The 72,089-nt window shown below is 40.6% G+C and overlaps 2 protein-coding genes and 1 pseudogene across 2 annotated transcripts; all 3 read left to right on the top strand.

The window, feature by feature from the left end:
- Positions 1–20,459: 20,459 nt before the first annotated feature.
- On the top strand, positions 20,460–22,025 carry LOC137771814 (lysine-specific demethylase 4D-like). Its single transcript, XM_068555489.1, has one exon. It carries the CDS (start codon positions 20,460–20,462, stop codon positions 22,023–22,025), a length of 1,566 nt encoding a protein of 521 aa, XP_068411590.1.
- Positions 22,026–34,151: 12,126 nt separating this feature from the next.
- LOC137771795 (lysine-specific demethylase 4D-like) lies at positions 34,152–36,114 on the top strand. Its single transcript, XM_068555458.1, is given in 2 exon segments — positions 34,152–35,974; positions 35,976–36,114. Coding segments are annotated over 2 exon segments (1,959 nt in total). The 5' UTR covers positions 34,152–34,154.
- Positions 36,115–37,729: 1,615 nt separating this feature from the next.
- Positions 37,730–50,624, top strand: LOC137772177 (lysine-specific demethylase 4D-like; annotated as a pseudogene).
- Positions 50,625–72,089: the final 21,465 nt, after the last annotated feature.

Below are 72,089 nucleotides of genomic sequence, written 5' to 3'. Positions count from 1 at the left end.
ATCTCTAGGTCCATCCATGTTGCTGCAAATGGCATTATTTCATTCTTTTTAATGGCTGAGTAATATTCCATTGTATATATGTACCACACCTTCTTTAGCAATTCCCCTGTCGATGGACATTTAGGTTGCTTCCATGTCTTGGTTATTGTAAACTGTGTTGCAATGAACATTGGGGTGCATGTATCCTTTCAGACCATGTTTTTCTCCAGATATATGCCCAGTACTCTGATTGTGGGATCATATGGTAATTCTATTTTTAGGTTTTTAAGGAACCTCCATACTGTTCTCCACAGTGGCTATACCAATTTACTTTCCCACCAACAATGTAGGAGAATTCCCTTTTCTCCACACCCTCTCCAGCATTTATTGATTGTGGATTTTTTGATGATAGCCTTTCTGACTGGTGTGATGTAATATCTCACTGCAGTTTTGATTTGCATTTCTCTAATAATTAGCGATGTTGAACATCTTTTCCTGTGCCTCTTGGAAAAGGCTGTAGCTTCTTATCACTCAAAGCGTGGCCAGGATCCACAGCACGGACATCGCCTTTGACTTTGGTGAACTTCAGGAGCTCAGATTTCGGCCGCAGACCTATGACTCAGAATCTGCATTTGAAACTAGATCCCAAGTGAGTCAGGGGCATGTTCAAGGTGGAGAGGCACCGCTGCAGTGCGCTGGTCCTCAACCCACTGGAATCACATTTGAAACACACTGATGTAAAGGAGCTGTTACAGTAGAGGATTACTGGACTGAATGTCAATATTATGACATAGTATGAGTGTGTTTCATGTTGGGTAATTGCAGTCATTGTTGCTTTTGTTGTGGTCATCCATGTACAATGCTTGGTGTCAGTCCATTCATCTCTTGTAAAAATAAAATACAGTGTGTGTGTGTGAAAAAAAAAAAAAAAGAAACACACTGATGTCTAGACCCTCCCCCCATCCTCTCACCACCCCAAAATTCTGGCTCCATTGGCTGCATTACAAATGTTAAAACTTCTGTGCAGTCATGGTTGACACCCACCCATCTAACTTTTGGTCCATGGGCAGTAAGGCTGCAGGGGTGGATGGGAGTTTAGTTTCTTCAGCAAGTGCCAGTGAGAGGGTTTGTATTTTTTCTCGACAGGGCCAGTGGAAGGATGGAGGGACACGGAGAGAACACATTCTTCTCTCCCGCCCTCGCCATTCCCCGTCTTCATTCCAACTATGGACACGTGACAAGGCTCTGTGCAGGCTTCTTGGCCAATGTTTCTGTTTCTCTGGTTGCGGGTCACAGCGTCCAGCCTGGGCTGGCTGGAAGTCTCTCTGTCAGGCCCATGTACCCGGGGCTTGGCTTTTGGGCGGTGGGAGTTTGTATTTCCTTGAAATGGGGTTCATCTCCTTCCTTCATCCACTCCTGCCCACTGCTCACAGCACCCAGAGCCTGCTGGCCTTTCCTGTGAGACCCTTGACCCCTGGTAGAAAATTCCCTTTCCCACCCGGCTCAGGCCGGTTATCTAAGTGACTGTTGCTGTGAGGAGGACGGCTCAGGCCCATTGTAAGGCCAAGGACTCTCCTGGGGGCCAGTCTAGTATTGTTTGGTGGGAATGAGGGTCATGGTGTTGTCATTTTCTGAATTTTCCAGAGAAACTAACAACTTGGGATTTTATGAAAAAAAAATGTACATGTTGACAGCTAGTTAAAAAAATTCTTCCAAGTCCTGGTAGCCAAAGAAAACATTTCTAGAGCTCAGACTTGCCCCCTGTTCTAAACAGCCCATTGGGATTGCAGAGATTCCACAAGCCATGGAAGCTAATCCAAATGATCTCGCTGGACCTTGGGAGCTAGAAAAGGGGAGACACCCGGCGTCCCCTAAGCCACGTGGCCAAGGGTTTTTAAACCAATGACTTGTTAGTTTGGTAGCCCCTCTGCTGAAGGCACACCTTCCAGAGGCCTAAGCATGGCTGTTTCTGACACTCACCATCTAAGACCTCTGTATGTCCTCCTAGGGGGACAGGGGACCTCTCTGCCTGACCTGGGACCAGATATGGTAGGACTTGTGCAGTGCAGTCATATTTCCCTAGGACAGCAGAACGGAAGGAAAGGAAGGACGGTTTACACTCTCCAATCTTCTCCCTCCCCTCTTTTGTGCCCTCCCTGAATGACAGACAGCCCCAGCGTTTGACAGAGCCCCTGTTTAATGCTGCCACGTCTCTGCTAGTGACCGAATGTTTCTCCCTCAATACCGTCTTCATAGAAGATGATGTGACTTGTGTTTGCTGCTAATATTAGATCTGTAAGAGACGCCCTCATTGTTGGGCCCTGGGTCCATGTGGAGCAGATTAATAAAGCAAAGACAAAGGCCTCAAATATTCAGTGACTTTAAGAGCAGAATGTGCTGCAAGGGACAGGGGCCTTATGCTGTGTTGGGCAAGGTGAGGAGACAGGCCTGTGAGAGACCAGGAATTGAGACCACAGTCTAAATGCCATTGGAATTGTAGGCAGAGCTCTTGGGGTAAACGGGCAGGGAGCATAAAGCATCAAGAAGGGGCATCTTCATGTGGAGACACACAGTAATGTGGTTAAAATGACAGGTCATCTAGTCACCACTGGTGGACAAAATGTGGAGACAGGGGAGCCAGGTAGCAAGTCTAGGGAGACAGTAGATGGTTCAGTGAACATGGCCAATGTCGTGGTTCTTTTTGCTCCTTTCCATTTTTCTCAATAAAGCCTTTTAAGACAGATCAGAGGAGGGTGGTCACCTACCATGTACGTCCTGGGTCTTAGCATGGACCACTGGGACTTTCTTTGCCCCTCCCTCCTCTTATTATTGCAAGATAATTTGTGTTTGTGTTTTATCTTTAATTTATTTTATTGAAGTATAGTTGATTTATCAATACAGTGTTGCATTAATTTCTGCTGTACAGAAAGGTGATTCAGATATATATATAGATATATATACATTCTTTTTCATATTCTTTTCCATTATGGTTTATCCCAGGATATTGAATATAGATCCCTGCGCTGTACAGTAGGACCTTGTTGTTGATCCATTCTATACATAATAGTTAGCATCTGCTAATCCCAAACTCCCAATCCATCCCTCCGTCACCCTGTGTTGTGTTTTTCAATATCTGCTGAACGTGTTTTTTTTTTTCCAAATTTTCATTTACTTGCCTGAACCTTGGCGACATTCCTGTTGCACAGCGAGGTGGAGATCGCGTCTGACTGTCTCGCCTGCTACATGGATCCACACACAGCAGGCTTTGTCCTAATGAGCACTTTCTGCCCACAGTGATCCCAGCACTAGTGTCTCGGAAGGCTACTTGAGACTTGGTCAAGGCCAGTGGATCAAGGGTGTTTTTGGTCTCTGGAGGGTTGTGCTGCAAAGGTTCTGTGCAATCTTGATTTGGAATTGAATTGTCAAGGTGAATCCTGCAGCTAACCTGTTTATAATCTGAGTTTAATCTTTCTGAAAAGAAAACCAGAGCCCTAAAAATACCTATCTTGTGAATTCCAGGTTTTTGTAATTGCATTTTTTTCCCCCTAAATGAAACACTGGCCACCTACCTACAGTGAAACTATATGGAAGAAACAAACTAGCGTTTGTTCAGTTTTGCTACAGGTTAAGTGCTTCACATTGTTTAGTTCATTTCATTCTCATGTCAAAAATGTGAGGTAAGTATTATTATTCCCATTTTACAAATGAGGGATTTAAGGCTCAGAGAGCTCCAAAAGTTTATAAATTGCAGCGATTAGATTTTAAAAAAAGTCTCCTGATACCCAGACCTCTGCTTTTCCCATTTATCTGCACTCCTGGAGTTCTTTTGCAATTGCCAGATGCTGTCATATTCAGACTAAGACAGACACATATAGACAGAGATAGGACTGAATGTTTTCCTTAATATATTTTGCAGTGATAAAAATAAACAGCAATTATTTTAAATTCTTATGTAGTTATAATGGAATAGATACTTAGGCAAATAGATTTCTGAAATAAATGTTTAAAGTTCCATGTTGAAAATCAAGATGACCTGGTAGAAAGCTGAGATTGTGAGTTCCAGGACAGCTGAGACCATGTTTTATACACTCTGTGTCTCCAGCAATTAGCACTGAGCCTACCCCACAGTGGGGAGGAAGGCACTCAGTGTCTGCTGAATGAATAAATAAGTGTCTCCTCTATCCACATCAATATTTGCAAAAAAAGAGACCATCTACTTAAGTTAAATGGTCCTCCTTCATGCACTGAACAGACTGTTGTCTTCAACATTACTGCCATAGACTGAATGTTTGTCTCCCTCCAAAGTTCATGCGCTGAAACTTAACTGATGGTATTTGGAAGTGGAGCTTTTGGGAGGTGATTAGGTCATGAGAGTAGAGCCCTCATGAAAGGGATGAGTGCCTCTAGAAAGAGACCAGAGAGAGCTTGCTTGCCCCTTCTGCCATGTGGGTATACAGCAAAAAGACGGCCATCTATGAACCAGGAAGTTGGTTCTCTCCAGACACTGACTCTGCTGGCCCCTTGATCTTTGACTTCCCGGCCTCCAGAACAGTGAGAAATAAATGCTTGTTTCTAAGCCACTATGATATTCTGTTATATCATCCTGAAAGGAATATGAAAATACTGAATAATATTAACAGGGGTTAAGCAAGAGAGCCAAGCCAAGCACTTTATCCATATCTGGAGAAAGTGGATTTTGGTCACCTTGCTTCATCAGAACCTCCATTTCCTGTTTGTATTATAAAATGACTCAGTGCTTCGGTGATCTATGAACAGCTAGTGAAAATGAAATACTCCTGTGAGTTTTTTTAAAATGTAAATTTACGAAAGCTACAGTGGTTTCCAAACTTCAACTGAATTTAATACTATTTGCTTTGAAAAAGAATTTCATTTTTTCTCTTGTCAGATAGTTTTTCTGTATAAAATTTTAAATACACAAAAATAAAACAAAATAATTTTACTTACCTATCGTGCAAAGGCAATTATTTCGCTTTTCTCAGTCTTTTATTATCCTTTGCGTATGCCCACACATTGTGATCATACAATGCATAAGTTTTTTATTCTACTTTTCTAATTATTCTTTCTATTATAAACATATTGATAGAACTTCATTTTCCTTTTTTCCTGGAAATTAAAAAAAACTTTCGTAATACAAAGGCAATATATGTTTGTTTTAGTTAAATAAAACAATACAGATGAAAGATACACAGATTATTCAAAATGAAGAAAATTTAAAATGTGGAAGTTTAAAACAGAATGTTCTGCTTTCTCCCATTGACAGTCGAATACATTTTAAAAGGGAACACGCAATCAGCAAGAAACAAAAGGCCAGGGAAGCTCCTTTTGAGCCCCTGTCTAAATATATAACATTCACTCATGTCTGCGTGTCTGCCACCTGAATAAACTACTTTTGGGGCCCTGAGTTGAGCTGAATTAAAGTTGGTAGGGGAGGCTTAGGAGTGGCTTATAGAACCAGTCTCCAAGCGTCACTAGAGCATCACTGGAAATTTGCTGGTATTTAGAAAAGGTGTTTATTGCATCTTCTCTTAGGGATAGCGGGGTCTGTAATTGGAAAACAAGACTCTCATTAGTCACTTGGGGAATGGTAGTCCAATGATCACTATCCTACTAAGAAGAGCAGTTGGGTAACTTAGGGCTTTGGATTTGTTCCCTGGTGTATGCAGCTTTGGGGTGAGAGCTGGATTTCTGAGCCTCACTGTCAGAGATCCTACTTCTCTGCTGTGTCTCAGAGTACCAGTCGCTCTAACAAATGATTAGGAAAAGAATGTTGATCTAAAGAGGCATCAAATTTTTACCTGTCCAAGGTATCCACATCTCAGTGGGTCTCAGTTATATCACCTTTCTGAGATCTTGGGTAAGATAAAGGGATGGGTACCACATGCTTCCACCAAGTCCAGGCCAAGTATGAAGAGCAGCTTCTCTCTTTCCTGGGAAATGGGTCAGTCATGTTATCATTTGCCATTGCTATCTTGGACATTTGTTTAAAAATGAGCTATATAGGTTGGCTCTGATGAAGTTAGAAGAGCTATATATATTTTATGTCTATATCATCTATTAACTATTCATTTAGTACTGTTTATGTGCTATGTATTTTTCTAAGCTCTTTGTATCCTGAATTTCATCACATCTAAGATGCCACTGATTATACGCTACACCGTTATTTTTCATACCACTGAGGCAACTAAACTATGCTATGCTATTGACTGTAAATTGCACCTCAATTTCAGACATGTTAAAAATGCATGTCTTAGAATCAATGAAACATGGTATATTAATGCATGTTGTCATTATTAAAACAACTCTAGGAGGTAGGTTCTATCCTTATCCTCATTTTGTAGATGAGAAAACTGAGGCATAGGGAGGTTCCGCAATGTGCCCAAGATCACACTGCATTTGCACACAGACAGTCGAACTCCAGGGCCCAGCTCATAACCACTACACTCTTCTCCCCGCAGATAAGGAAAGCTGAAAAAATAAAGTTTCAGAAAAGTTATTTTAAATACTTTTCTGCATGAGGAGAGTCAAAGTTATTCCTGTCTGCAGTTGTCCCCTAACATCTGGACCAATATCCCAAAGCTGAGCAATCCGGAAGTGCTCAGGAGTTCTATGGACCGCATGTCTGTTTTAGTGCAAGCTCATGGGGTGAGAGTGTGCCTGTGGACACATGGCTTCTTCTATGAGGACTGCGGTTGTCTAGAGTTACTTCTAGACACCATCCAAGGTGTAGCTTTGCTAGAAAGAAGATAGTTCTGTCCACAGTTCCAGGACAGCATGATTCAGCCTCCTGTTGGCTTGGGTGTCAACCACCACTTTGGACTCTGAGGCCTTCTGCTTCTCACTTGAGGGTTGAGCCTGGTATGCTTTCCTAGGTTTAGTCATGATTAGGAAAATAAATCAGGCATCCTCACCCAAATAGGAGCTACTCCTCAGCCTCCTTCCTCGCCTCATAATCCAAATAGGGTTAATTCCTCCTTACCTGTCAATTTCATACACGTGTTTGACAATCAACAGAGAGGAGTGACTAAGAGTAGCTTCAGGGACCTAGAAATTTAATCATTATTGCAGTTTACAAGCCACAGTTTCAACATATCTCGTCATTAAGTATGATTTTACCCCATTGCTACTGTCTTTCCAGAGCTACTTCTCCCCAGATTAGCTTCAGCGACCCTTCTCTGCCCTCATAGCACATAGCTCTCTTAAAGAGCACTTCTCACACTGTATCGGAACTCCTTGTCTGTCTGTCTGACTGTCTTCCCTACCTACTTCAAGTTCTGTGGTACAAAGTTCTGTATCTGTCTTGCCCTGGGCTAGAGGTGACAGAGCATGAAGTCTACGTTACAGAACTCACTCGTGGCGTGAAAGTTCCCCAGCGTTGCCCTTCCCTGTCTAAGGCAGAGCATCAGGTGACTTCTGCTTTCTTTTCTGGTTACCCATGGAGCCCTGCGAGGTGCTGGCATGAGAGCAGGGACCAAGTCTAACCTCGTTCCTCCCTGAACACTCGGCATCTAGCCAGTGCTCATGGTAGATGTTTTAAAAACATTTTGAAAATGAATGAATGAACTAGAGCCATGAGACTCCAAATGAAATTTCATGGAAGGGATTTTTTCCCTTTCTTTTATTCATTTATTTACTCACTGTATTGAATACCTACTGTATAGCAGGCACTATGTTTATGTCTGAGGGGGAAGGTGCCAATTAGATACAGGGGAAATACTGGGATTAATAGACACGATCAGGGAATTCCCTGGTGGTCCAGTGATTAGGACTCCGTGCTTCCACTGTAGGGGGACTGGGTTCGATCCCTGGTCAGGGAACTAAGATCCCACAAGCTGCAAAAAATAAAGGACACAATCAGAAAGGGCCCTTAACATCATGTAGGGCAGGAGGAGGGCAAGGGGTGACTGAGGACATGCTTGTTAAGGGGATGGATAACTTGAGGAACTAATGTTTAACTGGACTGTGTTTAAAAAAAAAAAAAAGGTAAATGAAAGAGATGAAGGGATGGGATTACAAGGTGAGAATTCCAGGCCAAGGGAAGTATTTTATGATGCAAAGTCTCAGGGACACGAGAGAGCACTGTCTGTGGTAGAAACTGCAAGAAGTTGAATGGTACTGCTCAGAGCATAGACGGCCAGGTGGCACAGGCCAGAGGTGAGGCCCAAGAGGGAGGGATCAGATCTCAGTGGTTTTGGGGGTCGGGTAGGGAGCAGGGTTTCATGCTAAGGGAAATGGAGAGCGATTGACGGGCTGTAAGAGTAGGATGATGTCATCAGATTTATTTTAGGAAGTTACTGCAGCTGCAGAATGGATTGGCGGGGATGAAGGGATGAAAAGCTGTGTATGAGAGATGAGGTGGTGAGGGCTGCAGGGCTGGAGAAGGGTCTAGTTTGACTCATGTCTTCAAACAGCTTGGAACAGAATGAACCAAACCACTGAAATCCAAGTAGAATGTCATTTTATTCCACATCAGCCATTATTCTTCCCCTTCAGGTCTTTGCTGACAGCTATCAACAGATGTTGGATTGGCATGGGTGTGAGTGCAGAGGCCTAAGAGGATCTGATTTGAAACCTCGTCGCCAGGAGAAGAGAGTCAGTGGCAAAGAAAAGGGACCAGAGGTGATCAAACGGAGACAGTGAATGATCGCTCATAAAGATGCTGTGAAGGACAGGCTTCCCCTGGAATGAGTTGTCAGTAAAAACTTTAATTAGATCAAGGTACTCCCATGACGTACTGTGTTCTAGAATATTGGGGTGAGGACCTTTGTAATTTGCAAAAGCAAACTCAGTATCATCATATAACTTATCTTTGGAAAGCAGGGAAACAAAAAGAAACTCTCTTGTTTGTACTATAAACTAAAAGGAACTAAAGTAGACAAAATCGCCCTGGCTGTGGGATGTGCAAATGTTCTGTCTTATGTGTGTGTTGGTCACTGACAAGGGTCTGGGGAAAAACTCGAATTTGCTGAAGGGGGTGGGGGAGTAGTGGCAGAGATAGTTATGCTTATCAAAGGGGGCGCAGGGATCAAGAAAGTTTGAAAAACAGTGAATAAAAATCATATAAATGCTTTAGTCATAAAAACTGAAAATTTATTTTTATATTCTGCATTTTTTCAAACAACAGAATCCTCAAATTTGACATCTATTACTCCAGATGCTGTGGTAGCCAATGGGACCCAGAGACTAAGAAGGGACCACCCTGTTTCCTGAAGTACAAGATCTAGTAGAGAAGACAGACAGAGGAATGATTAATACCCTTACATGACAAGTAGCATAATAGAGCATGTATATAAAGAACATGAGAAAGAGAGGGATTGATTTCTAGTTGTTTAATTGTGTTTAGAGTTGACAACATGAATCGACATTGGGGAACATGTATAATCCTAGATAGTAAGATAAATATTAAAAAATCCCATGAAAACCATAATCCTCACAGCCTGCCATGGAGGACATGGCAGAGGTGTACAAGGGTAAGGATGAGCTGCCTGAGGGACAAGTACCACATGACCAGGGTCATCAACTCCAGATCAAAGGGGACTCCAAGTCTAGTTGTTACTGTGACATCACACTGTATGTGTCTTGTTTTTTTTTTTTTTAATTAAGAAATAAATTTAGGTTTCATTTCAGGGGCCAAACATAGTCAAACTTTTCAGGTATTGAAGCCTCCAAGGAATTGGTTCTTAAGCTCCAAAATGTGCTCTTCTGACAATTTCCCTCCTATTTTATAGGCTCACCTCATGGATTTGCTGTGACTTAGAGGAAAGGCCAGGCTTAGGAAGCAGATGGGCCTGGCTCAAATCTGGCTCAGGACTCACTGATTATGCCATCTTGGACAAGCATCTGAATGCTCTGGTCCAGTTCCCCACGTGGCACACTGAGGAAATAAGATTAAATAAGAAGATGTGAGTGAAGGCACCCTAGTAGGCACTCTGCTTCTGGCTCAACCACCACCCCACTCCAAGCTACCATCTCTCATCTGGATCTTTATACATGTTTTTCTTCATTCATTCTCGGCCACTCCAGTCTGCCCATTTCTGCCCAGAAAGCAAATGTGATTGTGTCTCGGCCATTGAAAGATCAAAAGCCTCAACATGATTTATAGAATATATCTTTCCAAACTGCAGGACATGAGCGATTCGTGGGTCATAGAAACAACTTTATGGGTTACCAGCAGCGTATTTTTTAAAGGGGAACAAAATAGAACACAACAGAAATACTAGATTGCAATGGCAATTTTAAGCATAAGGATTATTACATGAAGCTTGCTTTCTCAATATGGGTCCGGGTTTTAGTGTTTTCTGAGAGATGAAAGAAGTGCACCTGTGAAACAAAAATAAGACAATGGTGGGGGGCAGGGAAGGAAGCTATATACACTTGAAAAAGCTAAGGGGACAGAAATGAGCTGTTAAAAATTAGAAGTTTGATAGGAGAAATGAAAAAGACAATAGAAGCAGGTTTACAAGATAAAGATAAGAAAAAATTTCAGAAGGTAAAGCACAGTCATAAAGGGATATAAAATTGGAAGAAGAAAAGACACAAAAATTGGAGGTCCGGTCCATGAGGTCTGATATCCAAATACAGGAGTTAATGTACAGAGGGAAAAACTAGAGGAAGCTGTCAAAGAAGTAACTAAAAAGCTTTCATAAAACTAAAGAACCAGAATTTTGAGACGGAAAACATTTAAGAGCACTGGGACAAAGAAAAGCTCCTATAAACTATTAGAGAGGAACACAGCACACTAGGACTAGGAATCATACTTACATCTCCCTTATTCCTCGTACCATACTCACAAAACAATAAAAAAGTTAATAAAACAAACCCAAAACCCCAGTTAGAATTAAAGGTATAATTAAAATCAAAATTAAAAGTACAATTCACCTATAAAAAGGAAAATCCCCATAAGTTAATATTTATCTGTCTCTGGATGGGTAAATAACTTTCTCACTTTCTAAACATAAAGGCCATGAAAGGTATTACAAAGGAAAAGACCGACTCAACATTTTAATATATTAAACGGATATATATACGAAAAACATTTAAAATTAAAATTAAATATAAATTAAAGAAATGGCAAACTGGGAAAAATCTATGAACAGATTAAACACAGGGTTTAATATGGAAAATATTCACATGAGCAAGTAAAATGTTCATATACTGTGTAAAATATGCAGAATACTCACATAATGTATAAAATGTTCATGTAAGTAGATGAGAAAAAACACTAGAACCATATTAGAGAAACATGGGCAAAGGATATGAAGCAATACAAATGGCTAGAATTCATTGAAGAAAAACAAGTCAATCTTAGTTGTAATCTAAGAAGTATAAATTAAAACTTGAGCTACACTTTTTCACCAAAATTTTTCACAATAATTTTCTTACCAAATTATTAAAGATATTTTTTCAGAGTAACGTTAATGGTGAGGATGAAAAGTGATATGTTTCTGGAAAGTTTTGGAAATACATGTTAAGGATTTTAAATGTTTAAATCTTGCAATGCAGTAATTCCATTTCTAGTTATCTAATCCAAGGAATTTCATTATTTAACTAATGTTTTACCAAATATACTGATCTAGGTACTGAAATATAGGATATTTATAAGGGATTAGTAATACTTGCGGAAAAGTAAAAAACAAAATAACTGTCTAATAATAGGGGGAAAGTTGAGTCACCTATCTCCATCCAATAGAATTTATTTAGCCATCAAATATGATGGTTATAATTATTTTCAATAAACGGTAAGTAGACTTTCTAACGTGAGAAGAAATTTATTAAACACAGCATTTAGATATTGGCTGTCAGCAGACACAATGGCTAACGTCTGAGGCATTCTGTCAACAATCCTCATTTGAAAGAATAGCTTTGAAATATGCACGGACCATGAAAGACAAGAAGGCTTTCCTGCTGTCCTGAAATTGCTGAGCAATCTGTACAATAAGCAATCGGGACAATGGCCACAGTGAGAGGACTTATTAAACTTACTTCACTTCTTACCTTCCCCAGTTTAAAACACACACACACACACACACACACACACACACACACATACACCAGGAAAGCTTAGAGGAATTATTTGTGAAAGACTCCTAATTTCCAGAGATCCATCAAGTCTAATCATTCTGATAAAAATACGTTTCTTCAATTGTCAGAATTGTCAAGTTTCCTTAGAGGAAGAATTTCTGTGTTACTGGGGATACCAAGAATAAGGGTAAAATGGAAGAGTAACTGAAATGTAAGGGTACTTATTCTCAACTAGTACCTGTGGCTCCAATTGAAAGAAACATGTAGGCAGTTTCACAGTAAAAGCAACCATCTGAGACCCATAGAGAAGACATTTGCCTGGAGCACTGAAGGATCACCGTAATTGTACCCGGCAAATTCTGAGTTTTGATTTGAGCACAGAGTTACACTTACAAAATCAGAGTGTTTCCTTTGGATGCTCAATATCTGAAGACTAATGTGTATCTAGATTATTTACTTTATATAGATGGTAGCCCGGCCGCACACCTCCTAGGATTCTTAGAAATGTAAAAAGGAAATAATTGTTTATAAAACAAATACAGGGGACTTCCCTGGCAGTCCAGTGGTTAGGACTCTGTGCTTCCACTGCAGAGGGACGGGTTTGATCCCTAGTCAGGGAACGAAGATCCCACATGCCACGTGGCAAAGCCAACAAAAACAAAAACAAAAACAAATACTCAACTCAAGGCTTGTTTTAGTTGTTTATTAAGAATTCAATAATAAATGAGGGCCTGTGTGATATTCATAATCAGCATTTTAGGGTTTATTAGGGGAAAGACCCTCAGCATGGTATTTAAATTTTTGACATTAATTTTCCTTGTAAATTGTTTCACTCTTCTCTTTTCATTTCTCTAGAGGAAGTTTTCATATAGAATGAAAAATTTGATTATATATTTATATAGATTTAAATAAAATCATTGTAGAAGAATTTTTAAGATTAAAAATTAGGGTGAGATGGGGAGATTATCACATGATACAGGTGACCGGTACGTGTAGATCCTCAGGGTCTAGCTTGAGTGGTGACAGCTATAAGGAGGAGAGGAAGGCAAGCTGGATACTTGGGTCCTTATAGAAGGAAGGAGAGCACAGGAAGCCTCCCTGGAGTATACAGGTGTCCCTGGGGCCTCACAGTAGACTGTCGTGGGATCCCCTGACATCACCGACTATATGTCTAGGGAGAGGGAGATGTAATAGCCAACGGTAACTAGGATACTGTATTCCCATCCTTAGAAAAAATGATTTCTAAAGGAGGAAGTTAATTCAGGAGAGAGATGATCAATTTGTACTAAACAAGTTGGTTTTCAGGGGCTCAGTGGCCAGTCAAGAAGGAAAAGCAAATCAGAAGCGCAGGAGAAAGTCAGTGCTATTAGAGAAAGCTATGGCAATAAATAATACCTTTAAAGAGAGAGAGTGTGATACTAAAGAAAGCCATGAACAGAAAAAGGAGATTGAAAGGGAGAAATAAAAAGAGTTAAAGGAGAGATGAGAATTGAGCTTTGAAATAAGATGGCATTTGTATAGTGGAAAAAGAAGTGGAACCAAGGAGAAAGAAAAGAACCGGAGAAGACTATCAGTACCCTAGAGGTCAGAGACATTTGAGGAGGAAGGAGGTGTTCCATCAATCAATGATGTAGAGAGAGAAAGTGTAACCCATGGAGGCGCACTTGGGAGACAGTGTGATGATTGACAGAGATCAATTTCAGTGGAGAAGTGGGGTCAGAATCAGAAGAGGAGAGAGATGAGGAAATGTTTTTGTAAAGGTAGATAATTTTTGTTTATGTTTTGACATGTTCGGTATTGAAAGGAAGGTAAGAGAAAGAATGTAGCTTAAATCAGGAAACAGACTGATGACTGATGATTTAAGTCTCTACAGAGGTGATAGTGATCATTTAATTAACCGTAGTTTTGGAATGCATGGGAGGTGTCAATTTAAGGAGTTGAAATGACAAGATTAGCTCTGGAGAGGGGGAGTATCTTCTCTTCCCCTAAGATAGGAGAGTAGGTAGTAAGATGTGGTGTAACCAAGAGGAGAGAGACTGCAGTGTGCGCCAAATGATTTTAGTTACTTATTTTTTTAATAAACATGTTTGGAGTGTGCACCATATAGAGTACCAAGATCCCTTGGAAAATTTGATGACGAACAAGACCTACACAAGGCTCTCAAAGTAGTTTTATATGGAAGATAAGACAAGCACAAAAATAACTCTAGAGATTGAGAACACAAGCTATGAAGTTAAATATAAATTTTTCTACACCTCAGTTTCTTCCTCCATAAAATGGGAATACTGAGAGTACCAGCTATGTTTCAAGCATCCCATTCTCTTGCTAGCTTACATTTCCTAGGGTTCTAATAAAAGTATTTCACCTAATGGAGACATTTAGCCCATGAATCGAGCACTGTTTCATTCTCCATCATTGCCCTCATGTTCTCATTTCCTTTTTTACCCAGGATAAATTTACTGGTCCATCATTTTAATCACTCTCTTATCCCTCCATCCAATCCATCAAGACACTTGTTCCTCTCTCCTTGAGATACACATGGCTGGAAAACCCGAACCCTGATGCAACCTTACTATTTGCTTTCTTCCCATCTTTTGGGTCCCCTTGTCGATGGAGGCAAATTCCACAGAGTCATACAATATGAGTTCAGGAAACACATCAAGACCAAGGCACACATCGGGTCTGCATTTCTTCAGCGTCTATATGGAGAAGCATTCCAGGTTGAGGAGGGTTTTGTTCTAGTGGAGGTCCCTTCCCCATTGCTCTTCCTTCATATAGGGCTTTGAAGTCAGCAACCTTATTAGGAAAGGGAGCTTCGGACTGCTTGGGGAATTAAGCGGCCTAGATATCATGCCAGCCAGTTACAGGAGCTGTCCGGGAAAGCCAGTAGCCCTGTACGTTAGGAGGCACCTGGGGACCTTGGGCCCTTTTGGATGCTATAGCCCTCCAGTCATGGAAGGAGTCTAGGCTAGCCTATTGTTCAGGCATCTTAGGATGAACATCTAGGGACATTTTTAAACAATGCTTCTCCTTCATAACAATCTATCCCCAAGACCCTTGAGTGCTCATCAGGTGTTTCTGGAATAGGAAGAGAGAGATTATTTGACTTCCACCCAATCTTTAGAGGCTAAGTTAACTGCATTTGTCACACCCCCTCAAGGATGAGCTAGATTGTCAACCACTTCCCCTCCGCACCATTTATTACCAACAAATTCTATAGAGACCTCGAGATTGTTTCTTTGATCCTTTGACATTAAAGTTGGAAAAGGAGAAGAGTGTATTGATCCTCTCTTACCTACCTTCTGCACATTCCATGGTGCATGAGGCTCCAGGGCAGAGGTACAGAGAGCTACTACCGCTCACTCAAAGGGCCCCTGCCATCAGTATTCAGGTCTGCAGCAAACATTCCTTTGATGCACTCTTACAAAAGCTACCAGCAGGGGTCACAGAGAGCAAGCCCTTCCTTGGCTATTTTTTTGTCCCTGATCCCAGATCCAAAGGAGAAATGTTTTATGTTGAAGCCCAATTGTGCTGACCTCTTTGGGGAGAGGGGTGGTAGAGGATTGGACCCCAGCCACAGCTTCCTCTTGTCTTGAATGGAACCCAGATAAGATATAGGGATCTCGGGCACCTCTTGCAGACCATAGGAGATGTGGGGAGTTTCTATTACTTGGAACAATGGCAGGCAAGCTGATCTTTCGTAGTTTTATTGGGGAGACTACAGGGTGAGGAAGATGAAATGCCTTTGTTCTCTAAAGGCATTTGAGCTCTTCCTCACCGATTTCTTTAGCATGGTTTTCTTCTCCTCTCCCTGGTTCTTGTGCTGACCCAATACTAGTGGTGTTTAATGCCCTGACAACTGTGCTAGCTCCTCCCATTCTGGCAGCTTTCCCAGGGAAATCCCTCTGGACCTAAAAGGACCCTGAAATGTGTATAACCTTTAGATCCCATATATTTTCTTGTAAGAAATCTTAAAGGAAAAATTTCAGGCAAAATACCTGTGTTTTGTGGGCTGATAACTTTAAAAAGGAGGCCTTTTAGTAGACAGTTGGAAGAGCCAGTTGGATTCCATTGTGATGCAATCAGGAATGTTGGAGTTACCATGGCGCTGATGTGAGTATATCTGGAAGAGACACATGGGTAGTGACCATCAGTTCAAGTTTCATTTGGAAATGTTTTGTTGAGAGAGTACCTGTTTTCCTGGAAGGAAAATCGTCTCTACTTTTATCCAAAGCAAGACAATCAGAGGAGACTTCCCTGAAAAGGTGATGTTTGGGCTGAGGCTTGAGAGTTGCCTGGGTGCAAAGACCATCAGGCAAGAGTATACCGGCCTTTTTTGAGATACAGCCAGGAATGTGTTTGGAATGAGAGAGCAAGGAGCAGGGTAGAAAGGGGTGAGGTCAAGAGGTGATGGTGGGCCAGATCACTTAGGGACTTTTTGGACATTCGGAGGATTCTAAGTGGGGTGGAATAGGGGCGCCTGAAGTTTGAGGACAGGGGAAAGTGAAAGAGAATATTTGAACGGTGGAAATTAGGGGAGCTTAAGAGGATTAGGAAACAGTATTAAGGGAGCACTTGAAATTGGGTTAATGAGATAGTTTGCTTTGGTTATTTTTTTGTTTTCTTATATGTACATATATTTTCTGTCCTAAATCATAACTATTACATATGCTCTATACAGTTCAAGTTGAACGTGGAGTGTACATGGTGAGATTTAGTTTTCACATTGTTTTCAATATGTTTTTTTCTTTTCACGCACACACACTGTATTTTATTTTTATAAGGGATAGATCAACTGACACCAAGCATTGTAAATGGATGACCACAACAAAAGCAACAATGATTGCAATTACCAAACACGAAACTCACTCATACTATGTCATAATATTGACATTCAGTCCAGTAATCCTCCACTGTAACAGCTCCTTTACTTGGCAGTGGAAATTGATTTGTATATTTTTTGCCTCTGAGTCCTTGTGGGATTTCTTTTTTTTTTTTATTCAAAAAGAAAGTCACAAAAATTAAATCATCCTCATAAATTGACTCAGTCCCACGTAATTAATTTTTCTTTCATCTTGATCTTTTGTTAGCACTTTTATGAATTCATCAGTTTTCCATTAGTGTTCTGAACATGCTTATTCATTCAGTTCAGCAGTATAGTCAGTTACCAGAAACCTGTACTTGTCAGAGTCTTCTCCATGAATTCCTTGAAGGTGAACCCCTTTTATAGGAACATTTTTGCAAAAGCATCAGAGTACACCCAGAACTGTCTGTAAATGACAGAAGACTTGAAAATGACCACGGTTAAAGATTGGATGAAAGTTCATAATAATGCAATTGACAAGGAAATTTTGTTATTTCTGAGATATACATTTTAAAGTAATAACTAGAATTATGACTTATAACATTAGACCAGAAGATATAAGGTTTCTGGAAATTTCATGTAATGTCTGAAACCTTTATATTAACATATTTCCATACAAATAACCCAAAGAAAGTTTAGTATTAGTTGTTTTTTGTTTGTTTGTTTGTTTTTTTATACTGCAGGTTCTTATTAGTCATCAATTTTATACACATCAGTGCATACATGTCAATCCCAATCGCCCAATTCAGCACACCACCACCCACACCCCACCGCGGTTTTCCCCCCTTGGTGTCCATACGCTTGTTCTCTACATCTCTGTCTCAACTTCTGCCCTGCAAACCGGTTCATCTGTACCATTTCTCTAGATTCCACATACATGCGTTAATATACGATATTTGTTTTTCTCTTTCTGACTTACTTCACTCTGTATGACAGTCTCTAGATCCATCCAGGTCTCAACAAATGACTCAATTTCGTTCCTTTTTATGGCTGAGTAATATTCCATTGTATATATGTACCACCACTTCTTTATCCATTCGTCTGTCGATGGGCATTGAGGTTGCTTCCGTGACCTGGCTATTGTAAATAGTGCTGCAATGAACATTGGGGTGCATGTGCCTTTTTGAATTATGGTTTTCTCTGGGTATATGCCCAGAAGTGGGATTGCTGGATCATATGGTAATTCTGTTTTTAGCTTCTTAAGGAACCTCTATACTCTTCTCCATAGTGGCTCTATCTATTTACATTCCCACCAACAGTGCAAGAGGGTTCCCTTTTCTCCACACCCTCTCCAGCATTTGTTGTTTATAGATTTTCTCATGATGTCCATTCTAACTGGTGTGAGGTGATACCTCATTGTAGTTTTGATTTGCATTTCTCTAATAATTAGTGATGTTGAGTAACTTTTCATGTTGATGCATCTCTTTTTCCTAACTTTAATGAGCATGTTACTTTTGTTTCACTGTTAAAAATGATCCTTGCTAGTTTGTACCTTGAAATTCTTCATCTTACCAAACAAGTTTCTCTTGATGCTTTGCAAGTAAGAATTTTAAAATCATGAATGGATTTTGCATTTCATCAAATGGTTTTGTGGTACCTATAAGATGATGATATTTTTCATTTACTTTGTTAATATTCTGAATTATATCATTAAATTTTCCAATGTTGAGTCATCCTTGCATTCTATTTGGTCATGATGTATTATTCTCTGATTATACTGCTGTATTTCGTTGGATAACATTCCATTTTATGCTTTCCTCTATGCTTATAAACAAAGATGGCCTGTAGCTTTATTTTTTATTGTCCTTTTTTCGCTTTGCTATCAGAGATCAGAATAGCCTCATCTGAGTAGCTTTCCAACTTTTTCTATACTCTGAAACAATTTGCACAATAAGAGTTAACTGTTTCTTGAAACTTTTCTAGATTCACATGTAAAATGATGTGTTTCCTGGACTTTCAGTGGTCATACTTTGAACCAACTTCTTATACTGGAGTATTATTCAAGCTTTCTGGTGTTTCTTGCATCCATTTTGGATATGTTTCCTCTCCAGTCATTTATTCTTTTCTCTTATCTTTTGAAAATTTTGCTGTCAAGTTTCTCCTAAGATTCTCTTTTGAGATTTTAAACATTCTTTTGTACACTATTTCATTCCTAGTGGTTTATTTTCCCCTACTTTCTTATGCTCAGTTATGCCCATGGTTTATTGCTATTATTAATTTCTTCCAAGAATATTTTTGGTCATCAGTGTTCTGTCTTGTATGTGTTTTCTTTCATTACTTTTGTCTTTATTCTTTGTTATTTTTTTACTCATACCCTTTCTTTCTCTTCTTCTATTTTGTAGCCTTTTCAATTGAATGTTTAGTTCATATATTTTCAATCACCCTTCCTTTTCCTTTTGGTACAATGAAAGAGATCTGTCTCCTTTAATGCTTTTCACCCTAAACTATATTTTAAAATTTATCTAAATAATTTAAATACATTTAAACAAATTTATTTCACAGAAATTTGTGAAAATCATCATAACTTGATGAATTATGACAAGGAGCCATTCTGATGGCTGTGTAACCAGCAGCTGGGTTCAGAACAGAATATTCACATCATTCTAGAGACTTCCTCACACCTCCACTCACAACCTCTCTCTTTCACAAAGGTAACCACTACTCTGACTTCTAACATAGATTACGTTGCCTCCTTTTTATCTTTATATAAATAGAAGCAGAGAATAGGTATTCTTTTGAGTCTGGATAATTTTGCTTAGTATTATGTTTATAGAATTATTCTTATATTTTCATGTAGTTCTTGTTTATCTTCATTGCTGTATTGTATTCCATTGTGTGAATATACTACAATGTACTTATCCATTCTAATGTTGACTGGCATTTGAGTTGTTTCCAGTGTTTGGCTACTGAAATCATGTTTTTCTGAACATTCTTGGAATTGACTTTCACTGCACAGACATACACATATCCTAGGCATGAATCATAGAACATGTGTAAGTTCAATTTTACTGGATACTGTCCAAATAGGTTTTCAAAGTGAATGTAATGATTTCCATTCTCCTTACTAGAGTACAAGAATTTCCATTGTTCACAACAACACCATTTCTTGTATTGTCAATCTTATGAAATTTTAGCCTTTATTTGAATATGCAATTAAAGTCCATGGTGGTGTCTTGTTTGTAGTTCCCTAGTAACTATTTCCAAACATTAGTTTTCAACCTTTCTCTATTCTTTTTCTTTTTAGGTTTAGTTTCCAATACTGCCCTGAAGACACTACATTTGGGATACCCAGCCAGGGCTGGGTGATTCACTAGACCTCAAGAGGACAGAGCCAAGTGTCAACCAAGGACATCAGAGACTTGCAGGCTCAGCCAGCATCAGTCCTGAGCAAGGCTTCTGCCCAGCGTGGAGTCCCCTGGAGAATCAGCAAGCCTAAGAAATATTATCAACTCATTGCATTAAAGTCTACTGCGGGTTCCTGCTGATATAGTCCAACCCATTTTTGAAAAAGTAGTGTTTTCCAGCATCCTCCCCTATCCAGAACATAAATCAAAACTTGGGAGTTTCTTGCTTATTAATGAAAGCTATGAAGTCTAGGTCCAACTGGGCCCAGAACCCAAGTTGTAGAATAATGGTATTTCATCCAACCAAAGAAGAGTTTAATGATTTCGATAAATACATTGCTTATATGGAATCCCAAGGTGCACACCGAGCAGGCGTGGCCAAGATCATTCCACCCAAGGACTGGAAAGCCAGACAGACCTATGATGATATCAGTGACATCTTAATAGCTGCTCCCCTCCAGCAGGTGACTTCTGGGCAGGCAGGTGTGTTTACTCAATACCACAAAAAGAAGAAAGCCATGACCGTGGGTGAATACCACCACTTAGCAAATACTGAAAAATACCGGGCTCCACCACACTATGATTTTAACGACCTGGAGCGAAAATATTGGAAAACACGCCTCTATGATTCACCAGTATATGGTGCGGACGTCAGTGGCTCCTTATTCGATCAAAACACGGAGCAGTGGAACCTTGGACACCTGGGAACCATTCAGGACCTGCTGGAGCAGGAGTGCGGAGTGGTCATCGAAGGCGTCAACACCCCCTACCTGTACTTCGGCATGTGGAAGACCGCCTTCGCCTGGCACACGGAGGACATGGACCTTTACAGCATCAACTACCTGCACTTCGGGGAGCCCAAGACTTGGTACGCGGTGCCCCCGGAGCACGGCCGGCGCCTGGAACGCCTGGCCAGGGAGCTGTTCCCGGGCAGCGCGCGGGGCTGTGAGGCCTTCCTGCGGCACAAGGTGGCTCTCATCTCGCCCACGGTCCTCAAGGACAACGGCATCCCCTTCGATCGGGTCACTCAGGAGGCTGGAGAGTTCATCGTGACGTTTCCCTACGGCTACCACTCTGGCTTCAACCATGGCTTCAACTGCGCGGAAGCCATCAATTTCGCCTCCCCGCGCTGGATCGATTATGGCAAAGTGGCCTCGCAGTGCAGCTGCGGGGAGGCCCGGGTCGCCTTCTCCATGGACGCCTTCGTGCGCATCCTGCAACCGGAGCGCTACGAGCTGTGGAAACGCGGGCAGGACCGGACCGTGGTGGACCACACGCAGCCCACGGCGCCGGACAGCCAGGTCCTGAACGCCTGGAGGGAGGTCCGCGCGTCCCTGGGAGCCGCTCTCGGCCAGAGGCACCACCTGCCCCGCCGCGCTCTGCGCCCCCGTAGGGCTGTAGCCGCGGGCGGTGGGACCAGCCACCGAGTCCCTGTGCGTGCTGTGTGCCGGCGCCCCTCGCCGGCCCGGGGTTCTTGCTCTGCCGCCCAGTTCAGGGATGCGGCCACCAGCACCTCCGGGGAGCCCGGCCCGACCCAGCCGCCGACCCCAGGTCCATCCGCCCCGGATCGCCACCCAGCTGGAAGATGTGGCCCTCGTCGTCGTCCTTGGGAACAGGGCACTCAGGAGCCAGCTGCTCCCCCCAGGGCTAAGAGGAGGCTTTCGTTACACACAGCTCTGGACCCAGAGGCTCAGCCCCTGCCTGTGGATGCACCCTCGCCGGACAGCGCCGCCCCGCTCAGCCCTGGGCTCCAGCATCCCGCCACGGCTTCTGGCTGTGGTTGTGGCCCTGTCCCCTAAGCACAGGGGATGCCTTTCTACCCCACTGCTCTTGCGTGGGGATCCTTTGAGACTGGTCATATTTACATTTCAGAGCTTTGGGTATTTGCAGGTCACTAGTCTTGCATGAGAGTGCCTCCTGTGCTGCCGCTGGACGTGCTGGGTCCGTGGTGTTTACCAAATTCTCCAAAGTTTGTTCTTCCTTCCAGACCCTGGAATCTTTGGACACTGCTAACTCCTGTGTCACAAACTGAGGTTTCATGCACTGGACACTCTAGTGGCTCTGGGAACTAGATCCTGCTGAGGTCGCCAGAGCCCAATCTACCTCACACTCCCATCCTGTGGGCCAGCTCTGGATGCTGCTGAACTTCTAAAGAACCCTGGGCTTTTATTACTCTCCAGTCTCTCTCCTTTTCCTCTTCCCCCTTCCCTTCCCGCTTTTCTTGCCAAACTAGGCCCTTTTGACTAATTAGGTCAGTAGAGACTCAGATAATAACTGATAAACTTTCTGAGTCTTTGATGTACTGATAATGTGTACTCTGCCAGTATGGTAACTAGAATGTTAAAATCTGACTTTATTAAATATATTAAAGATAACCAGAATGTTAAAATCTGACTTTATTTTTTGTGTTGTTCAGTCAGTCAACTGAGAGGTGGTCGTTTATTCTGCACTTTTCTTAATAATTATATCAAAACATTTCAAGCAAAACTTATTTTTATGAGCTGGTTGCCTTGTGTGATGTTGGTGAGTGAGTTTGGGGTTGATTGTTGGGTTCCAGCTGGCTGGCTGGGTTGGGGGATTTGGTTTGCAGCCCGATCTGAAGGATGACTTGGTGGGAATCACCTGGCACTCGGCTGATCCAAGTTGCTAGGAGGGATGAGCAAACATAGGACAAAAAGTGCCAGCATGTGAAAAATCTTCTCTCCAAGTCTCCACTGCCTTCTCAATGCTGTATGTATATTTCACATCGTTAAGTCATTGACACATCCCAATAAACCAATCCACAAATAAAGGAACAAGACAATTTCAAGTGGGCCTATGTTCTGTGAAGAGATTAAAGGTGATGGGATGCTAGTGCAGAATGGGCAGTGTGGTTCCGGTGGTCAGGGAATACTTCATAGAGCAGGAGACCTTTCTGAGTCCCAAGTGACAAGAAGGAAGGTCCAGAGCTGATTTCCACTTGGATGAAACAACAAGTGTAACAGCCCTAACACAGAGCTTGGTGTTATTGTGTGGATAGAGAGGAAGCTCATTTGTATCTGGGGCACTGAGAAGGGAGAGGCAGGGTCCAGGGTATGTAGGACCTTGTAGCTCATGTGAAATATTTTGAGTTTTTTTCAACTTGAAATGAGAAGGCATTGGAAGTTTAAAACAGCACTTGACATGATATAATTTGCATAGTTAACTAATCACCTTAATTGTTCTGTGGACCCCTTGGGGGCAGGAGAAGTAGTTAGAACATCTAAGTAATACAGGTGAGAATTGATGGTTACTGACTTAGGCCATAGTGTTGAAAATGCACAGAAGTGGCCAAACTCAGAATAAATTTTGGAAATTGAACATGATAGTTTGGATGCAGAAGGAAACACTTCAGAGAATCAAACCACATCTCTCTTCCCTCCAGCTCTCCCCTACAGAATTTCAGTAAGAATCTGGAATTTGAAGCACCATGTCAGACTACAGGCAGAACTAATGAAAAAGTAAGGCTTCTTTGAAGTTCTTTTTGAGGAGTAGCAAAAGCCCACATCTCATCCCTATCACCATGCAGGTAGGCAACTGTGTGGTAGTATATTCTGTGGAAAACTGAAGCTGAGAGACTGAACTCAGGATCCGCAGTGGAGGATGGCAGTGAGATGCTTGGCTGGAAAGATGATTAAGCCCTGTATTGAGACGGTGGGACCACATGATGGAAGCAGACTGGAATTACTGGGAAGGCAGCAGCCCTGGAGAGCAACTGGACCATAGTAGATCTCATATGAGCAAGGAGTAAACTTTCAGGTGATAAGTAACTGAGATCTTGAGGGCTTTTGGTCCTTTCATTTAGGTCAGTTGTGGATATGACAGTGCAGAGAAATAAGGGAACTCTGAAAAGTCTCTATGAAGACAGTATTCTGGCTCATATTGCTATTTTAAATTTTAGAAACTGAAATTTTCCTTTTTATATTTCAGGGATATCACAATCTCTTCCCGGCAGATACACGCTCCAAATAACCTAGGATAACCAAATTGGGGGTTTTGAAGGCCAAGAAACAAAAATAAACTTCAGAAAATATTTCTTCCACTATACTCCTTATGTATTCACCCACTTTTATACTTGAAACAAAATTTCCTTTGCCCAATAAAGAGTAGCAATGTTAAAAATACAGTTTAGTTTTACCAGTATACTGGTTCCTAAATTAGTCTTCTTGACCTAAGTAGGCATTTCTCAAAAGAAGATATACAAACGGCCAACAGGCCCATGAAAAGATGCTCAACATCGCTAATTATTAGAGAAATGCAAATCAAAACCACAGAGAGGTATCACCTCACACCTGTCAGAATGGCCATCGTCAAAATGTCTACAAATAATAAATGCTGGAGAAGTGTGGATGAAAGGGAACCCTCTTACACTTTCGGTGGGAATGCAAATTGGTTCAGCCACTATGGAAAACTGTATGGAGGTTGCTTAAAAACACTAAAAATAGGGCTACCATATGATCCAACAGTCCCATTCCTAGGCGTATATCCGGAAAAGATGAAAAGTCTAATTCGAAAAGATACATGCACCCCAGTGTTCATAGCAGCCCTATTTACAATAACCAAGACATGGAAACACACCAAGTACCCATCAACAGATGATTGGTTTAAGAAGAAGAGGTGTATACATACCGTGGAATATTACTCAGCCACAAAAAGATGAAATATTGCCACTTGCAGCAGCATAGATGGACCTAGAGAATATCATACTAAGTGAAGTAAGCAAGACAGAAAAAGACAAATATATCACTTATATGTGTTATCTAAAAAATAATACAAGTGAATCTATATACAAAACAGAAACAGACTCACATACATAGAAAACAAACTTGTGGTTAGCTAAGGGGAAAGGGAGCAGGGGAGGGATAAATTAGGGGTATGGGATTAACAGATACACACGACTGTATAGAAAACAGATAAGCAACAAGGATTTGCACAAAAAATCAAAACAAACAAAAACAAAACCAAAAAAACCCAAGGAATTGCTATATAGCACAGGGAACTGTATTCAATATCTTGTAATAATCTATTATGAAAAATAATCTGAAAAAATATGTATATAACAATCACTTTTCTGTATACCTGTGACTAACACAATACTGCAAATCAACTATACTTCTATTAAAAAAAAAATTAGTCTTCTTGAAAGGATCAGGAGCTGGGGGTGGTAATGAAGGGGGTTCATCAAGCAATTGTAATGAAAATTCTATTTTATTTCAAGTCAACCGGCACACTCAAGTTGGATACTCACAATCTGGACCACTCTTCTCAGGAAAACATGCCCAGATCCAGCTGTTCTTCCATGTCCAGTAAGTTGTTGCTATACTTAATCTTGGAAAAGCAAGGGACATTGGCAATGACAATTAAATAAAGGCAAGGATAGAGCCACCTTCGTTCTTACTGCCACGATCTCTCCTAGGCCTCTCTCCACTTCTGAGAAATAACAATCACAAGTCCAGTGTATATTCATCAAGTTTGTAGACAAAAGGCTACGAAACCGAAAGTAGTATGTCGTGTGGTGTTAACAACATACCCCCACCATCACCTTTTAAAAAAGTCAATATTACAGTTACAAGATCTAAAGACTTTCCTATCTATAGTCCCTAGTCAGTTCACCAATGTCTACTAGATCTGTGTAATTTATTTTATTTTATTCCTTCTGCGGCTGATGGACAATAAGGTTATTTCCAAGTCTTTGTTATTTCAAACAATGCTTTACAGAACATCTTTGTATATAGGATAACCGGGTTATGTTTATGTTCACTTTTAACTTTTTAGGAAAAACCAGCTTGCCCTCCAATTTCCACCTGTGTTGGCAGTGTGGGAGAGTTCTGGTTTCTCCCTACCTTGACCCACTTTTTTATATTTTCAGACCTAATCAAAATGGGCAGAGAACAGCTTCTCTGATTGCTACTGATCCTGCACATCTTCTTGTATTTATTGGCCATTTGGATTTCCTCTTGTCTGAATTACCTACTCTAAAGCTCTGCCTACTTTTTTTGGTTTGACTATTTTTTGTTGTTGTTATGTAGAAGTTATGTGATATTCAGGATACTAATTCATTGTCTATTTCATGTATGATGACAAACTTCTCCTAGACTGTAATTTCTTTTAATTTTTTACATCATTGTATTAGTCAGGGTTCTTCAGACTAATAGAACCGATAGGAGATATGTGTATAGCTCTTATTAGAGGAACTCATTCATCTGGCTATGGAGGCTGAGGAATCCCACAATCTGTCAGGTGGGCCGTCTGCAAGATGGAGAACGGGGAATATGGTTGAGTCTGGGTTCGAAAGCCTGGGAACCAGGAGCGCCCATATCAGATGTCCCAAAGCAAGAGAAGATGGATGTGTCTGCTCAGGCAGAGAGAGTAAATTCACCCCTAGTCTGCTCTTTTGTTGAATTTGGGCTCTCAGTGGTTTGGGTGATCCCACCTGCAGTGGTGAAGGCGCTCTTTACTCAGTCTACTGTTGTAAGTGCTAATCTCTTCCCGGAAGAGCCATGCAGAACACACAGAATTGATGCTTTACCAGCTATCTGGGCATCTCTTAGCCCAGTCTACATGTGAAATTAACCATCACAGTCATTAGTTTGGAATCATTTAAATATATCAGACATTCCCATCATGGTGCTTTTGATTCTCTAAGCCATTGTTCCACCCTGAGTTCATAAAGACCTTCTTCAATATTTTCTCTTAAAATTCTGTGTTTTATCCATCTGTAATGCACCTCAAATTTATTTATGTAAGTGGTATGAGGTCAAGCTCCAATTCCACCCCCCAAAATAGTGCCAATGCCACTACCACATATTGAATAGCCCATCCTTCCCCATTGGTTTGGTACGCTACCTCCATCGTAGGCACACTCCCAAATATCCATGTGTCTGTGTCTGGCCTCTCTATTCTGTACGTAGATATATTTGTCCATTGCAGCTCCAATATCACAGTTCGGTAGAGGAGAAGTCACCCCTCTTTGTTCTTCTTTTAAGGAATCATCTTGGAGATTCTTGCTTGAATACTTCCCTACTTACAAGATCTGTCACCCTGACCAAGTTTCTTAATATCTCCTTGATGCGGTTTCCTCATATGAGAAATAGGGTTCCTAGGATTTCCCTTATAGGGTCATTATGAAGATAAGGCATAAATAAATTATTCTATGCAGAGTGCATTGAACAGTGTCTGGCATTAGATAGTCACCATATATTAGCTATTTTTAATAATGTTTGTTCTGTTAGAGGTACAGAGAAACTTCTGTGGATCAAAAACAATGAAAAAGAGAGGGAAAAGACAAATCAAATAGTGAGAACAGATATCGTGTTACTCATGCCCAGTAAAGAAGTAATAAGCAGAACATATAACTACTACCAAGACAGACAACCCAGCAGAAAAATGGACACAGTACTTGATGAGGCACTTCCTGAAGGAGCACCTCCAATCAGCCAATAATCATCAGAAAAATGGGTTCACCCCTATTAGGAACCAAGTAAATGCAAATCATTATGAGGTACCCCTGTGCCCTCACCTGATCGGCTAAAACTAAAAAGGCAGAAAATCACCAAAAATTTGCAAAAGTGAAGGGCGATGAGCACCCTTGCATGCAGCTAGTGCGTAAACTGGTAAAATGTGTTGAAAAAATTTGGCAAGTTGCAGTTTACATATTCTATGGCCAGTATACACGTCAGAGAATTTTCAGAGCAATGCTGTTTGTAAGAGGCCAAAAGTGGAAACAACCCAAAGCCCCATCAACAGTAGAAAGTTTATATGGTTGAATACTTTACAGCCCTGAAACAGAAAAGTCCAGCTGCATGCAACGGCGTAAATGATGAAAAAATACACCAAAAATACACTAAAGTACATATATTCATTTGTGTTTCTTCACGGTTATATAAAGTTTTCAAAAATGGACAGAGTTTTAATTTTATAATGTTTACCAAATTTACTATGTGAATAGTTATGATAAGGTCAGTCTAGGAGGCAGAAGGGGCTGTAATCTGGGAAAAAGAGCGCAATTCAGGCAGCCAGGTGCCTGGCAATGTTACATTTCTTGACCTGGGTAGTGGTTCCACTTCTGTTTACTCTATAGTTATTTGTTGAACTGTACATATATGCTCTACAGATGTCTGTGAACACTTTATATTTAATAATTTAAAATATTTTTAAAAGTGCTCTAAAAAATTAAGTCACATAGTGGTTCATAGAATCATTTGGTTTATAGTGTGTTGTATTGTAGACTGTTTCCAAAACTCAGATTATGTTTCTAATTTTTTTCATTCTAATATTGTTTATTGATGCCTTCTCCTGTTTGTTTATTATTTACAATATTATATTTAGTAATACGTAAGTTTTTGGACAGTTTTAGACTTACAAAACATTGAGCACGTGGATCAGGGAGTATTGACCCGACCCCACTCACATGTTCCCCTATTAGTAACATCTTACTTCCCATGGTATATTGATTACAATTAATGAACCAATGTCAATATGTTATTGTCTACTAAAGGCTATCGTTGGTTCAGATTTCCTTACCTTTTACCCAACGTCCTTTTTCTGTTCCAAGATCTCATCTAAAATATCAAATTACATTTAGTTTTCATGTCTCCTTAGGTTTCTCTTGGCTGTAACAGATTCTCAGACTTTCCTCGTTTTTGACCAAAAGTTTGTATAGAAACCTGACAGTTTGGGGGAATACTGGTCAGGTATATTGTAGGATGCCCCTCTAGTGGAATTTGACGCTTTTCTTTTGATTATCTTGGGTTTCTGTATTTTTCTGGAGGAAGATTACAGAGGGAATTTTATCACATTTTAATCATATCATATCAAGGACCTATACTATCAAAGTAATTTATGACTTTTTTTTTTTTTTGGCCACGTCCCGCAGTTTGTGGGATTTTAGTTCCCTGGCCAGGGATCGAACCTGGGCCCTAGGCAATGAAAGTGCGGCGACCTAACCACTGGACTGCCAGGGAATTCCCAGTTCATGACTCTTGATGTTGACCTGGTTAAAATGGTGTTTGGCAGGGTCCTCCTCTATAAAATCATTACCCCTCCCCGACTCCCAACTCCACTTGCCACTCTGCACCTGCTTCTCATGCTAAGGGAGCACTCCTTTCCTTTAGCAGGGAGGACTATATAATTTATTAACCACTTCTGTCTTTATTTTTTAAGTAACAGACTTCTATTTTAATAATCATTTATATTTTTGTATATGGCTGTTTTCCATTTTGTTTTTTGAATTGTTCTATCATTTTTATATTTATTTTCTTTCAAATAATTCTGAGGTATTCTGGTTTAGGTTTTACTAACTACTTGCGTACAACATAAAAATCCATAGATTTTTAGCAATTATATGGAAATTTTTGTAGATGTTATGTGGATTTCATTTTTTAATAAATATGTTTGTGTTCAGTTTTTTATTATTGACTTTCACTTTTATTTCATGATTGAAATAAAAGATTCATCAAGATGGTACTCAATATGTTGATTCTATGGAATTTTTATTGAGATTTATTATGCGGTCTTACAGTGGTAAATTTTTGTAAATGTTTTATACGTGTTGAAAAGCATTTTGCTATGTGGTTGCTGCAGGTAATATAATCAAAGTTGTTAAATTTATTGTTTAAACTTTTATAACATTATTAATTTTCTTCTCTCCTTGTCTATCAGTTTCTGGGAGAACGGTGTTTGAAAAAAAAAACCTCCCACCATGATTGCAAATATGTCAGTTTTACCTTATAATTCTCAGTCTTTGTGTTCTATGTCTCAGTGCTATGTGTCTAGGTGCGTAAAGTGCATCATTGTAATCTTTCCCATGAGTGTTTCTTTTTGATAACCATAAGCTGTCCTTCTTTTACCTTATAAATACATTCGATATTAATTGCTGCTAGACCAGGTTTCTTTTGTTTAATATTTGCTTGGTTTGACTTTCCCAATCCTTTTCTTTTCAACCTCTTAGTTCACTGTAAGATTGGTTTAAAAAATCAAAAGGGCGCAGACAAAGTGGGCTGACCAACCAGAGCAAATACCTTTGATTGGTACTGATCAAATTATACCTTTGCCCAGGTAGAAAGCCAGAGCCATCAGGACATGGGTCTGCATTTGGAGGCCAGCTGCCCAGAGAACACTGTCTCTCTCTCTGGGTCCTTGAATATCTCCAACTGGAATCAGGATTTTGTTGGTAGAAGGTAGGTCACTTTATTTCTGTAATTTGTGCTTATGAGCAAAAGAGTTATTTTCCTACCAGAAGTTTTAAAAAATGACACTATTTATGCATATATATATAGAGAGAGAGCGAGAGAGAGGGAACTATACATTGGGATATCCTTTCCTTGAGTTTTTATTTTTAAAGTATTTTCCAACTTTAAGTTAATTTTTTCTTAATATTTTCTTGATAAAAATCACAAAGATTTTCAGGAAAAAGCACCTCATTGAGTGAACTGCGATCTAATGAGAATGAGAGGGTTTCTAGAACTGAGTAAGGAGTGTGTCAATTGGAAGGGACTTGAAAATTATGTGGGATCAAATTAGAGATTTTGATTGAATATGAGGGTATTCGAATTGGGGTGGTACTGATTGAATTGAAATTGCTGTGGGACATATATAGTCAGACTTTGAGCACAGCCTGTTTCCTTCAGAGGCTGAATCCTTCAAGGAAACCATTTTCTGGGTCCTAGTGTATCATCATTTGGAATTAAGATTTTAGACTAGCAGAATGCAAGCACTTTTTTGGCCTTTTTTTTTTTTTTTTTCCTTTAAAGCATAAAGATGAAAAGGATGACATTTTGTATCAGAAAGCAACTTTTTTTCCCTGGTAAATTTTTCATTTATTTATGCATTTAAAGTACAAGCATTGCATGCATATCATTTTTAGATTTCTTCACTGGGGCCATGTATTTCTGTTATTAAAGGGATTAAAACCATTTTACTCTTTCACTTTATAATTGACTGTTAACTGGTGTATGGGATCTATAGATTTTGTATGATAATCAGTGTCTAGAAACTTCGTTGAACCCTATATTTCTTTTTTAATTTTTAACATCTTTATTGGAGTGTAAGCGCTTTACAATGGTGTGTTAGTTTCTGCTTTATAACAAAGTGAATCAGTTATACATATACATATGTCCCCATATCTATTCCCTCTTGCATCTCCCTCCCTCCCACCCTCCCTATCCCACCTCTCTAGGTGGTCACAAAGCACCGAGCTGATCTCCCTGTGCAATGCTGCTGCTTCCCAGTAGCTATCTATTTTACATTTGGTAGTGTATATATATATGTCCATGCCACTCTCTCACTTTGTCCCAGCTTACCCTTCCCCCTCCCCGTATCCTCAAGTCCATTCTCTAGTAGGTCTGCATCTTTATTCCCATCTTGCCCCTAGGTTCTTCATGACCATTTTATTTTATTTTATTTTTTTAGATTGCATATATATGTGTTAGCATACGCTATTTGTTTTTCTCTTTCTGACTTACTTCACTCTGTATGACAGTCTCTAGGTCCATCCACCTCACTACAAATAACTCAGTTTCGTTCCTTTTTATGGCTGCGTAATATTCCACTGTATATATGTGCCACATCTTCTTTATCCATTCATGTGTTGATGGACACTTCGGTTGCTTCCATGTCCTGGCTATTGTAAATAGAGCTGCAATGAACATTTTGGTACATGACTCTTTTTGAATTATGGCTTCCTCAGGGTATATGCCCAGTAGTGGGATTGTTGGGTCGTATGGTAGTTCTATTTTTAGTTTTTTAAGGAACCTCCATACTGTTTTCCAAAGTGGCTGTATCAATTTACATTCCCACCAACAGTGCAAGAGGGTTCCCTTTTCTCCACACCCTCTCCAGCATTTATTGTTTGTAGATTTTTTGATGATGGCCATTCTGACCGGTGTGAGATGATATCTCATTGTAGTTTTGATTTGCATTTCTCTAATGATTAACGATGTTGAGCATTCTTTCATGTGTCTGTTGGCAATCTGTATATCTTCTTTGGAGAAATGTCTATTTAGTTCTTCTGCCCATTTTTGGATTGGGTTTTTTGTTTTTTTATGTTGAGCTGCATGAGGTGCTTGTAAATTTTGGAGATTAATCCTCTGTCAGTTGCTTCATTTGCAAATATTTTCTCCCGTTCTGAGTGAACCCTATATTTCTAATAATTTGTCTATCGATGCAAATTAATGATTAGATTTTAATTAGAATGTTTCAAGTATTTACACATTAAGGGTAATGCTTGTTAAGGATGTGTACATTTGTGTTCTGTACTTTTCTCCTGTTTTGTTTACATAGGCACTCTTTCTATAAAGGTAGATTTATATCTGTGTTCCCTATTTTATTATAACATGATTTGCTTGTACTTTACTCTCCTTTCTCTTATGCTTATGTTTTTACACTTTTAGTGGTCTACAAATTGCATTTTGTTTTCAGTCATCATTTCTATCGGGTGTTAATTTTTCTTTTGTAATTGTTTCAGCTTATATCATTGTTTTCCTTTCCCTAATTTTTCTTTTGGGTTAAGCATCCAATTTCTTGAGTTGAGTGCTTAACTCCTTAAGTTTCAAGCTTGCTTAATGTCCTTACACTTCAGTTAGATATTCCTCTTTTTCTGTCTTATGATTTGCCCTAATTCTTTATTTTTAAATTTCAGCTTTATTGCTGTATAATTGACTTAGAAAATTGTAAAATATTCAGTGAACTTTGTGGTGATTTGATATACATTGTGAAAGGATTCCCCCCATCTAGCTAATTAACACAGTTACTTCATATATTTACTTTTTTTGGTAAGAACATTTAAATCCTACTCTTCTAGAAAATTTCAACTATACATCACAGTGTTATCAACTATAATCACCATGGTTAACATTCGCTCCTGAGACTTTATTCACTGTGTACCTTTTTACCCTCCCTTCCCTGCCCTCCCCTGCAACCACTTTTCTACGCTGGTTCTGTAAGCTTTACTTTTTTTTTTTCTTTTAAGATTCTACATATAAGTGATACCACGCCATATTTGTCTTTCTCTCTCTTATTTCACTGGGCATAATACCCTCCACGACCATCCATGTTGTTGCAAATGACAAAATTTCATTCTTTTTATGGTGGAGTAGTATTCCATTGTATATATGTACCACATCTTCTGTGACCATTCACCCATCGCTGGACATGTTGGTTGTTTCCATATCTTATCCATTGTGAATAATGCCTCAAAGAATGAGGGAGGGCAGATATCTCCTTGATATTCTGTTTTTATTTCCTTTGGATATATACCCAGAAGTGAGACTGCAGCATCATATGGTGGTTCTATTTAAAATTTTTGAGGAACTGCCATACTGTTTTCCATAGTATGCACCATAGCTGCACCAGTTCACATGCCTACCAAAAGAGTGTACTGTTTGCCCTTAAATTCAAACTTTGAAATTAAGATTGCTATACAATTTTCTTTAACTTGATGTTAAATTAGTTTGTTTTGTCATCCACTTATTTTCAATATTTTGTACTTTCTTTAGGTTTGGCTTGGAAACTTCCATGAAGAGACTTTCTGCTACAGTGAGGTGAGAAGCCACGCATGCACTCAAGCCTGGGAATCTGGCGAGGCCTCAGGCACTTATATCCCTAACAGAGGAAACTCACAGAGCTGCAGGCTGAGGCAGGACTTGGCTCAGAGAGCCCTCTCCTCTGGGAAATACTCTATTTCCTTTGGCTCCAAAATGCTGACAAGAGCGGAGTCCTTCTGGTGGATTGACAAGCCTGGAGAAGATACCACCTCGTTTGTTTAAAAGTTCAAGTCTGAGTTCCTGCCTCTCAGATATATCAAAAGTTCTTTAAAAATAAAGAAAATATAAGGAAAAGGTACTCCCCAACATTCTCAGGTATCCAAAGCACACCTAAGAAGCTGGGAGTCCGTTGCTTATTCTATTGTCGCCATGCAGTCTAAGCACTTTGGTAGCCAGAACCCAAGTTGGAAGATTATGATCTTCCACCCAACCATGGAAGAATTTGAAGATTTCAACAAATATATTGTTTACATGGAGTCTCAAGGTGCACACCAAGCTGGCCTAGCCAAGGTAATTCCACCGAAAGGATGGAAAGCCAGACAGACGTACGATGATATCGATGACATCTTAATAGCCGCTCCCCTCCAGCAGGTGACCACTGGAAAGGCAGGTGTGTTTACTCAACACCACAAAAAGAAGAAAGCCATGACCGTGAGCGAGTATCGCCGCTTAACAAACAGTGAAAAACACCAGACTCCATTCTACTCTGATTTTGAGGATCTGGAGCGAAAATATTGGAAAACACGCCTCTATGATTCACCAGTATATGGTGCGGACGTCAGTGGCTCCTTATTCGATCAAAACACGGAGCAGTGGAACCTTGGACACCTGGGAACCATTCAGGACCTGCTGGAGCAGGAGTGCGGAGTGGTCATCGAAGGCGTCAACACCCCCTACCTGTACTTCGGCATGTGGAAGACCGCCTTCGCCTGGCACACGGAGGACATGGACCTTTACAGCATCAACTACCTGCACTTCGGGGAGCCCAAGACTTGGTACGCGGTGCCCCCGGAGCACGGCCGGCGCCTGGAACGCCTGGCCAGGGAGCTTTTCCCGGGCAGCGCGCGGGGCTGTGAGGCCTTCCTGCGGCACAAGGTGGCTCTCATCTCGCCCACGGTCCTCAAGGACAACGGCATCCCCTTCGATCGGGTCACTCAGGAGGCTGGAGAGTTCATCGTGACGTTTCCCTACGGCTACCACTCTGGCTTCAACCATGGCTTCAACTGCGCGGAAGCCATCAATTTCGCCTCCCCGCGCTGGATCGATTATGGCAAAGTGGCCTCGCAGTGCAGCTGCGGGGAGGCCCGGGTCGCCTTCTCCATGGACGCCTTCGTGCGCATCCTGCAACCGGAGCGCTACGAGCTGTGGAAACGCGGGCAGGATCGGACCGTGGTGGACCACACGCAGCCCATGGCGCCGGACAGCCAGGTCCTGAACGCCTGGAGGGAGGTCCGCGCGCCCAGGGGAGGCACGCTCCGCCAGAGGCACTGTCCGTCCCGCAGCGCCTCACACCACTGTCTGCCCGTGGCCGCCTGCCATGGGACCCGCCGCCGAGCCCCTGTGGGTCTTGCCTCCTTGCCCCCCTCGCCGGCCCGGGGTTCTTGCTCTGCCGCCCAGCTCGGGGCTGCTGCTGCCTACAGCTCCGCGGAGCCCGGCCTGACTCCACCTCTGACCCCAGCTCCATGTGCTGCGGATCTCCACCTAACTGGCCGATACGGTTCTCGTCGTCGTCCTCGGGAAGAGGGGACTCGGGACCGGACTGTCCGGGCCCTGGCTAAGAGGCGCCTCTCCTTAGACACAATGCGCACATCTCTGGACTTCACATCTCAGCTCCTGTTTGCTGGCGAACCCTTGATGGACAACCGTGCATTGCTGAGCCCGTGGCTCCAGCATCCTTCTAAGGCTTCCGGGTGCTGCTGTGCCCCTGACCTTCAACCCTTGGGTCCTCCATTGGATTCCGAAAACCCGATGCACCCTGGTCCATGCCTGTCATCTCTGGAGGGTATTACATCCAGTTTCCTTGACAGCGTCCCTTTGATTCCTCCCAACGTCATTGGGACTCTGAGAGTGTTCCCCAGGGACAATGCTGGGAACTGCAGGGTCCCCGTGAACTTCTGTGAGGTTGTAAGGTTGGACCACTCTTATGCCTCTAAGAGTCTTGTCCCAGCTGCAGAGACCAGTCTCCCGCACCCTTGACTGTGACCCCCTGGGGCTAAAGCTAGAGGCACCTGCATCTCTTGAGTCCTGGGAGGAATTCCTCACCAATGGATGGTCTTCAATCTGTGAGCCCATGACTACTGAAGAATTTGCTAAATGTGACTTTATCTGACCCTCCACCCCAGAAAGCACAGAAGCTCCCAGCCAAGCAGCAATCTGGGCTGGGCCTGTCCTCAGTGGAGATGCTTTATCTCCTAGAAATGACACATTTCCCAAGCTGCCAGATGCTTTCTCCTACCATGACAACCAGGGTTCCTAGCAGCCTCTGAAGTGGACCTTCCCACGAGGACAGCTGCCATAGAATGTTGTACCTCTCAGGTATTCTCATCCCACTCCTGAACATTGATGGGCCTTTGGCTTCTGCCTTGGCTTAGATGGTATGGACACTGCTTGCTTCTGATGGCACCCTCAGGGGACCTCCTTGCAGTGGTGTGCCTCTAGGCCCCATAATAATTTGGGGCAACACTGGATGATGCTGAGGATCTGGCTGAGCCCCTTCCATCCCCAAGCTTCCTCTGGGCCTCTGAGTCACTGACCGTGGTTCCCAGTGGATAGTGCTGCAGCCACAAGCAAGCCTCAGGAGCTTCTCACATCACACACAGCCTGTGAGTCTCACACCCCCGTCTTCCCAGGCCGCTGCTCATGGCCTAAACTAGACCTTTGCCCATTTGGGTCTGTTCGCTAGTTTTGTCTCATCGATTTTTTAACTTTATTGATGTTTATTAAAGTTGTTATCCCGATGTGTATCTGCAAAACAAAGAAAGGTAACATCCTTAAAATATATTTTAAAAATCAGAATTATCCCCTAAAGGAAAGTAACCTTGCAATAACCAACCCACTCTTTTGCTTAGTATAACTTCCTTGTTCCCACTCCCTTCTGCCTACATCTTTTATTTTAGACAGCTCCTCGGTGCTCCTTCCTGCTAGGCTGAATGCTGCCAAATTTGAATTGAATTTTGCATAAATAAACTCTTAAAATGTTTAATATGCTTCAGTTTACCTTTTAACAGTCTAAAACAGAGTGATCCAGAAGAGTTAAAATGAAAAGAACAGACAAAACTATACCAAGCAAAATGCAAACAGAAAGCAGAAGTCATGCATCTTGTATCAGACAAAGTATAACTGAGGCTCAAAGGTGCATGAAAGGGCTCTAAAGGCTAAATTTCCCCATGAAGGTGTAGCAGTCATGAATACCCATGCAGCTTTGATGAAGTATAAATTACAGAAAATCAAACAAGTTGAAATAAATGTATTAAAAATAGGAGAATTTAAGTCACCTTATGTGATATTGTGATTTATAATATAAAATATATATTTGGTCCTCATCTCTGTTTCTGGTCAATAGCTCCTAAAATCCTTGGAATTTCCTAAGTAAAGAGAGTTATGTTTTATGATTTTGTTATGTTAATGAGGTGGCTGTTGGAATGCCCCTAGGTCACTTAAGGGTGAGGGCTGATTGCCAGGGGAACCAACCCCGTGATTAGAGTGTTGGAATTTTCAGTCCCACCCTAGACTTCCAAGGAGGGGAAGGGGCTGGAAGTTGAACCAATCACCAGTGGCCACTTATTTAATCAATTGTGCATATGTAATGAAGCCTCCATAAAACCCCAGAAGGATGAAGTTTGGGGAGCTTCTGGGTCGGTGAACATGTAGGCATTTGGGGACATTATTGTACCTACAGAGGGCATGGAACCCCCTTTTACCTTACTTAGTGCAAGAGAGAACAAATGGACAAGCTTAAGGATGTAGAAAACTTCGACAGCATTAACAGTAAGGTAGAATTTACATACCTGGTAATAGAGTACTCAGTTTTGTCATTACCAAAGGATCAATCACAAAAACTGACAATACATTTGGGTGAATAGAAAATACCAATAAATTCCAAAGTAAGGGAAAAAAATCAAACTCGTTAATTATCATGCAATAAAACTAGAAATTAACTTTAAAAATTGGGAGATGTATAGGTCCTTCCTGGAAAGTTAAAAATTCTCAGTGAAAAGACCTGTAGGTTAGAGGGATATAAACCACAATAGCTAAATACCCTGGAGACAAGGACATAGAATAAATATTTGTTGACTGTATAAACTCTAGAGCCAGACTGCCTGATTTTGAATCCCAGCTTTATTCTTACCAGTTTGTATGACTTTGGCAAATTATTTAACTTCATGATAACTCAGTTTCCTCAACTGTAAAGTGGGATAGTAATAGTAGCTACCTCATATGATGGGGTAGGTTGATTCTATGAGTTAATATTTGCAAAGTGCTAAGACTGATGCCTGGGACACAATAAGCATTATTGGAGTGTTTTTAGATTTAAAAATGAATGAAATACCTAGGAATATATGAGATTCAGTTAAATAATACTGAGGAAAATTTACAGCCTTAAGTATTTTTATCCATAAAATTAAAAGTATGCAATTACATGGATTAAGCTTCTGTCTCATAAAGTTAGGGAAAAACAAACAAAGAGAGTAGCAGGAAGGAATTAATAAGGACATATGCAGAAATAAATGAGTTAGAAAAACTGTAAAATAATATAACTAAGAAGTCAACAAAAAGCTCAACTGGATACTTTTCTAGAAAAATTAATTAACTAAAACAGATTTCAGAAGAGATAGAAAATCTAAGACAAGGACTTTCCTGGTGGCACAGTGGTTAAGAATCCGCCCAGGGTTCGAGCCCTGGTCCAGGAAGATCCCACATGCCATGGAGCAACTAAGCCCGTGCACCACAGCTACTGAGCCTTTACTCTAGAGCTCGCGAGCCACAACTACTGAGCCTGAGTGCTACAACTACTAAAGCCCACACTCCTAGAGCCTGTGCTCTGCGAAAAGAGAAGCCACCGCAATGAGAAGGCCGCGCACCTTAACGAAGAGTAGCCCCCACTCACCGCAAGCAGAGAAAGCCTGCTCAGAGCAACGAAGACCCAAAGCAGCCAAAAATAAATAAATAAACAAATAAAAATTTAAAAAGTAATTATAAAAAAAATAAAATCTAAGACATAAATTTCTATGTAAGAAATACAGAAAGATGCCAAAAGATATGCCTCTTCAAAAATCACTAGTACCAGGTAGTTTCATGGGGGAAGTGTGTGAAACCTTTAACCTGCAGATCTTTTCAAACCTATTTAGGCATTCAAAAAGAAGAAAAAATTCAAAGTTTTAAAGTAAGCACAACATTGATAGAAAAACCTGACAAATTGCATAGTGAGAGTAATAGACAAAAGTTATTTATGAACATCTATGCAAAAGTTTTTTTTTGTTTTTTGTTTTTTTCCTAAAGAGTAGTTTAATCCTTTGCTTATGGAAAATCAACAGAGAGAGGCAAACCAGAAACTTCTGTTGGCAATTTCCCTTAATAGTTCATTAACACCTCTCATCCTGCTATCTTGTGACATATTAGTAGATCTGTAAATATTTAAGATATTTATAATGTGTAAATATACCACGGTACCTTGGAGTAAGACAGAAGGGGGAGGGACATGTCTAATGATGAAAGTCATGTGAGATAGCTGGTAGATATTTGTTGAGGAAGAAAAATGCCATGTTACACAAAGAAATCTTCTGCATCATATAGTGTGTTTAGACCCACATTGTAAAATACTCTTCTGTGTATTTTCTACAAGAGTCTTCTACAATGTAGAATCTATGCTAAGAACATATAATGTTCTATGCTGTTTTCATCTATTTGCTTTAGGCTTGGGTTTGTACTTCCTGTTATCTCTCATTTTAGGAAGTAGCCTGAAGCAACCAGATCTTTGTTGCTGCCAACCCTACTGAAATATTCATTTTCTTTTCTTGTAATATTTCCTCCCGTTCTGCTCCATGTGCACAGTGACCACAGTAGTCCTCAATTCTGTCATTTCATTGGTGTATGTTTGCAGACTTCTAGTTGTTTCACTCTGTATGACAGTCCCTAGATTCATCCACTTCTCGACAAATGACCCAATTTCGTTCCTTTTTATGGCTGAATAATATTCCATTGTATATATGTAGCACATCTTCTTTATCCGTTTATAGGTCGATGGGCATTTAGGTTGCTTCCATGACCTGGCTATTGTAAACAATGCTGCAATGAATATTGGGGTGCATGTGCCTTTTTGAATTATGGTTTTCTCTGGTATATGTCCACTAGTGGGATTGCTGGATCATATGGTAATTCTATTTTTAGTTTTTGAAGGAACCTCCATACTGTTCTCCATAGTGGCTATATCAATTTATTTTCCCACAAACAGTGCAAGAGGGTTCCCTTTTCTCCACACCCTCTCCAGCATTTGTCGTTTGTAGATTTTCTGATGATGCCCATTCTAACTGATGTGAGGTGAAAGTCACTGTAGTTTTGATTTGCATTTCTGTAATAATTAGTGATGTTGAGCAGCTTTTCATGTGCTTCTTATCCATCTGTATGTCTTCTTTGGAGAAATGTCTATTTAGGTCTTCTGCCCATTTTTGGATTGGGTTGTTTTTTTAATATTGATTATAAATTATAATCAATATAATTATAATTAATATAATTACAATCAATATAAATTATAATTAATTATAATTATATATTTGGGAGATTAATCCTTTGTCCATTGATTCGTTTGCAAATATTTTCTCCCACTATGAGGGTTGTCTCTTCGTGTTGTTTGTAGTTTCCTTTGCTTTGCTAAAGCTTTTAAGTTGCATTAGGTCCCATTTGTTTATTTTTGTTTTTATTTCCATTACTCTAGGAGGTGGATCAAAAAAGATCTTGCTGTGATTTATGTCAAAGAGTGTTCTTCCTATGTTTTCCTCTAAGAGTTTTATAGTGTCTGGCCTTACATTTAGGTCTGTAATCCATTTTGAGCGTATTTTTGTGTATAGTGTTAGGGAGTGTTCTACTCTCATTCTTTTACATGTAGCTGTCCAGTTTTCCCAGCACCACTTATTGAAGACACTGTCTTTTCTCCATTGTATATCCTTGCCTCCTTTGTCATAGATTAGTTGGCCATAGGTGCGTGGGTTTATCTCTGGGCTTTCTATCCTGTTCCATTGATCTATATTTCTGTTTTTGTGCCAGTACCATATTGTCTTGATTACTGTAGTTTTGTAGTATAGTCTGAAGTCAGGGAGTCTGATTACTCCAATTCCGTTTTTTTCCCTCAAGACTGCTTTGGCTATTCGGGGTCTTTTCTCCAGATAAATTTTAAGATTTTTTGTTCCAGTTCTGTAAAAAATGCCATTGGTAATTTGATAGGGATTGCATTGAATCTGTATATTGCTTTGGGTAGTAGAGTCATTTTCACAATATTGATTCTTCCAATCCAAGAACATGGTATATCTCTCCATCTGTTTGTATCATCTTTAATTTATTTCATCAGTGTCATAGTTTTGTGCATACAGGTCTTTTGTCTCCCTAGGTAGGTTTATTCCTAGGTATTTTATTCTTTTTGTTGCAATGGTGAATGGGATTGTTTCCTTAATTTCTCTTTCTGATCTTTCATTGTTAGTGTATAGGAATGCCAGAGATTTCTGTGCATTAATTTTCTATCCGGCAACTTTACCAAATTCATTGATTAGCTTTAGTAGTTTTCTGGTGGCATCTTCAGGATTCTCTATGTATAGTATCATGTCATCTGCAAACAGTGACAGTTTTCCTTGTTCTCTTCCAATTTGGATTCCTTTTATTTCTTTTTCTTCTCTGATTGCCATGGCTAAGACTTCCAAAACTGTTGAATAATAGTGGTGAGAGTGGACATCCTTGTCTTGTTCCTGATCTTGGAGGAAATCCTTTCAGTTTTTCATCATTGAGAATGATGTTTGCTGTGGGTTTGTTGTATATGGCCTTTACTGTGTTGATGTAGGTTCCCTCAATGCCCACTTTCTGGAGCGTTTTTATCATAAATGGGTGTTGAATTTTTCAAAAGCCTTTTCTGCATCTATTGACATGATCATATGGTTTTTATTCTTCAATTTGTTAATATGGTGTATCACATTGATTGATTTGCATATATTGAAGAATCCTTGCATCCCTGGGATAAATCCCATTTGCTCATAGTGTATGATCCTTTTAATGTGTTGTTGGATTCTGTTTGCTAGTATTTTGTTGAGGATATTTGCATCTATATTCATCAGTGATATTGGTCTATAATTTTCTTTATTTGTGGTATCTTTGTCTGGTTTTGGTATCAGGGCACTGGTGTCCTCATAGAATGAGTTTGGGAGTGTCCCTTCCTCCTTAATTTTTTGGAAGAGTTTGAGAAGGATGGGTGTTAGCTCTTCTCTAAATGTTTGATAGAATTCACCTGTGAAACCACCTGGTCCTGGACTTTTGTTTGATGGAAGGTTTTTAATCACAGTTTCAATTTCATTACTAGTGATTGGTCTGTTCATATTTTCTATTTCTTCCTGGTTCAGTCTTGGAAGGGTATACCTTTCCTAGAATTTGTCCATTTCTTCCATTGTCCATTTTATTGGTATATAGTTCCTTGTAGTAATCCCTCATGATCCTTTGTATTTCTGCAGTGTCAGTTGTTCTCCTTTTTCATTTCTACTTCTGTTGATTTGAGTCTTCTCCCTTTTTTTCTTGATGAGTCTGGCTAATGGTTTATCAATTTTGTTTATCTTCTCAAAGAACCAGCTTTTAGTTTTATTGATCTTTGCTATTGTTTCCTTCATTTCTTTTTCATTTATTTCTGCTCTGATCTTTATGATTTCTTTCCTTCTGCTAACTGTGTGTTTTTTTGTTCTTTCTCTAATTGCTTTAGGTGTAAGATTAAGTTTTTTATTTGAGATGTTTCTTGTTTCCTGAGGTAGTATTGTATTGCTATAAACTTCCCTCTTAGAACTGCTTTTGCTGCATACCATAGGTTTTGGACCATTGTGTTTTCATTGTCATTTGTTTCTAGGTATTTTTTGATTTCCTCCTTGATTACTTTAGTGATCTCTTGGTTCCTTAGTAGCGTATTGTTTAGCCTCCATGTGTTTGCGTTTTTACAGTTTTTTTTTCTGTAATTGATATCTAGTCTCATAGTGTTGTGGTCGGAAAAGATACTTGATACGATTTCAATTTTCTTAAATTTACCAAGGCTTGATTTGTGATCCAAGATATGATCTATCCTGGAGAATGTTCCATGAACACTTGAGAAGAAAGAGTATTCTGTTGTTTTTGGATGGAATGTCCTTTAAATATCAATTATGTCCATCTTGTTTAATGTGTCATTTAAAGCTTGTGTTTCCTCATTTATTTTCATTTTGGATGATCTGTCCATTGGTGAAAGTGGGGTGTTAAAGTCCCCACTATGATTGTACTATTGTACCATGATTGTGTTACTGTCGATTTCTCCTTTTATGGCTGTTAACATTTGCCTTATGTATTGAGTTACTCCTATGTTGGGTGCTTAAATATTTACAATTGTTATATCTTCTTCTTGGATTGATCCCTTGCTCATTATGTAGTGTCCTTCTTTGTCTCTTGTAATAGTCTTTAGTTTAAAGTCTATTTTGTCTGATATGAGAATTGCTACTCCAGCTTTCTTTTGATTTCCATTTGCATGGAATATCTTTTTTCATCCCCTCACTTTCAGTCTATATGTGTCCCTAGGTCTGAAGTGGTTCTCTTGCAGACAGCACATATATGGGTCTTGTTTTTGTATCTATTCAGCTAGCCTGTGTCTTTTGGTTGGAGCATTTAATCCATTCTCGTTTAAGGTAATTATTGATATGTATGTTCCTATTACCATTTTCTTAATTGTTTTGTGTTTGTTTTTGTAGGTCCTTTTCTTCTCCTGTGTTTCCCACTTAGAGAAGTTCCTTTAGCATTTGTTGTAGAGCTGGTTTGGTGGTGCTGAATTCTCTTAGCTTTTGCTTGTCTGTAAAGCTTTTGATTTCTCCATTGAATCTGAATGAGATCCTTGCCAGGTAGATTAATCTTGGTTGTAGGTTCTTCCCTTTCATCAGTTTAAATATGTCATGCCACTCCCTTCTGGCTTGTAGAGTTTCTGCTGAAAAATCAGCTGTTAACCTTATGGGAGTTCCCTTGTATGTTACTTGTCATTTTTCCCTTGCTGCTCTTCAATGATTTTTCTTTGTCTTTAATTTTTGCCTATTTAATTACTATATGTCTTGGTGTGTTTCTCCTTGGGTTTATCCTGCCTGGGACTCTGTGCTTCCTGGACTTGGGTGGCTATTTCCTTTCCCATGTTAGAGAAGTTTTCGACTATAATCTCTTCAAATATTTTCTCGGGTCCTTTCTCTCTCTCTTCTCCTTCTGGGACCCCTATAATGCGAATGTTGTTGCGTTTAATGTTGCCCCAGAGGTCTCTTATGCTGTCTTCATTTCTTTTCATTCATTTTTCTTTATTCTGTTCTGCAGCAGTGAATTCCACCATTCTGTCTTCCAGGTCACTTATCTGTTCTTCTGCCTCAGTTATTCAGCTATTGATTCCTTCTAGTGTATTCTTCATTTCAGTTATTGTATTGTTTATCTCTGTCTGTTCTTTAATTCCTCTAGGTCTTTGTTAAACATTTCTTGCATCTTCTCGATCTTTGCCTCCATTCTTTTTCCGAGGTCCTGGATCATCTTCACTATCATTATTCTGAATTCTTTTTCTGGAAGGTTGCCTATCTGCCCTTCATTTAGTTGTTTTTCTGGGGTTTTATCTTGTTCCTTCATCTGGTACATAGCCCTCTGCCTTTTCATCTTGTCTATCTTTCTGTGAATGTGGTTTTTGTTGCACAGGCTGCAGGATTGTAGTTCTTCTTGCTTCTGCTGTCTGCCCTCTGGTGGATGAGGCTGTCTAAGAGGCTTGTGCAAGTTTCCTGATGGGAGGGACTGGTGGTGGGTAGAGGTGGGTGTTGCTCTGGTAACTAGAGCTCAGTAAAACTTTAATCTGCTTGCCTGCTGATGGGTGGGGCTGGGTTCCCTCCCTGTTGGTTGTTTGGCCTGATGTGACCCAACACTGGAGCCTACCTGGGCTCTTTGGTGGGACTAATGGCCGACTCTGGGAGGGCTCACACCAAGGATTACTTCCCAGAACTTCTGCTGCCAGTGTCCTTGTCATCACGGTGAGACACAGCCACCTCCTGCCTCTGCAGGAGACCCTCCAACACTAGCAGGTAGGTCTGGTTCAGTCTCCTATGGCGTCACTGCTTCTTCCCCTGGGTCCCGATGCACACACTACTTTGTGTGTACCCTCCAAGAGTGGAGTCTTTGTTTCCCCAAGTCCTGTTGAAGTCCTGCAATCAAATCTCGCTAGCTTTCAAAGTCTCATTCTCTAGGAATTCCTCCTCCCGTTGCTGGACCCCCAGGTTGGGAAGCCTGAGGTGGGGCTCAGAACCTTCACTCCAGTGGGTGGACTTCTGTGGTATAAGTGTTCTCTAGTTTGTAAGTCACCCACCCAGCAGTTATGGGATTTGATTTTATTGTGATTGCGCCCCTCCTACCATCTCACTGTGGCTTCTTCATTGTCTTTGGATGTGGGGTATCTTTTTTGGTGAGTTCCAGTGTCTTCCTGTCGATGACTGTTCAGCAGTTAATTGTGATTCTGATTCTTGCTCTCGCAAGAGGGAGTGAGAGCATGTCCTTCTACTCCACCATCTTTAACCAATTTTCAATGCAAAAGTTTTAAATTAAAATTTTAACTACATTAAAAGAATAACATAATGACTGAATGACATTTATTGCAGGAAAACAATGATGGTTTAAAATAAGAAAGCCTAGTAAAGTGACTTATTAATAGATCCAAGAAAAAAAGTTATATAATCATTTTCATAGATGCTGATGGGCATATGATAGAATTCAATGCTCAGTTCTGTTTAAAACATGCCCCCACAGAGGAATCCATGAATACTTCCTTAAACTGAAAACAGTTTCTCTGTTTATCTAGTTAAATATTTTATCCCAAAAGCCAGCAATTTACTAAAGAGGAAAACATATGTAACATTTCTGCCAGTAATTAAAATAGAATTAGAAGTATTAAGCAATGCAAAATATTACAGCTGTAAATGATGGAAAGGAAGAGACAAAATTTACTTTTTTTGATGGTTGTGAAAACCCTGGTTCCTGCAAAACCCAAGGAAGAGGCTATTTATACCTGTCTTTTTTCTCTTACTCTTCACCTTAGCAGGGCTCAGTGCTGCCCACATTTTACTTCTTGGGACATTTTACCAATGGTGAAAAGCATTTATGCAGTGAGGAGGCAGAATTAATTTTCCTAAATCAAGATGGTGAGGGGATTGAAGCAGAACTCAGTCAGAACTCTTTTGTCCATCTAAAATGGTAAACATAGGGCTTCCCTTGTGGCACAGTGGTTAAGAATCAGCCTACCAATGCAGGGGACACGGGTTTGAGCCCTGGTCCAGGAAGATCCCACATGCTGTGGAGCAACTAAGCCCGTGTGCCACAACTACTGAGCCTGCGCTCTATAGCCCTCTAGACACAACTACTGAGCCTGTGTGCCACAACTACTGAGGCTGTGCTCTAGAGCCCGCAAGCCACATCTACTGAGGCCACATGCCACAACTACTGAACCTGTGCTCTAGAGCTCACAAGCTGCAACTACTGAGCCCGTGTGCCACAACTACTGAAGCCCATGCATCTAGAGCCTGTGGTCCACAACAAGAGAAGCCACCACAATGAGAAGCCTGCACACCACAACAAAGAGTAGCCCCCACTCGCCACAACTAGAGAAAGCCCACGTGCAGTAACAAAGACCCAACACAGCCAAAAATAAATAAAGGAAAAATAATAAATAAAGAAATAAATAAAATGAGTAAAAGTAAAAGGACAGAACCACAGAAGGGCCAAACATTCAGTGATTCTCTATTAGGTAAAAAAGTGTTGGGTACTGTTGTGTGCAAAAGGGTAGTCAGCATTTGTTCCAGAGTAGGATTCCTAAAATCAAGATTTCAGAAAGGGTCAGATGACAAGGGCGACTTAGTTGAGGTGGAGAGGAAAATCATTTAAAAATGGGGAGGAGGTGAAGAAGCTGAGAGGTCAGCTTGCTGAACAAAGTAAGAAAACTCTCTTGAGAACTTTCATACTTTTCTTGCTTATGTCAATGGTCACCCTTACCTACTCATTATTTCAAACTTCCTACCTTTCTCGGAACTTCCATTTTATTTCTCCTTTCCTTTTTAGGCAGCTACTTACTGGTGAAGTTTCCCTCATTGTCCCAGACCTCTCTGATCTTCTATAACACACTATCTATAATCACTGAGCACAGACAACATGCCAGGCACCATACCAAGCCTCAAGATCAGCACAATACACAGAATCCCCTTATGAGGTAGAAACTACTATTATCCTCTTTAAATAGATGAAGACACAGAATGATAGAAAAGTTGAATAAAATACTTAAGGTCACCATTTTGTAAATCTTGGGTGAGTATTCAAATCCAACTTATTGATGAATGCTAATTCTGTACTTGACTTATCTTCCCCATGGAAATAGACATCTTTTCAGGAAGGTCTAAGTCTTGATTTATTTTTATATTCCCCATTGAACCTATTTTGATACTTAAGCATGGTAGTCACTCAATTCATGTTTATTTGAGTAAATGATTAAGCTAAATCATCTAGCTAGAGTTTCTTATCTTTTTCTCTCCTTACTAAAAATTACTCTTTTTTTCTTGTTAAATGTGTGAAATTTATAGAAAGGGAGAAGCTTTCCTGTTAGAAGTTTAAAGCGTTTGTTTTTCAGTTGTGGGAACATCTTTTATAATTTTTACATTGGAAGCTGTGATAGACGGAATTCTTATTTCTCCTAGATTAAAAAAGAATATATATGTGTAAGTAATATACATATTATTTATACATAAATATATAAATATATATGTAATACATAGTTATTGTCTCATACGTGATATGCTATGTTGTCAAGTTAAAAGTTTTAAACACAGGTTTGTATCAGGCAAAATATTTTCATTTTATGGGAAACTGAAGGAGTGGACCAGAGTTGGACATCAATTATTTTGGAGGATGCTGAGGGATTGGAAAGGAATGGTGCTGAGTGAATTCAGTTTTTGATGGGGCACATAGAACTAGACCATCAGTCCATGCTGCTTCATTTTGAGGTTGAGTCCAAAGGGGAAAGCATATTCTGGATCTTGAAAAATGCTCATGTGAAGTTAGGATTTCACATTATTAAACAATCTCCTGTTTATTCCTCTACTCTTGTTTCTTATTTTAAAAAGAATATGTAAAAGAGATTAAGGCAAGAACTATTTACTTTTGAGATGGAGTTAACATTTTTTTAATCTTTACTTTTTATTTTGGTGATTAAATTTTATTTTATTTTATTTTATTTTATTTTTTTAATATGGTACTTGGCTACTGGCTCATCCAGAACTTTTTTTTTTCCCCAGCCATTCCATCTTTTATTTCTTTTTTTTTTTTTCACACACACACACTGTATTTTATTTTTACAAGAGATAAATAGACTGACACCAAGCATTGTACATGGATGACCACAACAAAAGCAACAATGATTGCAATTACCAAACATGAAACACACTCATACTATGTCATAATATTGACATTCAGTCCAGTAATCTTCCACAGTAACAGCTCCTTTACTTTGCAGTGAAAAGTGATTTGTATATTTTTTATATTTAAAAAATTTTATGAAGTTTATCTTTTCATGTTCAGGTTTCAAAGAAATAGTTTCACTCAAAATAGTTTCCTTTAGTGAGATGATAACAAACTGAGTTTACTAGTAGTGGAAAAGAACATTTTGGAGTCTATGATTGGTCTGCAGACAATGGAATTATATCAGAGCCGACTGAATAAAATTATTCCCTCAATCATATCCATAATATAAATCTTCACTAATTTTTTTTAACTTTTTATTTTATGTTGGAATATAGTTGATTAACAATGTTGTGTTAATTTCAGGTGTACAGCGAAGTGATTCAGTTATACTTATACATGTATCCCCTCTTTATCAAATTCTTTTCTCATTCAGGTCATTACATAGTATTGAGCACAGTTCCCAGTGTTATATAGTAGGTCTTTGTTGGTTATCCATTTTAAATATAGCAGTGTGTACATGTCAAGCCCAAACTCCCTATCCCTCCTCTCCACCCTTCCCTCCCGGTAACCATAAGTTCATTCTCTAACTCTGTTTCTATTTTGTAAATGAGTTCATTTGTGTCCTTTTTTTTTAAGTGGTATCATACGATATTTATCATTGTCTGATTTACTTCACTCGGTATGACAATCTCTAGGTCCATCCATGTTGTTGCAAATAGCATTATTTCATTCTTTTTAATGGTTGAGTAATATTCCATTGTATATATGTACCACATCTTCTTTATCCTTTCTTCTGTCAATGGACAATATAGGTTGCTTCCATGTCTCAGCTACTGAAATCGCATTTCCTTTTGCGAGAAACTGCTGAATCTAAGATTTGGTGCCTGAATGAACTGGAAAGCTGGGAGATATTTTTTAAAATTTTAGTTGCTTAGAGTTCAGGTGACAATTGTTGGTGGTGAGTGACATATATGAGAGGTTTTACCGTTGTAGTAGTTAATGCTTATGTTTTATATGATAATGATTCATGTGTATCTCAGCAACTTCAGCTATATCCAGAACAGACCTTGGGATTTGGGAGTTTGAGGCTTATTAATTTAAAACCATAGCATCTGAGGAACATGCCATGTAGAACCTAAATTTTACAATAATGACGTTTCATGCAGTCGTGAAAAAAAATTATTTCACAAATATATTGCTTACATGGAATCCAAAGACTCGCACAGAACAGGCCCCGTTAAGAAATGGAAAATCGGACGTCTGATACCATTGTAATAGCCAGTCCGTCCAACAGGGGGCGAGGGGGAAGGAGGTGTGTTTACTAAACACAGGAAAAGAAAAGCCCCGGCGGTGAGCAAGCATCTCCAGTTTTAGGAAAAAGCTAAAAGTATCAGATTCAGGCATAGTTGGATTTGGAAAATTTGGAGCGAAAATATTCAAAGAAACGTTTATACTTACTACCAAATTATGGTGTTAAAAATCAATGGCTCCTTCACCAAGTAGGGAAGGGGGGTGGGGGGATGAATTGGGAGATTGGGATTGACATATATACACTATTAAGTATAAAATAGATAACTAATAAGAACCTGCTGTATAAAAATAAATAAATAAAACAAAATTCAAAAAAAAAATCAATGGCTCCCTATATGATGAAAACTCTGAAACCTGGGAACCATTCAGGACCTGCTGGAGCAGGAGTGCGGAGTGGTCATCGAAGGCGTCAACACCCCCTACCTGTACTTCGGCATGTGGAAGACTGCCTTCGCCTGGCACACGGAGGACATGGACCTTTACAGCATCAACTACCTGCACTTCGGGGAGCCCAAGACTTGGTACACGGTGCCCCCGGAGCACGGCAGGCGCCTGGAACGCCTGGCCAGGGAGCTTTTCCCGGGCAGCGCGCGGGGCTGTGAGGCCTTCCTGCGGCACAAGGTGGCTCTCATCTCGCCCACGGTCCTCAAGGACAACGGCATCCCCTTCGATCGGGTCACTCAGGAGGCTGGAGAGTTCATCGTGACCTTTCCCTATGGCTACCACTCTGGCTTCAACCATGGCTTCAACAGTGCGGAAGCCATCAATTTCGCCCCCCCGCGCTGGATCGATTATGGCAAAGTGGCCTGGGAATAGGGCTCTGCATGACCTTTGGAAAAATCTGGTTCAGAATAAGGGAGATTTCAGGTGAGCACCCTTAGGAGATTAAAAATAGGTGGTTGGGTGGGGACTCTAAAGGGGACCTATAATTACCAGCTGGGAAGGGAGTTGGAGGTTAGCATAGTAACATTAAGGCCAGAGCTTTGTAAGTTACTGAAATTGTGTGTGTGTGCGTGTGTGTGTGTGTAGCCTTCTGTTTTCCTGAAGCAATATGGAATGAAGACTTTGTTTTCGTGGAGCAGCAAGGAAGTAGGGAGGTGGGGAGACTTTATCTTCCTTTCCAGCCAGGCTTGGAGATGGAAGAATAAGATGAGTGTGGCCATGAAGAGGTGAGAGGTGAGGAAGATGGGCCGTGTCTCTGGCATGCACTGCAGAGAAGAAAGGAGACTTGGGGAGGTCTGCATTGTCACCAGACTGTGAGGCCACCTTCTCTGGCCTCTCTCCAGAGCTGCAGAAGCTTTCCTTCCTCATCATGGCAGAGAGGGTGACTCCCAGGAGAACCTGACTCTGTCCATTATGAAATTTTGTCCTTGGTATGGGAAATTCCAGAAAGACTATTACTCTGCATAGTAATATTGATTCTCTATTCAGTACTCCTTCCCTATCACCTTCCCTGCAGCCTCTTCTTTTCTTTTAATGGTGAAGTAAATAAGTGTTATGCTGTTGATGTGGTTTTGTGTTTTCCCTCCATCCACAAACTCAGTCCATCCATGGACCCACTCTGTATGCATATGTGCAAAGTTGAATCTGAAGCATGTTGTCTTTCGTAAAGCAAACTTTTCCGTAGTCACTGCTTGGACCTTTCCAGCAGTTACTTAGAGGGGAGAACTGGACTTAGAGTCAGCAGAAATGGCATTCAAACCTGCGCTTTGCTACTTTCTAGTCGTGGGATCTTCAGCAAAAAAATCATTGATTTTCTCTGAGCCAGAATTACAGTGCGAGAGTTTTGTGAAGATACTGGGGATGTAAATGTGACAGGCATGTAGGAGGTGCTCAGTTAATTTGATGTGCATTCATACACTCTGCTGTCCTCTAGGGCCCGCCCAAGGCCAAGGACATCCGCTCATATTCCTTCTCTGATGCTCAGTTCTACTGTTGTTTTCCTCACCACCCCCTCAGGCTTACACGTTACTTTTATTTTACTTAATAGACTTAATTTTTTCAGAGTAGTTCACAACAAAATTAAGTGGAAAATACAGAGGATTCCCACATACTCCTTCCCAGGCTCCTCCACCATCATCCACAGCAGAAAGGAACATTTGTTACAATCGATGAACCTGCACTGACACCTCATTATCACCCAGAGTCCGTAGTTTAATTTATGGTTCACTCTTGGTGTTGTACAGTCTATGGATTTGACCAGTGTATAATGACATGTACACTTATAATACCATACAGAATAGTTTCATTGCCTAAAATTCCTCTGTGCTCTGCCTATTCATATCCCGCTCCCCGCCCCCCCTCCCCCGACAACCACTGACCATTTTACTGCTTCCATAGTTTTGTCTTTTCCAAATGACTTCTTTCACGTAGTAATATGCCTTTAAGTTTCCTCCACTGCAGTGGTTTTATAGCTCATTTCCTTCTATTGCTGAATAATATTCCATTGTATGACGTACCACCCTTTATTTATCCACTCACGTGCTGAAGGACATCTTGGTTGCTTCCACGTTTTTCTGCAATTATGAATAAAACTACTATAAACATTTGTGTGCAGGTTTTGGTGTGGATGTAAGTTTTCAGCTCATCTGAGTAAATACCAAAGAGTGCAATTGCTGGATTGTATGGTGAGACTATATTTAGTTTTGTAAGAAACTGCTAATTATTTTTACCGGTAGAAAACTGATTATTTTTTTTTCTCATGATCTAACGCATGTTTGCCCAAAAGGTCACACATACCCATTTGCAAATTCCACTCCTTGTCGTATTTGTCCTTGTTGCAGTGTTACAAAGGCAAGGTAAAGATTTCACAATCAGTCAAGAGCCAGAGGACCCAGCCTTTATTCAGACTCCTACACCAACTTGTTTAGTAGTCTTTCAACAAATCAGGTTTCGATGGCTCTCCACTTGCCAGTTTAGGCAAAACGAGCTCTTAGCCACATTGCACCTCTGCGAGAGTTTGCACATAACAAGTTCAGATCCAGGCAAACATAATTTGTGCTAAATAAATATTACCTATTATCATTATTACTTAGGAGCCCAAAGTTGTAAGATGGACATTAGAACCTGTACTTAAATGTAACTTGTAGAGGTTGGAGTTCAGGTCTTGGGACTCCTCAAAGATTTATAAAAGCGTCAGATATGGATTTGTCTGACTACCTGGTCACAATGAATTATTCATAGAGATTAACCATTACACCAATTCAGTTTCCGTGTGTGTAAGGACTCCTTTCCAGATATTTAGAAATAACTTCACCATGATATTTATGTTGTTAGATTGTGACCATATACGGGTCTTGAAGTTGATTTTTCCCCCAATATTTGTGTTACCTTTCATCACTTTACATAGAAAACCGCAAACAGTTGCTAGGAATTGGCTACCGAGATAAGTGGAATGGACGCTAATCTGAGTTGAACAGATCCTGGTGAGGAACAGCCCTTGCCCATCCTGCTCTGCTCACCAGCCTCTCAAACTGAAATGCCTCACAAGCTCCTTGTCATTGACCTGCAATGATTACAGGGAAATAGTGAGACCCTTCTCACGGTTCCTCAGCAAGTGGTGGGTGTTAGGGAGATAAGCAATTTCAGGGAGGACAGAGGAAGGGCACAGCTGAGCCCTGTTGGGCATGGGTAACATGCTGGAGATGCTACTCTATGAAAATGCAACATTTGTGTGGCCGGGTTTCTGGATTTTTCTAGGATCTTGGCATCCAGTATCCTCGTGCCCTAAATGTTCAGGCCCCTCTACCTAAAAAAGAGCTACGTCCAGGCCTGTAGACCTCAGAGAGCATCTTTTCTTTGTTCCATCTCTCAGAAAGCCTCTTCTCAAAAGATTCACATGGTGCCTATATATTTCAGGGCCCGTTCACTCACTCACTTATTCATTCATTCATTCATTCAGCTAAGCACATGTTTGTTAAGCACTTACCGTGTACCAGGCACTGTTTGTGGAATTGGGCACACACCAGTGAAAAAGGCAAAGTTTCAGTTCTCCTGCAGCTTATATCCTCATTATAAAGAGACACATAACAAGTCAAGCAGTCATAAGGGCTAGGAGAAAAAATAAAGCAGAGTAAGGGGTTAGAGAGTGACAGGACTGCTATGTCGGAGAGGGTGGCCTCTTGGGAGTGTGGTCTTCGAGTGCGCCCTGTGGACAAGGGAGTGAGAGCATCATTCCACGCAGAGGGACACACATGCAAATACCTGCGGTGGGGGCAGCCTTAAGGTGCTCACAGATTAGCAAAGTGGCTGGAGAGCAGGAGAGAGGTGGCGGGAGCTGAGGTGGGGGGAAGGCACAAAATGTCATAACTCAGTTAATGCAAACTCCTCCCACTGAGTGATTGGGGCCATTGGTATTTTAGCTGAGCTGGGGATGGAGGAATTTGGGGGCCACAGAGTCTTTGAAAGCACTGATAATTCACAGCCATCCCTGGAAATGGCTCTATCTTTCCTCCCAGAGGCAAATCCTGAGAGCAGAAGGTCTGTAGGTTCTGGTTTCCTGCTGTATCAGCTGACATGTCACGTTTCTGACTCGTATTGGATTAGGTGGGACTTTAACAGACCCAGCAGATCACTGGCATTCACTAAGTTGACAACAGCCATTCCAGCTACTTATGAGCAACTCCAAATCAATGCAGTCAATATCTTGGAATTGTGCTGAGGCCCATATTCAAATAATGTGGAGGGCGGTGAAGGAAGCTCCTCAGGAGACTTCAGGAGAAATTCTCTGGAAAAACAGCTACCAGGTGAGAGATCAGGTGTGAGAGTTGAATGGGCTTTAGATTTAGAATTTGAGGCTATGTGTGGGAAATCCTGGCTCCAGATAAGGATAATTTTTAGGAAAGAGCTAGGATTAAGAATTTGCAAAGAAAGAGCTCAGGATCCATTCCCTGGAAATGTCAACCATCTATTGCATAAGTTTCTTTTTCCTGAGAAACTCCTTAGTAACCAGGTGACCTAACCTCACTTCTCTTGTGGTATATCACCTTGACTGTACTTACACATGACCCTCTAGGACCCTGAGTACTTTATTAACCTGTGGTTTAGCTCATGAATTGAAACAGATTAATACAGTTGATAATTATCTTTCTTGGCTTTCTCTGTTTAGTGAGGACTCAATGAATATTGTCGATTGAGTGAATGACTTGAAACCACCAATAGAAATGAAAAAAAGAGCTAGCATCATAAGAAACACCTAAAATAAATAAATAGTTCCTATTATAGCATAGTTGCTTTCATGTTAATTGTCTTTTAAAATAAGATATCCAGTTTTAAGCTGGGGGTTGAAATAACTCACAGAGCCAGAGAATAAACTCTGTTTCTCCTATTCCAATATGAGACCTTCATTCATTGACTCAACAAATATTGTTAAGCCCCCTCACCGTGCCAGTCTAGTACTACATGCTAAGGGAACATAATATGAAGTTTATGATCTGCTTGGAGACAGACAGGCAATTAGGCAGGTTCACCACGCCACAACTTCTTCCCAGCTACCATAATCATAGCCAGGCTCTCCCCCAAACTGCTAGTTTTAGAGCCTCTGAAGAAAGGTAACTTTTATTGGGAACAGTCAGCCTCAAGTTCAGGGCCAAAGCCTCTTGGGGCTCTCAGAGTTGTTTCAGTCTGTTCTCGGGCTCATGGCAGCTCTCTTGTTCACTTTTTTCAATCGTACCTGACAAATGGGCACAGGTCACCTTTTTGGGAGAATGATGGCTGCTCCAGGCATTTCTTTCTTACCAGGGCTGCAGGGGGATGGGACTGGTTTTGAATGCCCCCACTGGCTGCTTCACTCTAGGAAGTGAGTGTGGCTTACTGTCAAATCCCTCCCTTCCTCCGCCCATGACATTGACATTCCTTGGCTCCTTTAGGGAGCCGGTGCATTTCAATTCCATTTCCTGTGTTCCATTCCGTTTTCCCACTATCACCCCCCTTGCTATGGACCGAATGTGTCCTCCTAAAATTCATATGTTGACACCTTAATCTCCGATTAGGGATTTGCAGGTGGGGCCATTGGGAAGTCATTAGATCATGAGGGTGGAGCTCTCATGAATGAGATTAATGCCCTTCTAAAAAGAGAGATCATTATTCTCTTCACCATGTGAGGATGCAGCAAGAAGGTGGCTGTCTGTAAAGCAGGAAGAGAACCCTCACCAAAAAGCTGACCATGCTGGCACCCTAGGCTTGGACTTCCTGCCTTCAGAACTGTGAAAAACCATGTTCAATCCCCCCAGTTTATGGTACCTTGTGATAACAGCCCAAAGGGATAAAGACACCCCCGTAACTGCTTGTCTACAGTTCACACTGGCTACTCTAGGAGAAAGGTAAAAACAAGTAGGCTAGAGGCAGGAAAAGTGGTTACCATATTATGAGTGTCTACAATGTGCCAAGAACCCTGACTCCCAATTTGTATACATCGTTCGCTTTTCTTTCCAAGAGCTCAGTCTGTATAGAGTCAGGCAGATGGAGAGTGGAAGCCCAGCTCTGCCTTTTGCTAGGGCGACGGGCAAGTGACACAGCACTCCTAAACCCCTGCTCCTGTGAGAGCCAGCGGGGCCCAGCACACACCCTGTGTCCAAACACCAGGGCTGCGCTCATAAAACCGTGTGACCTCGGCAGGCTGCTTCTGGACATGATAATAACTGTACTCACAGCAATAGGATGATTGTGAAGCTCAACGGACTTAATATAAGTAAGAGACTACGAGTAGTAACCAGCTTGAGGTAAAAACAAGCTATTATTTCACATCTAGTTGAAGATTTTTTTTAAAAAAGTGTGATTTCAGCATGGTGTTCGACGAGAAGCACACAACAAAGTCTAGCTATTATTGAAATTATTATTACTTACTTTGTGTTACTTTAATAATATTATTCGTTATTATTATTACTCTCGGACTTACAGGTGACAGACCTGGAGTTGCCCCTGCTAAAGTACTTGAAAGGAGAATGACAAAGGAAAAGTCTATAGCTTCTTCTTCCTTTTTTTTAAACTTTTTATTTTATATTGGAGTATAAGTGATCCACAATGTTGTGTTAGTTTCAGGTGCACAGCAAAGTGATTCAGTTATACATATACCTGTATCTATTCTTTTTCAAATTCTTTTCCCATTTAGGTTGTTAGGTAATATTGAGCAGAGTTCCCTGTGCTATGCAGTAGGTCCTTGTTGGTTATCCATTTTAAATATAGCAGTGTGTACATGTTAATCCCAAACTCCCTAACTATCCCTTCCCACCTTCCCCCCGGTAACCGTAAGTTTGTTCTCTAAGTCTGTGAGTCTGTTTCTGTTTTGTAAATATGTTCATATGTCTCATTTTTTTTTAGATTCCACATATAAGCGATATCATACAATACTTGTCTTTGTCTGACTTCACTCAGTATGAGAATCTCTAGGTCCATCCATGTTGCTGCAAATGGCATTATTTCATTCTTTTTAATGGCTGAGTAATATTCCATTGTATATATGTACCACTACTTCATTAGCCATTCCCCTGTCGCTGGACATTTACGTTGCTTCCATGTCTTGGCTATTGTAAACACTGTTACAATGAACATTGGGGTGCATGTATCCTTTCAGACCATGTTTTTCTCTGGATATATGCCCAGTACTGTGATTGTGGAATCATAGGGTAACTCTATTTTTAGTTTTTTAAGGAACCTCCATACTGTTCTCCACAGTGGCTATACCAATTTACTTTCCCACCAACAGTGTAGGAGATTCCCTTTTCTCCACACCCTCTCCAGCATTTATTAATTGTGGATTTTGTGATGGTAGCCTTTCTGACTGGTGTGATGTAATATCTCACTGTAGTTTTGATTTGCATTTCTCTAATAATTAGCGATGTTGAACGTCTTTTCCTGTGCCTCTTGGGAAAGGCTGTAGCTTCTTATCACTCAAAGCGTGGACAAGATCCACAGCACGGACATCGCCTTTGACTTTGGTGAAGTTCAGGAGCTCAGACTTTGGCCACAGACCTACCACTCAGAATCTGCATTTGAAACTAGATCCCAGGTGAGTCAGGGGCATGTTCAAGGTGGAGAGGCACCGCTGCAGTGCGCTGGCCCTCAACCCACTGGAATCACATTTGAAACACATTGATGTCTAGACCCTCGCCCCATCCTCTCACCACCCCAAAATTCTGGCTCCATTGGCTGCAGTACAAATGTTACAACTGCTGTGCAGTCATGGTTGACAACCACCCATCTAACTTTTGTTCCATGGGGAGTTAGGCTGCAGGGGTGGATGGGAGTTTAGTTTAGATTCTTCAGCAAGTGCCAGTGAGAGGGTTTGTTTTTTTTCTCGTCAGGTCCAGTGGAAGGATGGAGGAACACGGAGAGAACACATTCTTCTCTCCCACCCCCACCATTCCTCATCTTCATTCCAACTATGGACACGTGACAAGGCTCTGCGCAGGCTTCTTGGCCAATGTTTGTTTCTCTGGTTGCGGGTCACAGTGTCCAGCCTGGGCTGGCTGGCAGTCTCTCTGTCAGGCCCGTGTACCTGGGGCTTGACTTTTGGGCGGTGGGAGTTTGTATTTCCTTGAAATGGGGTTCATCTCCTTCCTTCATCCACTCCTGCCCACGGCTCACAGCACCCAGAGCCTGCTGACCTTTCCTGTGAGACCCTTGATCCCTGGTAGAAAATTCCCTTTCCCACCCGGCTCAGGCTGGTTATCTAAGTGACTGTTGCTGTGAGGAGGACGGCTCAGGCCCCATCGTAAGGCCAAGGACTCTGCTGGGGGCCAGTCTACTATTGTTTTGTGGGAATGAGGGTCATGGGGTTGTCAGTTTCTGAATTTTCCAGAGAAGCTAACAACTTGGGATTTTATGAAAAAAAAATGTAAATGTTGACAGCTAGTTGAAAAAAAACTTCCAAGTCCTGGTAGCCAAATAAAACATTTCCAGAGCTCAGACTTGCCCCCTGCTCTAAACAGCCCATTGGGATTGCAGAGATTCCACAAGCCATGGAGGCTAATCCAACTGATCTCGCTGGACCTTTGGAGCTGCTAGAAAACGGGAGACACCCGGCGTCCCCTAAGCCACGTGGCCAAGGGATTTTAATCCAATGACTTGTTAGTTTGGTAGCCCTCTGCTGAAGGCACACCTTCCAGAGGTCTAAGCATGGCTGTTTCTGACACTCACCATCTAAGAACTCTGTATGTCCTCCTAGGGGGACAGGGGACCTCTCTGCCTGACCTGGGACCAGATATGGTAGGACTTGTGCAGGGCAGTCGTATTTCCCTAGGACAGCAGAACGGAAGGAAAGAAAGGACGGTTTACACTCTCCAATCTTCTCCCTCCCCTCTTTTGTGCCCTCCCTGAATGACAGACAGCCCCAGCGTGTGACACAGCCCCTTGTTTAATGCTGCCACGTCCCTGCTAGTGACCGAATGTTTCTCCCTCATTATTTTCTTTATACAAGATGATGTGACTTGTGTTTGTTGCTAATATTAGATCTGTAACAGATGCCCTCATTGTTGGGCCCTGGGTCCATGTGGAGCAGATTAATAAAGCAAAGACAAAGGCCTCAAATACTCAGTGACTTGAAGAGCAGAATTTGTTGCAAGGGACAGGGGCCTTACACTGTGTTAGGTAAGGTGAGGGGACAGGCCTGTGAGAGACCAGGAATTGAGACCACAGTCTAAATGCCATTGGAATTGTAGGCAGAGCTCTTGGGGTAAACGGGCAGGGAGCATAAAGCATCAAGAAGAGGCATCTTCATGTGGAGACAAACAGTAATGTGGTTAAAATGACAGGTCATCTAGTCACCACTGGTGGACAAAATTAGGAGACAGGGGAACCAGGTAGCAAGTCTAGGGAGACAGTAGATAGTTCAGTGAACATGGCCAAAGTCGTGGTTCTTTTGGCTCCTTTCCATTTTTCTCAATAAAGCCTTTTAAGACAGATCAGAGGAGGGTGGTCACCTACCATGTACCTCCTGGGTCTTACCATGGACCACTGGGACTTTCTTTGCCCCTCTCTCATCTTCTTATTGCAAGATAATTTGTGTTTGTGTTTTATCTTTAATTTATTTTATTGAAGTAAAGTTGATTTATCAATACAATGTTGCATTAATTACTGCTGTACAGTAAGGTGATTCAGTTATATATATACATTCTTTTTCATGTTCTTTTCCATTATGGTTTATCCCAGGATATTGAATATAGATCCCTGTGCTGTACAGTAGGACCTTGTTGTTCATCCATTCTATACATAATAGTTAGCATCTGCTAAACCCAAAGTCCCAATCCATCCCTCCCTCACCCTGTGTTGTGTTTTTCAATATCTGCTGAACGTGTTTTTTTTTTCCAAATTTTTATTTAGTTGCCTGAACCTTGGCGAAGTTACTGCTGCACAGCGAGGTAGAGATCGCGTCTGACTGTCTCGCCTGCTACATGGACCCACACACAGCAGGTTTCGTCCTAATGAGCACTTTCTGCCCACAGTGATCCCAGCGCTAGTGCCACAGAAGGCTACCTGAAACTTGGTCAAGGCCAGTGGATCAAGGGTTTTTTTGGTCTCTGGAGGGTTGTGCTGCAAAGGTTCTGTGCTATCTTGATTTAGAATTGAATTATCAAGGTGAATCCTGCAGCTAACCTGTTTATAATCTGAGTTTAATCTTTCTGAAAAGAAAGCCAGAGCCCTAAAAATACCTGTCTTGTAAATTCAAGGTTTTTGTAATTGCGTTTTTTTCCCCCCTAAATGAAAGACTGTCCACCTCCGTACAGTGAAACTATATGGAAGAAACAAACTAGCATTTGTTCAGTTTTGCTATAGGTTAAGTGCTTCACATTGTTTAGTTCATTTCATTCTCATGTCAAAAATGTGAGGTAGGTCTTATTATTCCCATTTTACAAATGAGGGATTTAAGGCTCAGAGAGCTCCAAAAGCTGATAAATGGCAGAGCTTAGATTTAAATCAAAGTCTCCTGATACCCAGACCTCTGCTTTTTCCATTTATCTGCACTCCTGGAGTTCTTTTGCAATTGCCAGATGCTGTCATGTTCAGACTAAGACAGACACATATAGACAGAGATAGGACTGAATGTTTTCCTTAATATATTTTGCAGTGATAAAAATCAACAGCAATTATTTTAAATTCATAAGTAGTTATAATGGAATAGATACTTAGGCAAACAGATTTCTGAAATAAATGTTTAAGTTCCGTGTTGAAAATCAAGATGACCGGGTAGAAAGCTGAGATTGTGAGTTCCAGGACAGCTGAGACCATGTTTTATACACTCTGTGTCTCCAGCAATTAGCACTGAGCCTAGCCCACAGTGGGGAGGAAGGCACTCAGTGCCTGCTGAATGAATAAATAAGTGTCTCCTCTATCCACATCAATATTTGCAAAAAAAGAGACCATCTACTTATTTTAAATTGTCCTCCTTCACCTACTGAACAGACTGTTGTCTTCAACATTACTGCCATAGACTGAATGTTTGTCTCCCTCCAAAGTTCATGCGTTGAAACTTAACTGATGGTATTTGGCAGTAGAGCATTTGGGAGGTGATTAGGTCATGAGAGTAGAGCCCTCATGAAAGGGATGAGTGCCTCTAGAAAGAGCCCAGAGAGAGCTTGCTTGCCCCTTCTGCCATGTGGGTATACAGCAAAAAGACGGCCATCTATGAACCAGGAAGTTGGTTCTCACCAGACACTGACTCTGCTGGCTCCTTGATCTTCGACTTCCTGGCCTCCAGAACAGTGAGAAATAAATGCTTGTTTCTAAGCCACTATGATATTTTGTTATATCATCCTGAGAGGACCATGAAAATACTAAATAATATTAACAGGGGTTAGGCAAGAGAGCCAAGCCAAGCAGTTTATCCATATCTGGAGAAGGTGGATTTTGGTCATCTTGCTTCATCAAAACCTCCATTTCCTGTTTGTATTATAAAATGCCTGAGTGCCTTGGTGATCTATGAACAGCTAGTGAAAATGAAATACGACTGTGAGTTTTTTTAATATGTATATTTAAAAAGCTACAGTGGTTTCCAAACTTCAACTGAATTTAATACTATTTGCTTTGAAAAAGAATTTCATTTTTTCTCTTGTCAGATAGTTTTTCTGTATAAAATTTTAAATACACAAAAATAAAACAAAATAATTTTACTTACCTATCGTGCAAAGGCAATTATTGAGCTTTTCTCAGTCTTTTATTATCCTTTGCGTATGTTCACACACTGTGATCATACCATGCATTAGTTTTTTATTCTACTTTTCTAATTAATCTTTCTATTATAAACATATTGATAGAACTTCATTTTCCTTTTTTCCTGGAAATTAAAAAAACGTTCATAATACAAAGGCAATATATGTTTGTTTTAGTTAAATAAAACAATACAGATGAAAGATACACAGATTATTGAAAATGAACAAAATTTAAAATGTGGAAGTTTAAAACAGAATGTTCTGCTTTCTCCCATTGACAGTCGAATACATTTTAAAAGGGAATACACAATCAGCAAGAAACAAAAGGCCAGGGAAGGTCCATTTGATGCCCTGTCTAAATATATAACTTTCACTCATGTCTGCGTGTCTGTCACCTGAATAAACTCCTTTTGGGGTCCAGAGTTGAGCTGAATTAAAGTAGGTAGGGGAGGCTTAGGAGTTGCTTATAGAACCAGTCTCCAAGCGTCACTAGAGCATCACTGGAAATTTGCTGGTATTTAGAAAATGTGTTTATTGCATCTTCTCTTAGGGATAGCGGGGTCTGTAATTGGAAAACAAGACTCTCATTAGTCACTTGGTGAATGGCAGTCCAATGATCACTATCCTCCTAAGAAGAGCAGTTGGGTAACTTAGGGCTTTGGATTTGTTCCCTGGTGTATGCAGCTTTGGGGTGAGAGCTGGATTTCTGAGCCTCACTGTCAGAGATCCTACTTCTCTGCTGGGTCTCAGAGTACCAGTCGCTCTAATAAATGATTAGGAAAAGAATGTTGATCTAAAGAGGCATCAAATTTTTACCTGTCCAAGGTATCCACATCTCAGTGGGTCTCAGTTATATCACCTTTCTGAGATCTTGGCTAAGATAAAGGGATGGGTACCAGATGCTTCCACCAACTCCAGGCCAAGTATGAAGAGCAGCTTCTCTCTTTCCTGGGAAATGGGTCAGTCATGTTATCATTTGCCATTGCTATCTTGGACATTTGTTTAAAAATGAGCTATATAGGTTGGCTCTGATGAAGTTAGAAGAGCTATATATATTTTATGTCTATATCATCTATTAACTATTCATTTAGTACTGTTTATGTGCTATGTATTTTTCTAAGCTCTTTGTATCCTGAATTTCATCCCATCTAAGATGCCACTGATCATAAGCGACACCATTATTTTTCATACCACTGAGGCAACTAAACTATGCTATGCTATTGACTGTAAATTGCACCTCAATTTCAGACATGTTAAAATGTGAAAAATGCATGTCTCAGAAACAATGAAACAAGGTATATTAATGCACGTTGTCATAATTAAAACAACTCTAGGAGGTAGGTTCTATCCTTATCCTCATTTTGTAGATGAGAAAACTGAGGCATAGGGAGGTTCCACAATGTGCCCAAGATCACACTGCATTTGCACTCAGACAGTCGAACTCCAGGGCCCAGCTCATAACCACTACACTCTTCTCCCTGCAGATAAGGAAAGCCGAAAAAATAAAGTTTCAGAAAAGTTATTTTAAATACTTCTCTGCATGAGGAGACTCAAAGTTATTCCTGTCTGCAGTTGTCCCCTAACATCTGGACCAATATCGCAAAGCTGAGCAATCCGGAAGTGCTCAGGAGTTCTATGGAGCGTATGTCTGTTTTAGTGCAAGCTCATGGGGTGAGAGCGTGCCTGTGGACACATGGCTCCTTCTATGAGGACTGCGGTTGTCTAGCGTTACTTCTAGACACCATCCAAGGTGTAGCTTTGCTAGAAAGAAGACAGTTCTGGCCACAGTTTCAGGACAGCGTGATTCAGCCTCCTGTTGGCTTGCGTGTCAACCACCACTTTGGACTCTGAGGCCTTCTGCTTCTCACTTGAGGGTTGAGCCTGGTATGCTTTCCTAGGTTTAGTCATGATTAGGAAAATAAATCAGGCATCCTCACCCAAATAGGAGCTACTCCTCAGCCTCCTTGCCTCTCCTCATAATCCAAATGGGGTTAATTTCCTCCTTACCTGTCAATTTCATACAAGTGTTTGACAATTAACAGAGAAGAATGACAAAGAAATAGCTTCAGGGACCTAGAAATTTTATCATTATTCTAGTTTACAAGCCACAGTTTCAACATATCTCATGATTAAGTATGATTGTACACCATTGCTACTGTCTTTCCAGAGCTACTTCTCCCCAGATTAGCTTCAGCGACCCTTCTCTGCCCTCATAGCACATAGCTCTCTTAAAGAGCACTTCTCACACTGTATCGGAACCCCTTTGTCTGGTCTGTCTGTCTGTCTTCCCTACCTACTTCAAGGTCTGTGGTACAAAGTTCTGTATCTGTCTTGCCCTGGGCTAGAGGTGACACAGCATGAAGTCTACGTTACAGAACTCACTCGTGGCGTGAAAGTTCCCCAGCGTTGCCCTCCCCTGTCTAAGGCAGAGCATCAGGTGACTTCTGCTTTCTTTTCTGGTTACCCATGGAGCCCTGCGAGGTGCTGGCATGAGAGCAGGGACCAAGTCTAACCTCGTTCCTCCCTGAACACTCGGCATCTAGCCAGTGCTCATGGTAGATGTTTTAAAAACATTTTGAAAATGAATGAATGAACTAGAGCCATGAGACTCCAAATGAAATTTCATGGAAGGGATTTTTTCCCTTTCTTTTATTCATTTATTTACTCACTGTATTGAATACCTACTGTATAGCAGGCACTATGTTTATGTCTGAGGGGGAAGGTGCCAATTAGATACAGGGGAAATACTGGGATTAATAGACACGATCAGGGAATTCCCTGGTGGTCCAGTGATTAGGACTCCATGCTTCCACTGTAGGGGGACTGGGTTCGATCCCTGGTCAGGGAACTAAGATCCCACAAGCTGCAAAAAATAAAGGACACAATCAGAAAGGGCCCTTAACATCATGTAGGGCAGGAGGAGGGCAAGGGGTGACTGAGGACATGCTTGTTAAGGGGATGGATAACTTGAGGAACTAATGTTTAACTGGACTGTGTTTAAAAAAAAAAAAAAGGTAAATGAAAGAGATGAAGGGATGGGATTACAAGGTGAGAATTCCAGGCCAAGGGAAGTATTTTATGATGCAAAGTCTCAGGGACACGAGAGAGCACTGTCTGTGGTAGAAACTGCAAGAAGTTGAATGGTACTGCTCAGAGCATAGACGGCCAGGTGGCACAGGCCAGAGGTGAGGCCCAAGAGGGAGGGATCAGATCTCAGTGGTTTTGGGGGTCGGGTAGGGAGCAGGGTTTCATGCTAAGGGAAATGGAGAGCGATTGACGGGCTGTAAGAGTAGGATGATGTCATCAGATTTATTTTAGGAAGTTACTGCAGCTGCAGAATGGATTGGCGGGGATGAAGGGATGAAAAGCTGGGTATGAGAGATGAGGTGGTGAGGGCTGCAGGGCTGGAGAAGGGTCTAGTTTGACTCATGTCTTCAAACAGCTTGGAACAGAATGAACCAAACCACTGAAATCCAAGTAGAATGTCATTTTATTCCACATCAGCCATTATTCTTCCCCTTCAGGTCTTTGCTGACAGCTATCAACAGATGTTGGATTGGCATGGGTGTGAGTGCAGAGGCCTAAGAGGATCCGATTTGAAACCTCGTCGCCAGGAGAAGAGAGTCAGTGGCAAAGAAAAGGGACCAGAGGTGATCAAACGGAGACAGTGAATGATCGCTCATAAAGATGCTGTGAAGGACAGGCTTCCCCTGGAATGAGTTGTCAGTAAAAACTTTAATTAGATCAAGGTACTCCCATGACGTACTGTGTTCTAGAATATTGGGGTGAGGACCTTTGTAATTTGCAAAAGCAAACTCAGTATCATCATATAACTTATCTTTGGAAAGCAGGGAAACAAAAAGAAACTCTCTTGTTTGTACTATAAACTAAAAGGAACTAAAGTAGACAAAATCGCCCTGGCTGTGGGATGTGCAAATGTTCTGTCTTATGTGCGTGTTGGTCACTGACAAGGGTCTGGGGAAAAACTCGAATTTGCTGAGGGGGGTGGGGGAGTAGTGGCAGAGATAGTTATACTTATCAAAGGGGGCGCAGGGATCAAGAAAGTTTGAAAAACAGTGAATAAAAATCATATAAATGCTTTAGTCATAAAAACTGAAAATTTATTTTTATATTCTGCATTTTTTCAAACACAGCAGAATCCTCAAATTTGACATCTATTACTCCAGATGCTGTGGTAGCCAATGGGACCCAGAGACTAAGAAGGGACCACCCTGTTTCCTGAAGTACAAGATCTAGTAGAGAAGACAGACAGAGGAATGATTAATACCCTTACATGACAAGTAGCATAATAGAGCATGTATATAAAGAACATGAGAAAGAGAGGGATTGATTTCTAGTTGTTTAATTGTGTTTAGAGTTGACAACATGAATCGACATTGGGGAACATGTATAATCCTAGATAGTAAGATAAATATTAAAAAATCCCATGAAAACCATAATCCTCACAGCCTGCCATGGAGGACATGGCAGAGGTGTACAAGGGTAAGGATGAGCTGCCTGAGGGACAAGTACCACATGACCAGGGTCATCAACTCCAGATCAAAGGGGACTCCAAGTCTAGTTGTTACTGTGACATCACACTGTATGTGTCTTGTTTTTTTTTTTTTTAATTAAGAAATAAATTTAGGTTTCATTTCAGGGGCCAAACATAGTCAAACTTTTCAGGTATTGAAGCCTCCAAGGAATTGGTTCTTAAGCTCCAAAATGTGCTCTTCTGACAATTTCCCTCCTATTTTATAGGCTCACCTCATGGATTTGCTGTGACTTAGAGGAAAGGCCAGGCTTAGGAAGCAGATGGGCCTGGCTCAAATCTGGCTCAGGACTCACTGATTATGCCATCTTGGACAAGCATCTGAATGCTCTGGTCCAGTTCCCCACGTGGCACACTGAGGAAATAAGATTAAATAAGAAGATGTGAGTGAAGGCACCCTAGTAGGCACTCTGCTTCTGGCTCAACCACCACCCCACTCCAAGCTACCATCTCTCATCTGGATCTTTATACATGTTTTTCTTCATTCATTCTCGGCCACTCCAGTCTGCCCATTTCTGCCCAGAAAGCAAATGTGATTGTGTCTCGGCCATTGAAAGATCAAAAGCCTCAACATGATTTATAGAATATATCTTTCCAAACTGCAGGACATGAGCGATTCGTGGGTCATAGAAACAACTTTATGGGTTACCAGCAGCGTATTTTTTAAAGGGGAACAAAATAGAACACAACAGAAATACTAGATTGCAATGGCAATTTTAAGCATAAGGATTATTACATGAAGCTTGCTTTCTCAATATGGGTCCGGGTTTTAGTGTTTTCTGAGAGATGAAAGAAGTGCACCTGTGAAACAAAAATAAGACAATGGTGGGGGGCAGGGAAGGAAGCTATATACACTTGAAAAAGCTAAGGGGACAGAAATGAGCTGTTAAAAATTAGAAGTTTGATAGGAGAAATGAAAAAGACAATAGAAGCAGGTTTACAAGATAAAGATAAGAAAAAATTTCAGAAGGTAAAGCACAGTCATAAAGGGATATAAAATTGGAAGAAGAAAAGACACAAAAATTGGAGGTCCGGTCCATGAGGTCTGATATCCAAATACAGGAGTTAATGTACAGAGGGAAAAACTAGAGGAAGCTGTCAAAGAAGTAACTAAAAAGCTTTCATAAAACTAAAGAACCAGAATTTTGAGACGGAAAACATTTAAGAGCACTGGGACAAAGAAAAGCTCCTATAAACTATTAGAGAGGAACACAGCACACTAGGACTAGGAATCATACTTACATCTCCCTTATTCCTCGTACCATACTCACAAAACAATAAAAAAGTTAATAAAACAAACCCAAAACCCCAGTTAGAATTAAAGGTATAATTAAAATCAAAATTAAAAGTACAATTCACCTATAAAAAGGAAAATCCCCATAAGTTAATATTTATCTGTCTCTGGATGGGTAAATAACTTTCTCACTTTCTAAACATAAAGGCCATGAAAGGTATTACAAAGGAAAAGACCGACTCAACATTTTAATATATTAAACGGATATATATACGAAAAACATTTAAAATTAAAATTAAATATAAATTAAAGAAATGGCAAACTGGGAAAAATCTATGAACAGATTAAACACAGGGTTTAATATGGAAAATATTCACATGAGCAAGTAAAATGTTCATATACTGTGTAAAATATGCAGAATACTCACATAATGTATAAAATGTTCATGTAAGTAGATGAGAAAAAACACTAGAACCATATTAGAGAAACATGGGCAAAGGATATGAAGCAATACAAATGGCTAGAATTCATTGAAGAAAAACAAGTCAATCTTAGTTGTAATCTAAGAAGTATAAATTAAAACTTGAGCTACACTTTTTCACCAAAATTTTTCACAATAATTTTCTTACCAAATTATTAAAGATATTTTTTCAGAGTAACGTTAATGGTGAGGATGAAAAGTGATATGTTTCTGGAAAGTTTTGGAAATACATGTTAAGGATTTTAAATGTTTAAATCTTGCAATGCAGTAATTCCATTTCTAGTTATCTAATCCAAGGAATTTCATTATTTAACTAATGTTTTACCAAATATACTGATCTAGGTACTGAAATATAGGATATTTATAAGGGATTAGTAATACTTGCGGAAAAGTAAAAAACAAAATAACTGTCTAATAATAGGGGGAAAGTTGAGTCACCTATCTCCATCCAATAGAATTTATTTAGCCATCAAATATGATGGTTATAATTATTTTCAATAAACGGTAAGTAGACTTTCTAACGTGAGAAGAAATTTATTAAACACAGCATTTAGATATTGGCTGTCAGCAGACACAATGGCTAACGTCTGAGGCATTCTGTCAACAATCCTCATTTGAAAGAATAGCTTTGAAATATGCACGGACCATGAAAGACAAGAAGGCTTTCCTGCTGTCCTGAAATTGCTGAGCAATCTGTACAATAAGCAATCGGGACAATGGCCACAGTGAGAGGACTTATTAAACTTACTTCACTTCTTACCTTCCCCAGTTTAAAACACACACACACACACACACACACACACACACACACATACACCAGGAAAGCTTAGAGGAATTATTTGTGAAAGACTCCTAATTTCCAGAGATCCATCAAGTCTAATCATTCTGATAAAAATACGTTTCTTCAATTGTCAGAATTGTCAAGTTTCCTTAGAGGAAGAATTTCTGTGTTACTGGGGATACCAAGAATAAGGGTAAAATGGAAGAGTAACTGAAATGTAAGGGTACTTATTCTCAACTAGTACCTGTGGCTCCAATTGAAAGAAACATGTAGGCAGTTTCACAGTAAAAGCAACCATCTGAGACCCATAGAGAAGACATTTGCCTGGAGCACTGAAGGATCACCGTAATTGTACCCGGCAAATTCTGAGTTTTGATTTGAGCACAGAGTTACACTTACAAAATCAGAGTGTTTCCTTTGGATGCTCAATATCTGAAGACTAATGTGTATCTAGATTATTTACTTTATATAGATGGTAGCCCGGCCGCACACCTCCTAGGATTCTTAGAAATGTAAAAAGGAAATAATTGTTTATAAAACAAATACAGGGGACTTCCCTGGCAGTCCAGTGGTTAGGACTCTGTGCTTCCACTGCAGAGGGACGGGTTTGATCCCTAGTCAGGGAACGAAGATCCCACATGCCACGTGGCAAAGCCAACAAAAACAAAAACAAAAACAAATACTCAACTCAAGGCTTGTTTTAGTTGTTTATTAAGAATTCAATAATAAATGAGGGCCTGTGTGATATTCATAATCAGCATTTTAGGGTTTATTAGGGGAAAGACCCTCAGCATGGTATTTAAATTTTTGACATTAATTTTCCTTGTAAATTGTTTCACTCTTCTCTTTTCATTTCTCTAGAGGAAGTTTTCATATAGAATGAAAAATTTGATTATATATTTATATAGATTTAAATAAAATCATTGTAGAAGAATTTTTAAGATTAAAAATTAGGGTGAGATGGGGAGATTATCACATGATACAGGTGACCGGTACGTGTAGATCCTCAGGGTCTAGCTTGAGTGGTGACAGCTATAAGGAGGAGAGGAAGGCAAGCTGGATACTTGGGTCCTTATAGAAGGAAGGAGAGCACAGGAAGCCTCCCTGGAGTATACAGGTGTCCCTGGGGCCTCACAGTAGACTGTCGTGGGATCCCCTGACATCACCGACTATATGTCTAGGGAGAGGGAGATGTAATAGCCAACGGTAACTAGGATACTGTATTCCCATCCTTAGAAAAAATGATTTCTAAAGGAGGAAGTTAATTCAGGAGAGAGATGATCAATTTGTACTAAACAAGTTGGTTTTCAGGGGCTCAGTGGCCAGTCAAGAAGGAAAAGCAAATCAGAAGCGCAGGAGAAAGTCAGTGCTATTAGAGAAAGCTATGGCAATAAATAATACCTTTAAAGAGAGAGAGTGTGATACTAAAGAAAGCCATGAACAGAAAAAGGAGATTGAAAGGGAGAAATAAAAAGAGTTAAAGGAGAGATGAGAATTGAGCTTTGAAATAAGATGGCATTTGTATAGTGGAAAAAGAAGTGGAACCAAGGAGAAAGAAAAGAACCGGAGAAGACTATCAGTACCCTAGAGGTCAGAGACATTTGAGGAGGAAGGAGGTGTTCCATCAATCAATGATGTAGAGAGAGAAAGTGTAACCCATGGAGGCGCACTTGGGAGACAGTGTGATGATTGACAGAGATCAATTTCAGTGGAGAAGTGGGGTCAGAATCAGAAGAGGAGAGAGATGAGGAAATGTTTTTGTAAAGGTAGATAATTTTTGTTTATGTTTTGACATGTTCGGTATTGAAAGGAAGGTAAGAGAAAGAATGTAGCTTAAATCAGGAAACAGACTGATGACTGATGATTTAAGTCTCTACAGAGGTGATAGTGATCATTTAATTAACCGTAGTTTTGGAATGCATGGGAGGTGTCAATTTAAGGAGTTGAAATGACAAGATTAGCTCTGGAGAGGGGGAGTATCTTCTCTTCCCCTAAGATAGGAGAGTAGGTAGTAAGATGTGGTGTAACCAAGAGGAGAGAGACTGCAGTGTGCGCCAAATGATTTTAGTTACTTATTTTTTTAATAAACATGTTTGGAGTGTGCACCATATAGAGTACCAAGATCCCTTGGAAAATTTGATGACGAACAAGACCTACACAAGGCTCTCAAAGTAGTTTTATATGGAAGATAAGACAAGCACAAAAATAACTCTAGAGATTGAGAACACAAGCTATGAAGTTAAATATAAATTTTTCTACACCTCAGTTTCTTCCTCCATAAAATGGGAATACTGAGAGTACCAGCTATGTTTCAAGCATCCCATTCTCTTGCTAGCTTACATTTCCTAGGGTTCTAATAAAAGTATTTCACCTAATGGAGACATTTAGCCCATGAATCGAGCACTGTTTCATTCTCCATCATTGCCCTCATGTTCTCATTTCCTTTTTTACCCAGGATAAATTTACTGGTCCATCATTTTAATCACTCTCTTATCCCTCCATCCAATCCATCAAGACACTTGTTCCTCTCTCCTTGAGATACACATGGCTGGAAAACCCGAACCCTGATGCAACCTTACTATTTGCTTTCTTCCCATCTTTTGGGTCCCCTTGTCGATGGAGGCAAATTCCACAGAGTCATACAATATGAGTTCAGGAAACACATCAAGACCAAGGCACACATCGGGTCTGCATTTCTTCAGCGTCTATATGGAGAAGCATTCCAGGTTGAGGAGGGTTTTGTTCTAGTGGAGGTCCCTTCCCCATTGCTCTTCCTTCATATAGGGCTTTGAAGTCAGCAACCTTATTAGGAAAGGGAGCTTCGGACTGCTTGGGGAATTAAGCGGCCTAGATATCATGCCAGCCAGTTACAGGAGCTGTCCGGGAAAGCCAGTAGCCCTGTACGTTAGGAGGCACCTGGGGACCTTGGGCCCTTTTGGATGCTATAGCCCTCCAGTCATGGAAGGAGTCTAGGCTAGCCTATTGTTCAGGCATCTTAGGATGAACATCTAGGGACATTTTTAAACAATGCTTCTCCTTCATAACAATCTATCCCCAAGACCCTTGAGTGCTCATCAGGTGTTTCTGGAA

This window comes from Eschrichtius robustus, chromosome 11, assembly GCF_028021215.1.
Source record: "Eschrichtius robustus isolate mEscRob2 chromosome 11, mEscRob2.pri, whole genome shotgun sequence".
Classification (NCBI taxonomy): domain Eukaryota; kingdom Metazoa; phylum Chordata; class Mammalia; order Artiodactyla; family Eschrichtiidae; genus Eschrichtius; species Eschrichtius robustus.
The sequence above is the reverse complement of the archived record's forward strand: the minus strand, read 5'-3'. Positions and strand labels throughout refer to the sequence as shown.

Excerpts from the sequence above, each read along its gene's own strand:
- LOC137771814 (XM_068555489.1), top strand. The coding sequence starts at position 20,460 with ATGAAAGCTATGAAGTCTAGGTCCAACTGGGCCCAGAACCCAAGTTGT.